The sequence below is a fragment of the Triticum aestivum genome, chromosome 6B, assembly GCF_018294505.1.
Source record: "Triticum aestivum cultivar Chinese Spring chromosome 6B, IWGSC CS RefSeq v2.1, whole genome shotgun sequence".
NCBI classification, from domain to species: Eukaryota; Viridiplantae; Streptophyta; class Magnoliopsida; order Poales; family Poaceae; genus Triticum; species Triticum aestivum.
In genome coordinates, this window is record NC_057810.1 from 369459410 (window position 1) to 369531498 (window position 72089).

The window sequence follows — 72089 nt, forward strand, 5'->3', positions numbered from 1 at the left end:
GCGGCGCGCCCGCGGCGGCGGCGGTTTTCGGCGGAGGCGGCGGCGAGCGGCACCGTCGAACCGGCGGTGGGGTCGGGAACGGGACGCGGTGAGGCGGGAGACACGGGCCCGCACGGGCGGTGGCGGGCGGCGGCTCGGGTCCCGCGGGTCGGATCTGGGCCCCGCGGGCCCTGGCGGCGGCGGAGCAGAGAGAGGGCCGGCGCGGATGAGGTGGTGAGGCGCGGTTGTAGGAGAGGGGCGGCAGGGTGACATGGCAGATCCTGATTGGGCGAAATGACGTGTCCGACAGACATGTCAGGCGCGGATGGACATGTCCGGCGGTGCGGAGGAGTTTGGCTAGGGTTTGGACTGCGGGAATTTCGGGGGAGGCCACATATTTGTAGGTAGAGGGAGCTAGGAGAGTCCAAATGAGGAGCGGTTTTCGCCCACACGATCGTGATCGAACGACCGAGAGCATGGAGGGGAGTTAGATGGGTTTTGGGACACTTTGGAAGGGGTGTTTGGCTGCAAAGAGAAAGGGGGTTTTGCGGTTACCCGGTTAACCGTTGGAGTATCAAACGGACTCCAAATGGCACGAAACTTGACAGGCGGTCTACCGGTGCTATACCAAGGCCACTTGACAAGCCTCAGTCCATTCCGAGAACGTTTAACACCCGCTCACAATGAGAGACGAAAGGGGAACGCCGGAGGGCATAGGAGTGCCGGATTGCAAAACGGACAACAGGGAAAATGCTCGGATGCATGAGACGAACACGTATGCAAAATGAAATGCACATGATGACATGATAAAATGCAACACGCAAGCAAATGACATGGCAACGACAGCGAATAACTGGCAGACATCTGGCGCATCGGATCCAGGGCGTTACAACACAGAAATAGATCACAAGATCCCTTGGCGGCTTTCCGCAGGGCGGGTCATAATATCTTTATATATAACCATTAATATGGAAAAAGAGTCACAGATAAGCCTATTGTGAAATATAATTTTGAAACACAACTATAATATCATACCTGTGAGCTTCGGATTTGTACAGCCAGTTTATGTGACCGAAATAGTAAGGGTGACAACCCAATCTTTGGAAACAAACACTTCAAAGATATGATGATTCTCATATGTTGGCGACTTATAATCCAAAATTAAGTCGGGTTAAATTTAAACCACGCTTACACTTAGATCTTTGAAGAAAAAGTCTCAAGTCAAAAAAAAGGCTATTTTCAAATAAAACTTAAACCAAATAGGAAGAAACAATCGAGGCTTCTGATTCGAATACGATTAGTAAACCGTTCCAAAGGGGTTAAGCTAGGATTCTAATACGATCATGTAGCCCCCAGTGGCTTTGGCATTGCGCCAATCAAGAGGGTACCGACAGCTATGTTCTCTTTGGTTCGAATATGACCTATGTTTGAATAGGAAGCCCCCTAATGACCTTGAGAGTTTTTTAACGACTCTGATTCGAATATGATCAAAGTCGGACCCAAAAGGGGTTAAGCTATGATTCGAATACGATCAAGAAGCCCCCTAGTGAGCTTGGCATTGTGCCGATCAAGAGGGTACCGACAGCTATGTTCTCTTTGGTTCGAATACGACCTATGTTTGAACAGGAAGCCCCTTAGTGATCATGAATTTGAACGTCTAGATTCGAATACGATCATGAGCCGGACCAAGAGGGTTAAGCTAGATTCGAATACGACCAGCCCCCAGTTTGGTCATTTGAAAAGATGATAATGAAGACATATGATCATTGAGGATGAAAAGGACAGAGGCCCTGCTTTATTATTCATCATAATATATACATCGTCAAAAATATGTACATCATGAGAGCCGGTGGCACAAGTGTAGTAAGGCCGAAGATGAGCGATATTCCATGGTCGGCGGGTTTCTTCCTCTGACTTACGTGAGTCTTTGTGTTCTCGAACATCGATAAGGTAGTATGACCCGTTGTTCAAGTTCTTGTTGACCACAAAGGGCCCTTCCCAAGGTGGGGATAACTTGTGTGCATCAGTTTGATCCTGGATGAGCCGGAGCACCAAATCACCTTCCTGAAAGGTTCTAGATTTAACCTAGCGGCTGTGATAGCGGCACAGATCCTGTTGGTAAATCACCGAGCGGGCTGCTGCCAAGTCATGCTTTTCATCTAACAGGTCAAGTACATCCTGACGAGCTTGTTCATTATCAGCTTCAACGTAAGCCGCCACACGGGGTGAGTCATGCCGGATGTCACTAGGTAAAACTGCCTGTGCTCCGTAGACCATGAAGAAAGGTGTGTAACCCGTAGACCTGTTGGGGGTAGTATTGATGCTCCATACCACAGAGGGTAACTCCTCAACCCAACAACCCGGCGTCCGTTGCAAAGGAACCAAAAGCTGGGGCTTAATGCCTTTCAAGATTTCCTGATTGGCTCTTTCAGCTTGACCATTGGATTGGGGGTGAGCTACTAATGAAACATCAAGCCGAATATTCTTACGTTGACAAAACTCTTCCATGGCGCCTTTAGACAGATTAGTACCATTGTCAGTTATAATGCTATGTGGAAAGCCAAAGCGAAATATCACCTTCTTCATGAATTGAACTGTCGTGGCCGCGTCACACTTACTAACTGGCTCTGCCTCAACCCACTTTGTGAACTTGTTAACCGCCACCAAGAGGAGGGTCTTTTTATCTTTGGACCTTTTGAAAGGCCCAAACATGTCAAGCCCCCAGACTGCAAACGGCCAAGTAATTGGAATCATCCTCAACTCTTGAGCCGGCACGGGAGCACGTCTCGAGAACTTCTGACAACCGTCACATTTACTGACCAGATCCTCCGCATCAGCATGAGCCGTCAGCCAAATAAAATCCATAATGGAAAGCCTTGGCTACAAGGGACTTTGACCTAGCATGATGGCCACAATCTCCTTCATGAATCTCACAAAGAATTTCTTGCCCTTCCTCAGGAGAAACACAACGCTGAAATGTCCTAGTGACACAGCGATGATGCAACTCGCCATTGGCAATTTTCATTGACTTAGACCGTTGGGTTGTCTGCCTGGCCAAGGTTCCATCCTCAGGCAACTCGCCCCGGGTCATGTAAGCCAAGTATGGTACTGTCCAATCTGGGATGACGTGAAGATCCACCACCAATTGTGCTTTCGGGTCAGGAACAGCCAAGTCTTCCTTTGTAGGTAACTTGACAGAAGGGTTATGCAGAATATCCAAGAAAGTATTAGGCGGCACCGGCTTATGCTGAGACCCCAGCCGGCTTAAAGCATCAGCCGCCTCGTTCTTTTTGCAATCAATGTGCTCCACTTGGTAACCCTTTAAATGTCCAGCAATGGCATCAACTTCACGGCGATAAGCCGCCATGAGAGGATCCTTGGAATCCCACTTGCCCGAGACTTGTTGAGCCATCAAATCTGAGTCGCCAATGCACCTTACCCGGCTTAAACTCATCTCCTTAGCCATCCGAAGACCATGGAGCAAGGCCTCATACTCAGCTGCATTGTTAGGACAGGGAAACATCAACCGTAGCACGTAACAAAAAAATTCACCTCGAGGGGAAGCTAAAACAACTCCAGCCCTCGAGCCCTCCAATTGCCTGGACCCATCAAAGTGAATAGTCCAATATGTCTTGTCTGGCTTCTCTTCAGGCATCTGCGGTTTTGTCCAATCGTTGATGAAATCCACCAGTGCTTGAGACTTGGTAGCAGTGCATGGCACATACTTTAAACCATGAGGCCCAAGTTCAATGGCCCACTTGGCGACTCATCCTATGGCCTCTCTATTTTGCATGATATCCCCTAAAGGAGCAGAACTGACCACCGTGATGGAATGACCTAGAAAATATTGTTTAAGCTTCCGGGTTGCCATAAACACCCCCATAAACGAGCTTCTGCCAATGCGGATACCTTTGCTTGGATTCAATAAGTACCTCACTGATGTAATAAACCGACCGATGAACTGGATGCTCCTTGCCAGCCTCCTTGCGCTCCACCACAATGGCTACACTGACGGCACGCGTGTTAGCAGCCATATATAACAATAATGGCTCCTTATCAATGGGAGCAGCAAGTACTGGCAGCTCAGCTAGCTGTCTCTTCAAATCTTCAAAGGCAGCAGTAGCAGCATCGCTCCAAATGAAGTCGTCTATATTCTTCATCATCTGATACAGCGGTATGGCTTTCTCACCTAACCGGCTTATGAAGCGGCTTAAAGCAGCAATACGACCCGCCAAACACTAAACATCATTGATACATGTCGGTTTAGCCAAAGAAGTGATTGCCTTGATCTTCTCCGGGTTAGCCTCAATGCCTCTGTTAGAAACCAGAAAACCCAAAAGCTTGCTTGCAGGTACACCAAAAACACACTTGGTTGGGTTAAGCATCATCTTGTAGACCCGGAGGTTATCGAAGGTCTCCTTCAGAACATCTATCAAGGTCTCCTTCTCTCTGGACTTCACCACAATATCGTCCACATAAGCATGGACATTACGCCCAATCTGATTATGAAGATAGTTCTCCACACACCGCTGATAAGTTGCTAGGGCACTCTTAAGCCCAAAAGGCATAGACACATAGCAGAAGGCTCCAAATGGAGTAATAAAAGCCTTCTTCTCCTGGTCCTTAACTGCCATTTTGATCTGATGATAACCACAATAAGCATCCAAAAAGCTCAAGCACTCACAACCCGCCATAGCATCAATGATCTGATCAATACAAGGGAGAGCGAAGGGATCAGCCGGACAATCTTTGTTCGAATCCGTGTAATCCACACACATACTCCAAGTGTTGTTCTTCTTAAGCACCAGCACCGGGTTAGCTAACCACTCCGGATGAAAAACTTCAATAATGAACCATGCAGCCAAGAGCCGGGCCACTTCCTCACCAACGGCCTTATGCCTCTCTTCATTGAACCGTCGAAGAAACTGCTTGACCGGCTTAAATTTTGGATCAATATTGAGAGTGTGCTCAGCGAGTTCTCTCGGTACACCTGGCATGTCAGAAGGTTCCCACGCAAAGATGTCCTGATTCTAACGGATGAACTTGATGAGCGCGCTTTCCTATTTGGGATTCAGATTGGCACTGATATTGAACTACTTAGATGAGTCGCCTGGAACAAAATCCACAAGCTTGGTATCATCGGCCGACTTAAACTTCATTACCAACTCATGCTCTATAGTCGGTTTCTTCAAAGACGTCCTGTCCACCGGGTCAACCTTGTCCTTGTAAAACTTCAATTCCTCTGTCGCATAAACAGATTCAGCGTAAGCAGCATCACCTTCCTCACATTCCAAGGCTATCTTCTGACTCACATGCACTGTGATGGTGCCTCTGTGACCCGGCATCTTTAGCTGCAAATAAACATAACAGCCTGTCCCATGAACTTGGCATAAGCCGACCGTCCAAACAGGACATGATAAGGGTTCTTGATTTTGACCACCTCAAAAGTTAACTTCTCAGCCCTAGAATCATGATCATCTCCAAAGGCCACTTCCAGCTCAATCTTACCCACTAGGTACGCCGACTTACCAGGGACCACTCCGTGAAAAACAGTGTTGGAAGTCTTGAGATTTTTATCAGTCAACCCCATGCGACGAAAGGTCTCATAATAGAGGATATTGATGCTACTGCCTCCATCCATGAGCACCTTAGTGAACTTGTATCCACCAACCTGTGGTGCCACCACCAATGCCAAGTGACCCAGATTGTCAACCTGGGGAGGATGATCTTCCCTACTCCACAGAATAGGCTGCTCAGACCATCTCAAATAACGAGGAACTGTCGGCTCAATAGCATTCACAACCCTCTTATGAAGCGTCTGATCCCGTTTGCACAAACTGGTGGTAAACACATGATATTACGCACTATTCAGCTGCTTTGGATTACTCTGATATCCACCTTGCTGCTGCTGCTGACCTCCCTTTGCCAGATTGCTGATTATAACCACCTTGATTACCTTGAGAGTTTTAAAAATTGGAGTTTGAACCGCCGTCCGGGCCATGAAAACCGCCGCCACCTGAGCCGCCGCCCTGTCCATGATTACCGTCGAACATGTTGGAATTATTGAAAGCCTTCATGATCATACAGTCCTTCCATAGGTGAGTGGCCGGCTTCTGCGGAGTGTCGTACCTTGGACAGGGCCCATTCAGTAATTGCTCAAGCGTGGGGCTTGACCCGCCGGACCGAGGAGGTGGTCTCCCCTTACGTCGTTTATTGTTGCCCTGCGCATTGGTGTTAGCCACAAACTCCAAGCTACCATCAGCCTTATGCTTATTATTACCTCCTTGATTTGCCGGGTTATGCTGAGGACCCTTGGCGTTGTCGTTCTTCTTTCCCTTCCCTATCTTTTCATCGTCAGACTCGGGATCCTTGGTACTATCAGAATTGGCATATTTGACTAGAGCCGCCATCAGTTGGCCCATGTCATTACAATCATGCTTGAGCCGCCCCAGCTTCATCTTCAGAGGTGCAAAACAACAATTTTTCTCCAACATTAAGACTGCGGAGCCGGCATCCATCTCATCAGACGAATGTATTATGGCTTTGACCCGACGCACCCAATGGGTCATGGACTCACCCTCCTCTTGCTTGCAATTAGTCAAATCCACAATTGACATGGGTTGCTTGCATGTATCTTTCAAGTTCTGAATGAACCGGTCTTTTAACTCTGCCCATGAACCGATGGAATTAGGCGGCAGCCCCTTCAACCAAGTGCGGACAGTCCCATCCAACATCACGGTGAAGTACTTGGCCATCGCAGCATCACTGACTTCTAGTAGTTCCATAGCCATCTCATAGCTTTCAATCCACGCCCCAGGCAGTAAGTCGGCCGTATAATTAGGCACCTTTCGAGGCCCCTTGAAATCCTTGGGCAAACGCTCGTTACGCAGAGCCGGCACCAGACATGGGACACCTCCGGTCCTAGTGGTCACGCCTGCCTCAATAGAAGTCGTCGGATAAATCGGAAAAGGCTGGTAAGCCACCCGCTGAGCCGCCTGCTGAGCCGCCCGCTTAGCCTCTTGATAGATTCTGTCCTGATCAACCAAGTTAAGAGCTCCATCACGCGCCGGGTCATGCCCGCATGGCTGGTCACGGCTCCGAGCATTGCTTGAAACAGTCGCTGAATCCATGTGCCTGCTATAACTCGGGCTCCAGCTTGGACGACGGGTTGAATGAATCATGTCTCGGCTGTATGAGTACGCCTCCTGCTGGGCTAAAGCCGTCTAAAGAAGCTCTCTGATCCTGCAAGTTCCAACCGCCGTCGGAGAGTCGCCCTCCACCGGGAGAGTCGCCAATCCTGCCGCGGCAGCAATCATGTTGTCCAAAGGGTTAGAATAATGACCCGGTGGTGTTGGTACATACTAAGGCGGAGCAGTATTCATCTGGGGAGGCTCCATCATACGCGGCTGAACCGGTGTCCCAGCCCCGGTTGTTGCAACCCGATTTACCTTCGGCAGGTTACTGGGCCCTGCCCCGGGCGTTCGGAAGAGGTTTCGAGGATCGTAAACCGGAGGCAGACGGGACTGACTCTTCTAATACCTTCTCCTCATGACCTTGTTTGATGCGTTCTGATCCATCGTGAGTTGGAAAGCCTACGACTGAATCTGCTGAGCCTGAGCGTCCAGAGCCGCCCGCTCCGTGGTCATCCTGACATCTTCCACCGCGAGGTCTTCCTTAGCCTGCACTAGATCTTCTTTTAACTGCGCCACTTCAGCATCATGTTGAGCTTGATCCGCCAGGTTGACCGCGGCGGTTAACAGAGCTGTCATCTTATCCATGAGATCCATCAGCACCTGAGCCGGCGGGCGCATAGGGCCTCCTTCCCCGGCTGCCGCTGACCCGGAGGTTATCGCTACTGCAATTGTAGAGTTTTGAATGGGTTGCGTGCCAGCCATGAAGATCCCAACTTTGCTCGGCGGCTCAAGGAGGTCAGGAATACTACTGCCATCGGAACAGCCCCCAAGCCCGCCGTCTTGCAATTGATACAAGGAATCCGTCTCACCCGTGGACGACTCACCATCAGAGTAGATGGCCGTCTCACCAGCCGACACAGATCCTTCAGAAAGTTCCCCTGCGTGGATGCATCCCACGAAGACACGCTTCATAGCAGGCTGAGCCCGGGCAGGTCTTGCACGCTGAGCCGTCTTGACGAGGTCGGTGCAGTTGTCTGACTCAGGGCTCGGCTCGCCGATCTTGCCGATGAAGACGTGGATTCCGCCGAAGGGGACCCGGTACCCGTACTCAATTGAGCCGGCCTCGGGGGACCAGCCTGCATCATCGATGTAGAGCTTGCCGCGACGACTCTTGGTCATCCGGCCCACAGCGTATCCCTTGAGCCCTTCAAAGCTGCCCTTCAAGAACTCAAATCCACCGTGCGCTGGCCCCATGGTGGGCGCCAACTATCGTGGAATTGTCACGTCAGATGTCCTATTGAAAGGACTTAGTCGTGGAGCCATCGCAACTAGGAAGCTTAAAGGGGTTAATCGGGACAAATGACACGGGGTTTATACTGGTTCGGCCCCTTACGGTGAAGGTAAAAGCCTACAATCTAGTTTTGAGTGGGATTGCTTATGTCTTGATTACCATGGAGCAGAATCGCTTGACCTAGCTCTTGATCTGATGTTCCTTACCCTGAACCGGCACCATGTCGTCCCTTTATATACAGAGGTCGACGCCCAGCGGCTCATAGAGTCCCGTCCGGCTCATAAATAGTGTCCGGCTCAGTCTCTATCTATTCTTGCCTTACAATACAAGTCATGTACATATGGCGGTTTATCTCTACGGGCCTCAAGTCGCCTTTGGGATTTGGGCCTTTAACTGAACCGCCATCTTCAAGCTTTATCCTGGGCTTCGAGAGTCTTCATAGGTATAACCTGGCCCCTCCTGGGCGGGTCATACCTAATAGTTATATCCCCAACACTGTGCCAGGTGTCCTTGTCCTTCTTGCTCTCATCCTTCATCTTCATGTAGTAGGGGTCGGTGATGGCCGAGGCCAGGTCAACCAGGGAGTTCAATTTGTTCTTGGCACTTCCCCGGACCTTGTAGTGGTCCTGGATGTTAACAAGATTCGGGCATTTCAAGCCCGAAACCTTGAGAGCTTTTAGATCCTTGGTGGTGTCCACCGCAGCGAACTTGTAGTCAGAGTTGTTGATAAAAACTGAAGAAATGCTCACAAGGCCTTGTGGCCAGGTGGTAGTGGTAGACGAGGACGTCATGTCGCACGCACAACTGGGCGACAGCAACCTTCTGATCGTGCCCGGCATGACCGATGGTGTACTCGAGGTCGAAGCCGACCACTTGGTACTTGTCCTCGGCAAGGAACTGCTCCATAGTTTGGATGGAGCTCTCCACTGACACCGGATCTTTCTTGTACACCACCGAGAGGGCCTTCCCCCTCACATGGGTGTCCACTATGTGATGCGTGGTGAACTGCCCGCCGTTGTCGTCGGCGGCCGCTGGGAGCGCCATTGGAGCCACGCGGATCGCCATTGGAACCGCTGGATGTCCTCTCTGTATGTGTCGTCGTGGAGGTGCTTATTGTGTTGTGTGATGCGAGAGATGAAGGTAAATGGCCATAGGAATAAATGGGGGTCGGGCGGCCTGGATTCTCGGCGCGTCCGCATGGCAGTTTTTGCTCGGGTAACTGCATTGTGGAGCCGCGCCCGGCGCAACCGCATGCACATGAATGTGTGTGATCCTGCGCCAACCCCAAACACTGGCAGCACACATGGAGGGACGAGGGCAGAGCACACGGAGGGACGCGAGAGGGCAGAGCGCGCGCGGTGGGACGCGAGCAGAGCGTGCCGCGTCCGCCTCAACCGCAGGCAACCACACACATACAGCAGTTGAACACGCAGGAAATGGTCGCCTACAAGCCGGCCGACACTTGCATTGCTTCATAGAGAGCGGCCGTGTGCTACTACCTTCGTCTTGGTCTATAGTCCCCTTTATATTATGTGCCATAGTTTTCCCTCAAATTTAACCAACAAAATGTTAATGCATGTTATAAAAATTATATAATTGGAAACTATGTTCAAATACGAATCCAACTATATAATCTTTGGCGACATGCATTCGTATTTTATTAGTTAAATCCTACTTATAAACCAGGACGGGTGTATAGTAGGTAATTCAATCGCAAACGTTTTTTATTAACCGTATGTGTATGTAGCCTTTCGTCATCCTCTCGCATGTCTAGTCGCCCCGCTGCCGCAGACGGCTTACAGCGCAAGCTTGCACAGCGCGCGGGAGCATTATTTTGGCCAAACGGTGGCGCCAATGAATCGTCAATGAGCCCTTCCCGCGCAAGCTTCCCGCCCGACTGGGTGTAATCCCCCAAGATCCCAATGCTTACCGGTCTGCTATAAAAACCTCACGGCAGGTGAGTCCTGCATCGCATTTCCCCTCCCTCCCTGTAGCTTATCTCGTATGCTTCTCCCACAATCACCAATGGCACCGGTCCGTCGTGGTCGCTCAGCCACTCCGCTGTCATCAGATGACAGCTCCAGCTGGGAGGCTACACCATGGCGGCGGCGCAGTCCCCGGCGTAGTGTAGTGCGCGTGGCTTCCCTTTTGGGTTTGCATGGAACACCCACCACACGCTCCACCGCCGGTGCCCATCGGCAGCTGTTGCCAGCCGCCGTTACCGCCGCACCACCGTCAAAAGCCAGGGCCATCGCCCGCTCCACCGCCGCGGCCCGAAGGCGGCAGGTGTCCGTCGTGGCCACCACCCCACTGCCGGCCACCATGGCCATCACTCGCTCCGCCACCGCGGCCCGAAGGGAGGAGGTGGTGGTCGTGGTCGCCACCCTATCATCAGCCGCCCTGGCCGCCAGCCCACCATCGACCGTCGGGGTCATCACCCGCTCCGCCACCACCGCCCGAAGGTGGGAGGCGGAGGTGGATGCCGACACGTGCGTCAGCGACCTTGCACGCTACACCGAGTTCCTGCGGGAGGAGGAGGAGCGCCTCGTCGATCATCCAAAGAGCCTTACCGCCGGCATGGCCGCGGCACATGCCACCTCAGAGGCGAGGAATCAAGAGACCTATGAGGAGAACCACCGCTTCGAGAGGGATCGTCTGGAGCGGCAGTGGGCGTTCGAGCCGACGAGCATCGCCGAACGTGCAGCAGCGGCAGGCACCGTATTGCATTTGTCCAGCTCGTCGGTAGGCTCCTCCTCCTCAGCCTCTTACTGAGCACGCTCATCAGAGGAGAGGCTGCTGGAAGTAGTACAAAGCCCCTCCATAGTAGTAGTAGTATTTAGGGGCTATTTTGTTCAGTTCATCTGACTATAGATGTGGTGGAACTATACAACGTACTTAAAATTACCTAGTATATAAAGTAGAACTAGCTATTTCAGTACATGGTTGGCAACAATTAAGGAAAAGTTTGGTCAGTTCAGCTGTCGAATTGAACTGTTTGTATAAATCAAGCACAACTGCTTAATCTATGAATCAAATCTATGCTTAATTACTAAATTTTAGTTGCAAAAATTAGATAGTGCTAGTGGTTTTTAGCTGCATATTTTGACAAAATCGCAGTGTTACAAGGTTGACAAATGGCAATGTTACTAGATCAACAAATGTCAATCTTTCAAGTTTGACAAATGGCAACATACCTAATATGACAGATGCAAATCTTACCAAATTGTTTGTAAGTGGTTGCACAGGGGTCATCCAAAACAATCGTTTGCGTTGAAGAGATGCAGAAATCATGCTCTCGCTTTGCATACGGGTGTTCTATCTAAAAAGTTTACGATCAACAGCTGCACAAATCCTGCTCGGCACATTTTCCCTTGGCTTCTTGGGGAAGCTGTTGGTTTGCATACGGGTGTTCTACCTAAAAATTTTGCCATCGAGATACAATATTAAACCCAAGAAAAAAACTATTTTCGGCAGTGGAGGAGGCGGTGTGTCGTGCCGTCCTTGTTGTTTTCGTCCTCCGGGACGCCGTTGTTGAAGTCTTCAAGGTAGCTCAGAATGATCTCCACTTATAAATCAAATAACATGTCGTTGCGCGATCGACGGGCGGGGCGTGGGCCGACGGCAACTGGCGGCGCTGAGAGGCAATGGTCGACGGCGGCGTCCCATGCCGCTGAGGGGGCGTGCGCACGGGAACGGGCGCGATGGATGCAACCAAACGCATGGGGACCGGCACCGCGATGGGTGGTGGGGCTCGCACGCGCACGGGCACGGGCACGGGCGATGGCGCTGGCACTGGCATGTACACGAGCTCGCAGGTCCGCGGAGACCTCGGTGACGCCCACGGCTTCCAGCTCTATGATAGTGCTCGGCGACCAGCCTGTCAATGCTATGGGGATGGTCGCTGGCGCGGGCGCGGGGATAGGAGTTGGGACGAGAGGGGGGAAGCAACAGCCGCGGCTAGCTCGTTCTGGGCCATGTCCATGAGGCCCCATTCCTCGTTATTTTCTATATCCTCCGGCTCGTAGTCGACTTCACCAAACTTGAAGACCAGTGGCAGATGATCCTTCTGCGGCATTGTGTTGGTGGAGGTCTGTGGGACGGAGGGGAATGGGAGGCAAACAGTAAGGCCGCCCGTATTAAGCAGCGGCTCGGGTGGCATTAATAGAGAGGAAGGCGGGCGGCCATGGAAGTCAAAGGGCTCAATTCCCAGTGATCTTGCGTAGCATAAAGCTCACACGCTCCCCGGTGAGCCTGCGCATTGGAGGACAGCTTGCATGCCTCTCGGTCAGCCTATGCACCGAACTGCACTCGCACGCCTCCTGTTCAGTCAAGCAGCTGTCTGCATGGCACCTCCTATAGCCATTAGAATGAAGACACGTGGCATCACATGAATGGTTAACATAACGCACACGATTTGAATTATACAAACGTTTACGAGGTTAGAGTGGCAGCTATTTGTTTGAAAATGCCTTTGTTGGCTATTATTCGAGTGCTTCTTCTCTCAAAATGGACACGAAAAATACCACAACATGTCGAGTGCCATTCCATAATAGCATGCCAAGTTTCATGAATTTCAGATGAGTTTTGGGTTTGCTATAATTTAAAAACAAAGTATCTCAATGTTTTGCCAGCAATCAACACTGCCCTAGTGTTTGAAATTCATTCCCATTCCTTGCATGGGACCTAAGCATGCACCCAAGGACAAAGATTTGATTTTTCAACCAATTTATATGCACTGGAGCATGTGCATGTAGTTCAAATTTGAATTATGCACATAAAAGTCCTAGAAAACCCAGTTAATGTATAAAAATGTCCAAATGAACCCCGAAAAATTGCAAAATTTAACACAACACTCCTGTTGTTCTATGTTGACACTAGAAAAATTTTGAAAGCAATAAAAGGCAGCGGATATCATTTCATCCCCGAAGGTGGGACATTCCTACCGAAACCATCAGGCTTGTTGTGAGAAGCTCTGGTTTCTGAGAAGCTTATACCCAAACCTGCCCCAAATGGGACAAAAATATTACCACGGCATGTCGATGCCGCTCCATGATAGCATGCCAAGTTTCTTGAATTTCAGATGAGTTTTGGATTTACTAGAATTTAAAAACCAGGAACCTCAATGTTTGCGGCAGAGTGATGGTGGCAGGGTGTTTGACATTCATTCCCATTTGTTGCATGGGACCTAAGCATGCAACCAAGGACAAAGATTTGATTTTTCAACCAATTTATATGCATTAGAGCATGTGCATGTAGTTCAAATTTGAATTATGCACATAACTGCATCTAAAACTCAATTAATGGATAAAAATGTCCAAACGAACCCCGAAAAATCCCAAAAATTGACACAACACTCCTATTGTTCTATGTTGACACTAGAAAAATTTTGAAAGCAATAAGAAGTAGCGGATATCGTTTCGTCCCCAAAGGTGGGACGTTCCCTACCGAAACCATCAGGCTTGTTGTGAGAACCTTTGGTTTGTGAGAAGCATATCCCCAAACCTGCCCCAAATGGGACAATATTTTTACCACGACATGTTTATGCTGCTCCATGATAGCATGCCAAGTTTCATGAATTTCAGACGAGTTTTCGATTTACTAGAATTTAAAAACTGGGAATCTCAATGTTTACGGCCGAGAGACGGTGACAGGGTGTTTGACATTCATTCCCATGTCTTGCATGGGACCTAAGCATGCAACCAAGGACATAGATTTGAATTTTCAACCAATTTATATGCATTAGAGCATGTGCATGTAGTTCAAATTTGAATTGTGCTCATAAATGCATTGAAAAACGCAATTGATGCATAAAGATGTCCAAACGAACGCCAAAAAATCCTAGAAATTGACACGACACTCCTATTGTTCTATGTTGACACTAGAATTTTTTTGAAAGCAATAAGAGGCAGCGGATATTGTTTCGTCACCAAAGGTGGGACGTACCCTACCGAAACCATCAGGCTTATTGTGAGAGCCTTTGGTTTGTGAGAAGCATATCCCCAAACCTACCCCAAATGGGATAATATTTTTACCATGGCATGTTGATGTTGCTCCATGATAGCATGCCAAGTTTCATGAATTTCAGACAAGTTTTGGATTTACTAGAATTTAAAAACCAGGAATCTCAATGTTTGCGGCTGAGCGACGGTGGCAGGGTGATTGACATTCATTCCCATTTCTTGCATGGGACCTAAGCATGCAACCAAGGACATAGATTTGAATTTTCAACCAATTTATATGCATTAGAGGACGTGCATGTAGTTCAAATTTGAATTGTGCTCATAAATGCATTGAAAACACAATTAATGCATGAAAATGTCAAAACAAACACCAAAAAATCCCAAAAATTGACACAACACTTGTGTTGTTCTATGTTGACATAAGAAACATTTTGAAAGTAAGAAGAGGCAACATATATCATTTCGTCCCCCAAGGTGGCATGCACACGACTGAAACCATCAGGCTTGTTGTGAGAGAAGCTCTCGTTTGCGAGAAGCTTATACCCCACACCTGCGCCAAATGGGACAATATTTTTACCACGGCATGTCGCTGCCATTCCATGATATCATGTCAAGTTTCATGAATTTCAGACGAGTTTTCAATTTACTAGAATGTTAAAATCATGTATCTCAATGTTAGCGGCTGAGCGACAGTGTCAAGGTGTTTGACATCCATTCCCATTTCTTGCATGTGACCTAAGCTTGCAACCAAGGACAAACATTTGATTTTGCAACCCGTTTTTATGGACTGGAGCATGTGGTTTAATTTTGAATTGTGCACCTGAAATGCCTAGAAAACCAAGTTACCATATAAAAATGTACAAATGAACCCTGAACAATTCCATTTTTTTATGACACACATATACTTGCATGTTCACTACAGATAAAAGGTCTAGCAATTCAAACAACGTCCATTGCCGATGTGACCCCATTCTGTAATTCAAATCAAAATTAAAAATCAAGTTGATCCAACAAAGTTTATTATCACCAACCGTGTGAGATGCAGTACAAAATATCCTGGAGCATCGTCGGTGTATAGTACACCTATGGCTTACGCGAGAAGGTGCATCGGCTAGAGTCCACAACCAACGTGTCAAGCACACTAGCTCGCTCCCCAAATATCATTTCATTATTCAATCATTGTCGGTGAAAGATGGGGACGTGGACCCGCATCGTGAGGGCAACTTTGGCGGCCCACTTCGGCTAGAGCGCGGCCGTAGCCGCCATGCGTGTGCTAACAAGGTGCTTGAGTGCGGCCGCAATCTGCGACTGGGCGGCCATGGCAGCCCAAACGGCCACTGTTGCATCTCAGGTGGCGGCAGCAACATCTGCCTCAGGGATAGCAGCTGGCGAGAGCGGCACAGCAGCTGTCCATTCCACAGCAGCGGCCTTAGGTCTGATGGAGGCCACCCACGATCATGTCGAGGCTGCCCATGCCCAGCTCATGGCGGTCACCGCACAAATCGAATGAAGCTTCTCCGACAACAGTGGCCAACCCATGGCTAAAGAGTTGGCAATCACCGAGAGCGTTTGAGCAGCCGTCCGTTCCTCCGCCGCATACCTTGCGATGACGGAGCCCGTCCAAGCCCAGATCGCGGCCGCCCATGCCCAGCTCGTGGCGGTGTTTTCCAAAGAGATGGTGTACATGGATGGCGATATGCTTGCCTAATAAGGTGCGATGGATGCCATGGAGCTCCTTCCCCAGGAGACCGTCAGGCGCGAGCTGGACATCGAGGAGGCGGCGAAGATTGACGAGCACCGGTCGTAGTAGTACTCTTTGTTTTGTTTAATTAAGAGCGCCGGTCTTTAATTTGTTAGAGTAATGTTTAGGTCAGCTAGCTCTGTTTAATTGCTGAACTTGCTCGATTAAGAAGTGTGGGTGTGCTATAGTCTCCTTTATGTACCCAAATTATGCAATGACATGGATGAGCACTTGTAACATCCCAAATTTTCAATTTGGAATGTTATACATTAGGTCATCATTGCATACCTATTGCATTTTGGTTGATTCTAGAAATTCTAAGCAACTCAAGGACCCACGAAGAGAGTTGGGGATTTCGTTGTTTTCATATTTGAGTTTTCTCAATTTTTGAAAAGGGGATCATTTAGTTTTAATTATTTTTCTCTTTGAATATTTCTAATTTGAAAATAAAAGAGAGGGGATAAAATGACTTCTCCAAAATAAATAAATATTGGAGGAAAAATATTAAAATCAAATAGGAATTTTATTCGGAGTTTCATTGCTATTCGTTCATTAGCATGTTCGTCGCGTTTTATTTTCCAGGGTTTTTCCGCGATTATTTTCGATCGTGATTTCTGCCGTGATCTTCGTTTTAGTTTATCTTTTCGCTCGTTTATCCGAATCAGGTGATTTTAGCGCCTAGATCTTTGTCTCGAAGCCCTCTTTCTGTTTAACCAACTTGAACAAGATTTTGGTACTGTAAAATTTGACTTTAGTCCAGATTAGTAAATGAATCTTGTTTCTTTCATACTTTGAGTTTCGTTGCTCCATTTGATTTGATTCTTTTTGCAAACCAGAGTCCTTTAGTTGAACTTTCTGGTTAGATCTCTTATTTGAGTTTTACCCGTGCTTCTAGTTGAGTGCTTATGTATGTTATTTTTTGTTTGCGATAGAGTACTCGGAGTGCGAAGCGTGCTACTACGAGTCCCTAGGTTTTGCGGATCATCGGCAAGGCAAGTAACACTTTGATCATACCTCTTTACTACCCAGTTTTTATGCATTAGTTCAACCCTCAAACCTTGCATGGTTAGGATCTGAATAACATGTGGGTTTTGGGAAGTAGATGATGAGGTAAAACCTATTGCCCTTTTATTATCAAACCTTTGGGAGTCACTTCTATGTTATGCTTAGGATTGCTATGCTATGCTCGTAGACGTGGATTGGGTGAGTGTATTCCATGACAGATGTGAGTATTGTTAATTAATGGTTAACTTAAGGTGGCTACTTAAATACACATATGGGTGGATTGGTTGAGACACCCTGGAGTACCCAGTGGTTGTCATACCGCCTGGAGAATCCAGTGTTGTCCTAGGATATCCCGGAGTACCCGTGTGATCATCCTATGGTTTGCCACCCAGGATCAAAGGGATCATAAGAATATTCATGCTGGAAACTTCCATGTGCATCCACAAGCCAATATGGGCTCTAGCATAGTTGAGTAAGTTGCGTGAAGCTCTTGAAGAGGTAGACTAGCAGATGTAGTGGGTTGTAGGTGGTATTGTCTACCCAGAGTAGAAAGTTAATGCTTCAGAAAGACTATGTCTCGATCCTCCGATCATGGATGTGTTCGAGTCTTGTGGGGAAAAGTGCGCAAACCTCTGCAGAGTGTATAAAGTAATCATGGTTAGCCGTGTCCCCACTTATGGACATCTTGAGTATCTGGTTCTTGGATTATCATGTTGATCTCATCACACTAAATTAATTTTGTTGGGTTTAATGATGATGCTTAATTGGGATTGAGTTGGAGGAACCTTCTCAATGTTTATCAACCACCATGATAGTTAAATAAAATTTATTCATTTGTTATAGGGAAAATTTGGCTTTATGCAAAACTTTAACCATAGAGCTTTCCACCAGCCATATATGCATATAGTGATAGCAATTATTCTGTTCATTACTCTATGTGTTACATTGCCAGCATATTCCATGTGCTGACCCGTTTCGGGCTGCAACATTTCATGTTGCAGACTTTTCAAACGACGAGTAAGGTGCCACAGGTCGTTGTCGTTCACTCAGCTATGCCGTTGGAGTTGATGGACTCACTTTAACATCCAAGCCTTCCGCTGTTATTGTTTTAGATGGCCTTAAGCCATATTATTGTAATAAGTTCTCTTTTGAGACATTCAATGTATTAAGTCTGTGATTGAAACTCTGTTATAAATCCTCAAGTACTATGCATGTCAGCACTACCGATCCAGGGATGACACTGATGCACACAGACTAGACTCTCAGAGGTCTGGTCGCTACAAGATCGTATTAGAGCACACACTGATTGTAGGACACGACCACTAAGCTAAAACCATAGGTCACTACTCTCTTCTCATTTATGACTCCTCTCCTTTTCTACTCTATAGGATGGCGGACTCAAGGAACAAGTTTACACAATCGGATGAAGACACTCCTTTTGGACGACACTTGAAGGAAGTTACTAGGTACCTGAACATTGGAATACCAAGCTTCAGCGGGACCTACATCGCCACTCTACCAGAAGAGGAGCGCTGGATGATTCGAGTTCAAGTTCCAGGAAGGACGTTCATGCCAGTCATTCAGCCCATAAAGTTTTCCTTTGATGCACCAACCTGGAGTTTAGGAAAGAGCATGGCGGCCCACATCACCATGGGACGCATTGGAGAAGTTTACAACAAGGATCTCAAGGATACTATCTACCAAATTTGTGGGCGCCGAGATGAGCAATGGGAGATGAGCTACACCAGGAGGGATAGGTCCATTGCAGCTTTCATCTAGGAGTTAAACCAGCACATTCATTGCCAGGAGAACCAGATGTGCGCAGGCATGATAGACCTTAAGAAGGCAATGATCAGGATCACGGAGCTGGAGGAAGAACTCAAGTCTACACGCGATGGATATGAGGAGTAAATGACAATACTCGTGGAGAAGAATGACGATTTGACAAGGAAGCTAGGAGTATTCATGGGAGACCCCGCGCCAGGAGGAGATGATGATGATTCCAAGGACATTCGTTCGGAGGACTACATCATCATCGACGACACCGACTCGGACCCCGACGACAGCGATGATGACTATGTTGATGAGGCTGGAGCAGATATCATGGAGTCTTCCACTGATTAAAACTTTTAGATGACCCCCACATCAGTAGTAGTATTCCCCCATGTATATAGTATAGTCCGAGCACTTTTCTAACGATAGTTAGACCGATTGTATGCCCTTGTTTGAATTGATTGAAGTGATATGATTGTGTTTGTCTCATGTGCATATGGATAGTGTTTTCCCCTAGACCTTATTCTATTCTGTTTTCTCATCTTTTCTAAACCCATCAGATGCCTCCGAGATGTGACAATGGATTTGCTTTCCCACCAGAGCTCACTCAGTTGATCCAGCAGCAGAATACCCTGATGCAGCTACTAGTTCAGAATCAGAACAGGGGAACAACAACAACAACAACAACAACAACAACAACAACAACAACAACAACAACGACGACGACGACGACGACGACGACGACGATGACGACGACGACGACAACAACAACAACAACAACAACAACAACAACAACCCACCACCACCACCACCTGTTGACCACTTAGCCCATTTTCTAAGGCCGAATCCGTCGGTGTTCTCTAGTAGCACCGAGCTGATAGTTGCAGATGATTGGCTACGCAAGATTGGAAGAGAGCTGACCACTGCAGGATGCACAGATGTGGAGAGAGTGCGTTTTGCTGCACATCAGCTTGATGGACCCGCAGCATCATGGTGTGAGAATATCACATCCACTTACCCCATTGACACTTTTACATGGGATCAGTTTCAGCAGGCTTTCCGCACTGCCCATGTTTCAGCAGGAGCTATGGCCATGAAGAAGCGTGAGTTCCGCAACCTGCACCAAGGAGGACGCACAGTGGGTCAGTATGTGGATGATTTTAGTAAGTTAGCATGTTATGCCCCGGATGACGTCGCTACAGATGCCGCTAAGCAGGAGAAGTTTCTGGAAGGACTGAATGATGAGCTGAGCATGCAGTTGATGGTGGCAACCTTCAACAACTACCAGGAGTTGGTAGATAGAGCTCTTATGATTGAAGGGAAGCAGCAGCAGGTAGACAACCGCAAGAGGAAGTATGGACAAGGGAAGTACAATTTAGGAACTCAGCAGAGGCCCCGTTTTACCCCAAACTCGAGAGGACACATTGACCATAACCATGGAGGCCATAATACCAATGGAGGAAGTTCGCATAACCATAGTGGCTCCAAGAATGGGAATGGGAATGGAGGAAGCAACGGCCAGAACCGTTCCAACCCAGCAACGCCCGCCAAGAAGGATCTAAGTCGCATTACTTGTTTCAAGTGCGGGAACAGTGGACATTACACCGTGGAGTGTTCTGAAGCAAAGAATGGAAATGGCAATGGAAGCTCTGGGAAGAATCCCAACCCTTTCAACAGGGGAAAATTGAACCACGTTAGCATGGAGGAGGTTGAAGCGCAACCCGATGCAGTTATAGGTAAGTTTTTGGTTAAGTCATTTACTGCAATCGTTCTTTTTGATACTGGTGCATCGCATTCATACATATCAAGGGGATTTGTGGAGTAGTATAACCTGCCAACCCAAGCCCTTAGGTCACCCATGTTAGTAACCTCGCCAGGAGCAGAGTATATGGCTAGCCTATGGTGTGATCGGTTACCATTAAGAATTGGTAACTACGTGTTTCCTTCAGACCTAATAGTATTGGAGTCACAAGGACTGGATGTAATATTAGGCATGGATTGGTTATCAAAGTATGGAGGGAACATTGACTGCGCTAGTAAGTCGATTATGCTCACCACCCCAGAAGTAAGGAGGATTAAGTATGTATCCCGGAATGTGCCAAAGAGGACTCAAGTGAATTCCTTATCAGGAGTTGTACAGGAGGAAGTGCCAGTGGTGAAGGATTTCCCTAACGTATTTCCAGTGGAGTTGCCAGGCATGCCACCAGATAGAGACATTGAGTTTTTGATTGAGCTTTTGCCGGGCACATGGCCAATCTCTAAGAGACCCTATCGGATGCCCGCAAAGGATTTGGAGGAAATTAAGAAGCAGATTAAGGAGTTACTGGATAAAGGCTATATTCGCCCAAGTTCGTCACCTTGGGGATCACCAGTACTTCTAGTGAAGAAGGATGGATCATTAAGGATGGTTGTTGATTATCGTGCGCTGAATGAAGTGATGATCAAGAACAAATACCCACTACCGACGATCAATGATTTGTTTGACCAGTTGCAAGGAGCTAAAGTATTTTCCAAGATCGATCTGCGATCAAGATACCACCAGCTGAAGATTAGAGAACAGGATATACCTAAGACAGCTTTTACCACAAGGTACGGGCTATATGAGTATACCGTTATGTCATTTGTTCTGACTAACGCGCCTGCATATTTCATGAACATGATGAACAAGGTGTTTATGGAGTTTTTGGATAAGTCCTTCATGTGTTCATTGATGATATATTGGTTTACTTGAAGAATGAAGAGGAGCATAAGGAGCATTTGCGTTTGGTTCTTGAGAAGCTCAGGGAACATCAGTTATGTGCCAAGTTCAACAAGTGTGAGTTTTGGTTGAAGGAAGTTGGATTCCTCGGACATGTTATATCCGGAGAAGGAATAGCAGTAGACCCCACCAAGGTTGTCACTGTGACTAAATGGGAATCACGCACGTCGGTTGGAGAGATCCAGAGTTTTCTTGGACTCGCGGGATATTATAGGAGGTTCATTGAGAATTTCTCTAAGATTGCAAAACCCATGACGGAGTTGTTGAAGAAGGACACCAAGTTTAAATGGACTGAGGAGTGTGAAGCCAGTTTTCAGGAGTTGAAGAAACACTTGGTTACAGCCCCAGTGCTGGTTCTTCCATATCAAACGCAATGATTAAGTGTATTGCGACGCTTCTTGTCGAGGACTTGGAGCAGTGCTTATGCAGGAGGGAAGAGTTGTTTCATATGCCTCCCGACAACTTAAACCTCATGATCTAAATTATGCCACACACGATTTGGAGTTAGCAGTCGTAGTGCATGCATTGAAGACCTAGAGACATTTTCTCATCAGAAAACACTGTGAGGTGTACACAGACCACAAGAGTTTGAAGTATATCTTCACGCAGAAGGAGTTAAATCTCAGGCAGAGGAGATGGTTGGAGCTCATCAAGGATTATGATATGAAGTTACACTATCATCCCGGAAAGGCTAATGTAGTAGCCGATGCGTTGAGTCGCAAGAGTCATGTCAATACGCTCATGACCGAAGGATTACCCAAGGAGTTAGCCGAGGATCTTCGCGAGCTATGTTTGGAAATAGTTCCGAGAGGTTATGTAGCAGCGTTGGAAATTTAGTTTACCTTGATGGATAAGATCAGAGAATCTTAGAAGACTGATAAAGAGATTGTCGAGATAAAGGGAAGGATGAGAAAAGGAAAATCTAAAGGATTTCGTGAGGATGAGCACGATACCTTATGGTTTGAGGATCGCGTATATGTGCCTAATGACCCCGAGATTAGGAAGTTGACTCTACAGGAGGCCCACGATTTGCCATATTCTATTCACCCGGGAAATACCAAAATGTATCTGGATTTGAAGGACAGTTTCTGGTGGACCAGAATGAAGAAAGATATTGCTGAGTATGTAGCAGTATGTGATGTATGTCAGAGAGTAAAGGCAGAGCATCAGAAGCCAGCAGGTTTGCTACAGCCATGTCGATACCCGAATGGAAGTGGGACAAGCTAGGCATGGATTTTATCATATGATTGCCCAGAACTCGTTCAGGCTATGACTCGATATGGGTTGTAGTCGATCGGTTGACGAAGGTAGCTCATTTCATCCCAGTGAAGACCACTTACACCAGTGCTAAGTTGGCAAAGATATACATGACCAGGATCGTATGTCTGCATGGAGTTCCAAGGACCATAGTATCATATAGAGGAACCCAATTTACCTCAAAGTTCTAGAATCAGTTGCACGAGACTTTGGGTATCAGGCTAGAGTTCAGTACAGCCTTTTATCCATAGACAGATGGACAGACCGAGAGAGTCAATCAGATTCTGGAGGACATGTTGAGAGCTCATGCGCTAGATTATGGATCTAGTTGGGACGACAACTTGCCGTATGCAGAGTTCTCTTACAACGACAGCTATCAAGCCAGTTTGAAGATGGCCCCTTTCGAAGCTCTGTACGGAAGGAGGTGCAGGACACCGTTGCTGTGGGATGAAGTTGGAGACCGTTAGTTGTTTGGACCAGATTTGATTAAGGAATCTGAAGAGAAGGTTAAGTTGATTCGCGACAGACTCAAGGTAGCCCTGTCCAGGCAGAAGAGTTATGCGGATTCAAAATGCAAGGAGACAGTTTACGAAGTCGGAGACAGAGTGTTTCTTCGTGTGTCCCCACTTTGAGGAGTTAGGCATTTTGGAGTTAAGGGAAAGTTAGCACCATGTTTTGTGGGACCATACAAAGTTTTGGAACATATGGGAGAAGTTACTTACAAGATGGAATTGCTAGAAGGATTGTCAGGAGTTCATGATGTGTTCCATGTTTCCCAGTTGAAGAAGTGCCACACAGAGATGGCTGATATTCCTCTGAGAGATACAGGGCCAATGGAAGCGATTCAGTTGGATAGTGATTTAACCTATGAGGAGAAACCAATTAAGATTCTCGAGTTTGCCAGCCGAGTCACACGTAACAAGGTTATCAAGTTCTGCAAAGTTCAGTGGAGCCACCATACCAAGGATGAAGCCACCTGGGAACAAGAGGAAGACCTACTGAAGTACCACCCGCACCTATTTTCTAGCCAACCCGAATCTCGATGGCGAGATTCATCTTAAGGGGGGTAGGTTTGTAACATCCCAAATTTCCAATTTGGAATGCTATACATTAGGTCATCATTGCATACCATATTTTATTGCATTTTGGTTGATCCTAGAAATTCTAATCAACTCAAGGACCCACGGAGAGAGTTGGCGATTTCGTTATTTTCATATTTGAGTTTTCTCAAATTTTGAAAAGGGGATCATTTGGTTTTAATTATTTTTCTCTTCGAATATTTCTAATTTGAAAGTTAAAGAGAGGGGATAAAATGACTTCTCCAAAATAAAGAAATATTGGAGGAAAAATATTAAAATCAAATAAGAATTTTATTCAGAGTTTTATTGCTATTTTTTTAATTAGGAAAAAAAATGTGTTTTTCAAAATTGCATTAGAGGCCCAAATAAATGTTCACTTTGTCCGCAATATTATTAGAGGATCGTGAAAATTTACTTGAGGATTTTTGGACTCTGTTTAGTATTTCTTTCGTTAGTTTTTCTACATCAGGATTTATTTTTTAAAAAAGCTAACCGACTTACTGGGGCGTGTCCGACCTGGACTCCGCGCCCGGCCGGCCTTATAAGCCGGGGGCTCGACCCCGCCAGCCCCGCCCTACCGAAACCCTAGCCGCCGCCACTCGCCGCCTTCCGCCACCGTCGCGCGCGCGCCTCTGCCCGCGACGCCGCCGCCGCCGCCCCGTCCCACCGTCGCCGCCCACCGCCGCCGGGGCCCCGCCGCCGCAGCCCACCGCTAGAGCTGACCGTCCCGCCGCACCGCCGCCGATCTCTACCTCGCCGGAGGTATAGCCGCCGCCGCCGCCGGTTTTCTCAGGAAAACCGATCGGTTTTTTTTTGAAACCCTAGATCCATTTTTTAGATTCGGTTCGGTTTTTTCGGTTTAGTTAAATAGCGGACATTCGTCCGTACGTTCATTTTAACGAACATTGTTCGTCCGTTAGCCGCAGACAGCGAACGTTCATTCATTAGCTTGTTCGTCGCGTTTTATTTTCCAAGGTTTTTCCGCGATTATTTTCGATCGCAATTTCTGCCTTGATCTTCGTTTTAGTTTATCTTTTCGCTCGTTTATCCGAATCAGGTGATTCAAGCACCTAGATATTCGTCTTGAAGCCCTCTTTCTGTTTAACCAACTTGAACAATATTTTGGTACTATAAAATTTGACTTTAGTCTAGATTAGTAAATGAATCTTGTTTCTTTCGTAGTTTGAGTTCCGTTGCTCCATTTGATTTGATTCTTTTTGAAAACCGGAGTTCTTCAGTTGAACTTTATGGTTAGATCTCTTATTTGAGTTTTACAAGTGCTTCTAGTTGAGCGCTCATGTATGTTATTGTTTGTTTGCGATAGAGTACCCGGAGTGCAAAGCGTGCTACTACGAGTCCCTAGGTTTTGCGGATCATCAACAAGGCAAGTAACACTTTGATCATACCTCTTTACTACCCGGTTTTTATGCATTATTTCAACCCTCAAACCTTGCATGGTTAGGATCTGAATAACATGTGGATTTTGGGAAGTAGATGATGAGGTAGAACCTATTGTCCTTTTATTATCAAACCTTTGGGAGTCACTTCTACGTGATGCTCAGGATTGCTATGCTATGCTCGTAGACGTGGATTGGGTGAGTGTATTCCATGACAGATGTGAGTATTGTTAATTAAAGGTTAAATTAAGGTGGCTACTTAAATACACATCTGGGTGGATTGGTTGAGGCACCCTGGAGTACCCTGTGGTTGCCAGGGCACCTGGAGAATCCAGTGTTGTCCTAGGATATCTCGGAGTACCCGTGTGATCTCACCCAGGCTCAAAGGGATCATAAGATTATTCATGCTAGAAACTTCTGTGTTCAGCCACAAGCCAATATGGGCTCTGGCATAGTTGAGTAAGTTGTGTGAAGCTCTTGAAGAGGTAGACTAGCAGATGTAGTGCGTTGTAGGTGGTACTGTCTACCCAGAGTAGAGAGTTAATGCTTCAGAAAGACTATGTCTCGATCCTCTGATCATGGATGTGTTCGAGTCTTGTGTGGGAAAGTGTGCAAACCTCTGCAGAGTGTATAAACTAATCATGGTTAGCCATGTCCCCGGTTATGGACATCTTGAGTATCTGGTTCTTGGATTATCATGTTGATCTCATCACTCTAAATTAATTTTGTTGGGTTTAATGATGATGCTTAATTGGGATTGAGTTGGAGGAACCTTCTCAATGTTTATCAACCACCATGATAGTTAAATAAAATTTATTCCTTTGTTGTAGGGGAAAATTGGCTTTATGCAAAACTGTAACCATAGAGCTTTCCACCAGCCATATATGCATGTAGTGATAGCATTTATTCTGTTCATTACTCTACGTGTTACATTGCCAGCATATTCCATATGTTGAACTGTTTCGGGCTGCAACATTTCATGTTGCGGATTTTTCAGACGACGAGTAAGGTGCCAGAGGTCGTTGTCGTTCACTCAGCTATGCCGTTGGAGTTGATGGACTCACTTTATCTTCCAAGCCTTCCGTTGTTATTGTTTTAGATGGCCTTAAGCCATATTATTGTAATAAGTTCTCTTTTGAGACATTCAATGTATTAAGTGTGTGATTGAAACTCTGTTATAAATCCTCAAGTACTGTGCGTGTCAGCATTGCCGATCTAGGGATGACACTGATGCACAGAGACTATACTGTTTGAGGTCTGGTCGCTACAGCACTATAACCAGGGAAACTGGAACCCTAATTTTTGACATTCAAACTCATCGCACACGGGTTAACCTATCTGAACCGTTTGTGATGTTCACATATCGTACACAGTTTTGAATAAGGTGCAGTGTTTGATGACACTTTGCGTGCCAGTTTTTCGCTGAAGCGATTCCAAATTTTCGGCTTCCGCAAAAATATCTACCTCCCCGCCCCCTCCCCCTTACCAAAATCCACATTCCCCTGTTTCCGCCTTCCTTTCCAAGTTGAAACCTTCACTCCTTGCTTGCAGCGCCGCCTCCTCGCCAGCCACACGTCGACTGTTATCCAGCACACATCTAGAGTGTTAAGTTCATAAAGAACGGAGTAAAGCCTTAAGCAAGATGACATGATGTAGACAAAGTAAACTAATACGTCTCCAACGTATCTATAATTTTTTATTGTTCCATGCTATTATATTACCTGTCTTGGATGTTTAATGGGCTTTACTATGCACTTTATATTATTTTTGGGACTAACCTATTAACCGGAGGCCAGTCCAAATTGCTGTTTTCTTGCCTATTTCAATGTTTTGCAGAAAGGAATATCAAACAGAGTCCAAACGGAATGAAACCTTCGGGAGTGTTATTTTTCGAACAAACGTGATCCAGAGGACTTGGAGTGGACATCAAGAAAGAAGCGAGGAGGCCAAGAGGCAGGCAGGTGCACCTGCCCCCCTGGGTGTGCCCCCACCCTCATGGGCCCCTCGCAGCTCCACCAACCTACTTCTTCCTCCTATATATACCCATATACCCCGAAAACATCCAGGAGAAGCATAGATCGGGAGTTCCACTGCCGCAAGCCTCTGTAGCCACCAAAAACCAATCGGGACCCTGTTCCGGCACCCTGCCGGAGGGGGGATTCCTCACCGGTGGCCATCATCATCATCACGACGCTCTCCATGACGAGGAGGGAGTAGTTCACCCTCGGGGCTGAGGGTATGTACCAGTAGCTATGTGTTTGATCTCTTTCTCTCATGTTCTTGATTTGGCACGATCTTGATGTATCGCGAGCTTTGCTATTATAGTTGGATCTTATGATGTTTCTCCCCCTCTACTCTCTTGTAATGGATTGAGTTTTCCCTTTGAAGTTATCTTCCCTTTGAAGTTATCTTACGGATTGAGTCTTTAAGGATTTAAGAACACTTGATGTATGTCTTACATGTGCTTATCTGTGGTGACACTGGGATATTCACGTGATCTACTTGATGTATGTTTTGGTGATCAATTGTGGGTTCAGTGACCTTGTGAACTTATGCATAGGGGTTGGCACACATTTTCGTATTGACTCTCCGGTAGAAACTTTGGGGCACTCTTTGAAGTACTTTGTGTTGGTTGAATAGATGAATCTGAGATTGTGTGATGCATATTGTATAATCATGCCCATGGATACTTGAGGTGACATTGGAGTATCTATGTGACATTAGGGTTTTGGTTGATTTGTGTCTTAAGGTGTTATTCTAGTACGAACTCTATGATAGATCGAACAGAAAGAATAGCTCTGTGTTATTTTACTACGGACTCTTGGATAGATCGATCAGAAATGATAACTTTGAGGTGGTTTCGTACCCTACAATAATCTCTTCGTTTGTTCTCCGCTATTAGTGACTTTGGAGTGACTCTTTGTTGCATGTTGAGGGATAGTTATATGATCCAGTTATGTTATTATTGTTGAGAGAACATGCACTAGTGAAAGTATGAACCTTAGGCCTTGTTTCCTAGCATTGCAATACCATTTACACTCACTTTTATCATTAGTTACCTTGTTGTTTTTATATTTTCAGATTACAAAAACCTATATCTTCCATCCATATTACACTTGTATCACCATCTCTTCGCCGAACTAGTGCACCTATACAATTTACCATTGTATTGGGTGTGTTGGAGACACAAGAGTCTCTTTGTTATTTGGTTGCAGGGTTGTTTGAGAGAGACCATCTTCATCCTATGCCTCCCATGGATTGATAAACCTTAGGTCATCCACTTGAGGGAAATTTGCTACTGTCCTACAAACCTCTGCACCTGGAGGCCCAACAACGTCTACAAGAAGAAGGTTGTGTAGTAGACATCATAAACTCACACATGAATAAACCCCATCTTTTTATCCTTAATGGCAACGATACAAACACTTATCATGTCGCTTTCTGTCACTGGGATTGAGCACTGCAAGATCGAACCCATTACAAAGCACCTCTCCCTTTGCAAGAAAAATCAATCTAGTTGGCCAAACCAAATCAATAGATCGGAGAGAAATACGAAGCTATACAAACATCTATAAAAGAGTTCAGAGAAAACTCAAATAATATTCATGGATAAATATGAACATAAACTCACAATTCAGCATATCCCAACAAACACACCGCAAAAAGTGATTACATCAGATAGAACTCCACGAATATCGGGGAGAATAATGTATTGAAGATCAAAAAGAGAGAGAGAGCCATCTAGCTACTAACTATGGACCCGTAGGTCTGTGGTAAACTACTCACGCATCATCGGAAGGACAGCAAGGTTGATGTAGAGCCCCTCCGTGATCGAATCCCCCTCCGGTGGATTGCCGGAAAAGGCCTCCAGATGAGATCCCGTGGTTCTAGAACTTCTGGCGGCGAAAAAAGTATTTTGGCTGGCTCTCTATTGGTTTCTCTACTTTAGAGAATTTATAGAAGCGGAGTTAGGTCAAACGAAGCCATGTGGGCCCCACAAGCCACCAGGGCGCGCCCTAGTGCCTCGTGGGCTACTGCTCCATCTTCTCGTCCCCTCTAGAAGCTTCCAAAGTCTCTTATGTCCAAAAAAATCTCCAAAAAGTTTGGTGGCATTTGGACTTTGTTTGGTACTAATGTTCTGAAAAACCATAAACAGGCAAAAAAACAACAATTGGCACTGGGCACTAAGTTAATAGGTTAGTCCCAAAAAATGATATATAATTGCTTGTAAATGTATATAAAACATCCAAGATTGATACTGTAATAGCATGGAACAATCAAAAATTATAGATACGTTGGGGACGTATCAACGACACTTATGCCTGATAAGCTCGAAACCAAAGAGGAGAAGTGTGTCTTCATAGACTAACTTCTATCACAGATCCGAAGCCAAGTATTTATTATCGAGAATGGATCCTTTCTAGGGAAGGAGTTTTCTGTCGAAAGAAGTGAGTGGGAGAAAGTTAGAACTTGATGAGGTTATTGAACCTTAACTTGAATTAGAAAGTAGCACATCGCAGAAAGGTGTTCTGTGATGCGTACACCATTTGAAGAGGAAGCTAATGATGATGATCATGAAACTTCAGATCAAGTCACTGCCGAACCTTATAAGTCGACAAGGACACATACTGCCATGAGTGGTACGGTAATCCTCTCACGGAAGTCATTTTGTTAGACAATGATGATCCCGCGAACTATGAGGAAGCGATGATGGGACCAGATTCCGAAAAACCGCTAGAGGCCATGAAATCCGAGATAGGATACATGTATGTCAACCAAGTGTGGAGTTTGGTAGACTTACCCGTTGACCGACAGGCCATCAAGAACAAATGGATCTTTAAGAAGAAGACAGGCGCTGATGGTAATGTCATTGTCTATAGAGCTCCACTCACCGCAAAGGGTTTTTGGCAAGTTCAAGGAGTTGACTACAATGAGACTTTCTCAACCGCAGCGATGCTTAAGTTTGTTAGATTTATGTTAGCAATTTCTGCATTTTTTTGATTGTGAAATCTCTCAGATGGATGTGAAAACCGCTTTCCTTAAGGAAGAGTTGTATATGATGAAGCCTAAAGGTTTTGTGGATCCTAAGGATGCTAAAAAGGTATGCAAGCTCCAGCGAGCCATCTATGGACTGGTGCAAGCATCTTAGAGTTGGAATATACGCTTTGATGAGGTGACCAAAGCTTTTGGGTATATACGGAGTTTATGAAGAAACTTGTATTTACAAGAAAGTGAGTGGGAGCTCTATAGCATTTCTGATAGTATATGTGGATGACATATTGTTGATTGGAAATGATGTAGAATTTTTGGAAAGCATAAAGGGTTTTTTGAAAGAAGTTTTTCAAAGGAAGGCCTGGGTAAAGCTGCTTACATATTGGGCATCAAGATGTGTAGAGATAGATCAAGACGCCTGATCAGACTTTCACATAGAGCATACCTAGACAAGATTTTGAAGGAGTTCCAAATGGATCAGTCAAAGAAGGAGTACTTGCCTAAGTTGTAAGGTGTGAAGTTGCGTAAGAATCAAGGCTCGACCATGACCAAAGAAAGAGAAAGGATGAAAGTCACTCCCCTATGCCTCAGCCATAGGCTCTATAATATATGCCATGTTCTGTACCATACGTGATGTGTGCCTTGCCATGAGTCTAGCAAGGGGGGTACAATAGCGATCCAGGAGTGGATCGCTGGACAGCGGTCAAAATTATCCTTAGGTACCCAAGGAGGACTAAGGAAATGTTTCTCGGTTATGAGGTGATAAAGAGTTCGTCGTAAACGGTTATGTCAATGCAAGCTTTGATACTGGTCCGGATGACTCTGAGTCACAAACAGGATATGTATAGTGGAGCAGTCATTTGGAATGGCTCCAAGAGGACCATGCTAGTAGCATCTATAGTATGACATAGAGATTTAAAAACTACACATGGATCTGAATGTTGTAGACCTGTTGACTAAAACCTCTCTCACGGGCAAAACATGATCAAACCCCAGAACTAGGGATGGCAATGGGTACCAATTACCCGTGCACCTGGCGGATAAAAACCCTATTACGTCAAAGGTATGGATAAAAAACTACCCATTGGTACATAAATAGGAAAATTTTGAAACCCATCGGGCATAGTGGGTACGGGTATGGTTTACTATAACCCATACCCATATACCCATGCACCCACATATAATATGATAAATAGGCCTTAAATATTATGTATTCATGTTTTTTAGGAAAATATTATGTATCCACGTACTAAATGTTTTTTACATAAATCCGGCAGCTAGCCCACAACAAAGCCATAAGACCCACAAGCCCATCCATACGTGATAGTACTTAGGTGATTAATGTCCTTGTCTCAAAAAAAGGGATTAATGTCCAGAATTGTGTCGTTCCTTATATGGCTATATCAGCGTGATTGAGGTCCAGAATTACCTCACATGCTCGTAGTAGCCAGCGCCCAACAGATCAATCTCATCTTCTTGCCGCTACCCACCTCTGCTGGTGCCTCTAGCCGCTTGCTACCTTGCACTACCACCACTTTCTTGTCCTCCAAGGTGGACGCCAACAACATGTATCCAAGGGAAAATGATCATAGCTCCTGCATGGACGGGAACCGTGAGGTGGAGCTATATAACTTGGTGACCACCACAATCAGGAGCACGGCACCCCTACCCCGAGCCCCAGCCCAATCCTATCATCGGATGGTGCCTTTCGCCTCCACGCACCAGGAAAGAGCCAAATCCCTGGCCGACATCAAGGTCTGGCATCTCGTGCTCTAGGGTCCAAGGCGCAACACCGTTGCAGCACTATGTCTGAGACGCCCATGAAGCAGTGACGCCTTAGCCTACTTAGCAATGGTCTATATATTGCTGCTGCCAAGAACAAGAACAAGAGAAATGCTATTTAGGCTAGGTGAGTTTTTTTACGATTTTATGATTATGAGCACATACCTTACACTTTGAATATATTTGTTGTACATAGATAATGTGATGTATTCATGTGTTGCTGTCACGGCATGTTGATGTTTATAAATCATTGCTACAAGTTGTTGTTTATGACTATATGTAATGCTCAAATTGATGTGTTGCAAAACTGGGTAATTTTACCCGCGGGTACCCGTTTACCCTGACAGGTGACGGGTATGGGAAAAGTTGTACCCGTCGACAGGTATGGGTACGGGTGATGGGTAAGGTTTGGGGCAACGGGTAAGGGTATAGGGTGGCTCCACCCGTGCCCAAACCCAGCAGGTGCCATCTCTACCCATAAATCATTGGGTATTAATCACATAGCAATGTGAACTAAATTATTGACTCTAGTGCGAGTGGGAGACTATTGGAAATATGCCCTAGAAGAAATAATAAATTGGTTATTATCATATTTCCGATTCATGATAAATGTTTGTTATTCATGCTAGAATTGTATTGATCAGAAACTTAGATACATGTGTGAATACATAAACAACACGGTGTCCCTAGTAAGCCTCGACTAGACTAACTCGTTGATCAAAGATGGTTAAGGTTTCCTAACCATGGACATGAGTTTTCATTTGATAATGGGATAACATCACTAGGAGAATGATGTGATAGACAAGACCCAACCGTGAGCTTAGCATAAGATCATATTACTTAGTTTATTTGGTATAGCTTTCTTCATGTCAAGTATCAATTTCTTAGACCATGAGATCATGCCACTCCCAAATACCGGAGGAATACTTTGTGTGTTATCAAATGTCACTTCATAACTGGGTGATCATAAAGGTGCTCTACAGGTATTTTCAAAGGTGTTTGTTGGGTTGCATGGATCAAGACTGGGGTTTGTCCCTCCATGTGACGAAGAGATATCTCTGGGACCTCTCTATAATACAACATCACAAGAAGCTTGCAACCATGTGACTAATGAGTTTTTTCACGGGTTCTTGTATTACAGAGCAAGCAAAGAGACTTGCCAGTAATGAGATTAGATTAGGTATGGAGATACCGATGATTGAATCTCAGACAAGTAACATATCGCCGGACAAAGGGAATTTTATACGAGATTAACTGAATCTTTGACATCATAGTTCAATCGATAAAGATCTTCGTGAAATATGTGGGAACCAATATGGGCATCCAGGTCCCGCTATTGGTTATTGACCGGAGAGGAGTCTCGGTCATGTCTACGTGATTCTCGAACTCGTAGGGTCGCACACTTAATGTTCAATAGCGCTAGGGTAATATTGAGATATTAATAGTCGAAAGTTTGAAGGTTGTTCGAAGTCCTGGATGGGTTTTGGGACGTCATGAGGAGCTCCGGAATGGCCCGGAGGTAAAGATTTATATATATGGAATGTTGTTGTCGGGGTTCCGGGAAAAAATCTGGTTTTTCGGGAAGTCACCGAAAGGTTCCGAAGGGTTCCATCACGTCCCACATAGTATCATGGGTTGTAGGGGTTGCCCTGGCCTTAATGGGCCAAGGAACCAGCCCCTACAAGGCCCATGCACCTGTGAAGGAGAAACCCTAAGTGGAAGGGAGTCCACTTGCCTTGGGAGGCAAATTTCCTCCCTTGGACGCTGCGGCCCCAGCCCTCCCACGCCCCTATATATAATGGGGAGGGGCGCAAGGGTTGGACGCCAAACCCAAGCCTCCTCTCTCTCGATAAGTCTCCACCTCGATCCACCAGTGCTTCGTGAAGCCCTGTCGGTGTTCCTCTGTCGTTACAACCACCACGCCGTCGTGTTGGTTCAGATGTCATCTACCTCCTTTCCTTTGCTTGATGGATCAAGAAGGAGAGGACGCTGCCGAGCAGTATGTGTGCTAAACTCAGAGGTGTCGTCCGTTCGACACTAGATCAGGATTGGATCGTGAAGAGTATGACTACCTCAACCGCATTACGACACTAACGCTTTCGGTCTACAAGGGTATGTAGACACACTGCCTCTCGGTGCTATGCATCTCCTAGATTATATTTTGGGTGTTCGTAGGATTTTTTATTTATTTTCATGCTTCGTTCCCCATCATTTGGGAGGAGGAGAGAGGCGGACGCAGTCTCTGTTCGTGGAGGAGAGGAGGAGGAAAGGGGTCGATGGGTGGGTGTGGCCTAGTGGCGAATCTACTGGGGGGGGGGCTTTAACAGGCTCAAGCCCCTCTCCAGCACTGCATGTTTTATTTTTACTACTAGTCACAGGCCCAGTTGAACCACTTGACAGCCTAGCCAAAGCCATTTCACACAACACAGGCAGCCCAATCCCCCCTTACTTAATTCTTTTCAAGATTCACCATTGGTGGGGCCCGCTTGCAGCCCCTCGGGCCAAATACCTGTCCAGCACCATATCCTCACTAGTTGTGGTGGTAGGGTATAACCACCTACCGCCGCAGTATATAGCGGTACACACTTATACACATCAGTATAGTCAGACGGTGTCGTCTACGTTGATCACCACCCTATCGCATAGGACCATGGCGATAGATTGTTATACCCTACCATCGGGGAGAATGGCGGTAGAAAATAAATGTGGTCGGAGTCCGGTCATGCTAAACTACTATGTACTCCCTCCTTTTCTTTTTAGTGTGCATATAAGATTTGGTCAAAGTCAAACTTTGTAAATTTTGATCAACTTTGTAGAGAAAAATATTACCATCTACAATACTAAAGCTATACGATATGACAATTGATTTCATGATGCACCTAACAATATTGATTTCATATTGTGAATCTTGATATTTTTTTTTATAAACTTAGTCAAATTTAACAAAGGTTGACTTTGACCAAATCTTATATGCAAACTAAAACTAAACGGAAGGAGTACAATAAAATGGTCCAAACAGTGATTTCGGCCGCTACACATACGTGCGTCTGTAGGTGTGGGGCAGGAGACTACAGGACAATGTACATGTCTCCTCCTACTGTCTTCTACCGACACCTGGGTGCGTGGCAGTACACCGTGGCCCAGCTAATGGGAACTTGCCACACAGGAAGATGATGACACCTTTACCAACGGTCCTCTGGCGACCGGGCGCGGAAATGCCAGCTTTATCTCTTTCAAGGCTGCTGATGATGTAGGGCCATTAAAATTGACGGGACCGGGAAGCCAGGCCAGGCAACAAGATCACACTGCTAGGGGCATCCGACGGCCGAAATCTGCTGCTTGGTGGTGCAGTGAGCGAACCGTCGGTGGGCAACTGGGAATTTGGTGCCTTCTCGCGTAGCCCCTTGTAATTTCCCAAAATAGCATGTCTTCTGCACCAAGGGCCCGCCCTACTCGCTAATCTTTGTGTGACGATACCCCTCAAAAGAGAATCTTGTGTGATGATAGTGTTCGTTTCAATCGGTCGGAAGTATGCCTTGCAACTGTGAGCGTGACGTGCATCTTATAACCGGATTACCATCACATCCTGATACCGATCCTGGATAATTGCAAAGAGCCATTGTTCACCTAACTCGAGTGGCGGGATGAACAGTGGGAGCATAGAACCTCACAAAATCACTTATTACACAATCAAGGATGCAGCTGAAGACATCTACAACGCCAAGTGCTAGGAAAAATTTCTCATTCCATCAGCAGTTGCGTCCTCAATTCATGGCGTCAGGTGCTGCAGCAGCCCAAAATAAGGCAGCGAGCGCTTGCCCTCTTTTCTTTTCCATACAAGATGAGGCACCAAGCGTCGCTTTCCACCCTATTTAGAGCCTGGTGATGGACCAGATAACGCTTGGGGCTTTTTAAAAAAATTGCTATTTTTTTTGTTAACCGCCTAGATAAGCGTACACTATTGTAGATACTCTCAGTGTCCTACACTTATTTGTTTTAAGGTCAAACTTTGTAAAAGAAACTAGATGTAAAATTCAAACAAATTTATAGAAAGAACTATTCAATATCTATAGCACTGAATAAATAAATCAATTCAAGGTGGACCTGGTAATTGAATTTGGGTTTATCCATGCTGACTTACTCCCTCTATCCATATATAGGGTCTAATGTATTTTTCGAGACTAACTTTGACCATACGTTAGAGGAACAATATATGACATGATGGATGGATGAAGTATTTAAATTTGATCAAACATTGGGAAAATACACATTTTTAATGACGAGGGAGTACCCAAATCGGTAAAGAATACTAATGTTGATATATAATACTACAGTTGATGAACAATAAATTCGGTACTCCCTTTTTCGCATGCAAAAAGAGGAAGCACCTAATTTATTTATTTTTGCGAAAATGACTTAGATCTATTATAAGATCACCAGGAAGTGCAAATCACCACAAGCATAATAAATAAAAATTATATTATGGTCCATCAACCACCGACGACCATTGTTGTCGTCAGAACGAGCCGCTGACGCGCCACTGTCGCCACTCTTATTCTAGAACTGGTCTAACCCTCTCGGTGACAGCCGAGAAGTCATTGTGTACCAACATTATTATTTCCACATAATGCGCTGAAACTCCACCACTATATTAAGCAATGCAATTTCAGCCCTTTAACTTGATATTTGATCACATATTGGTCGAGAATTAATACGTTGCAGTTCATAGATTTTTTTACTTGGGCAACTTTGGACATGCTAGCAATTCCATGTTCATAGTATTTGGTGTGTCATACTTACAAGACTATAACTTTCTTAGTTTAGGTACTCGTTGGTAGGCCCCGACAATGGAGGAGCCTCATAGAGGCCAACGGGGCTGCGAAAAGTGAAAATTTTATTTTAATACTAAGCAATGACCTAACTCATGACTAAATAATTTTCCTCCCAGCCCGAACGCAATAACACACCCTTAGCCTTTCTCACGTTCGTTTCTCCCTTCCCCACGCCACGCCTTTCTATGTGATTTGCCTCCATTACTAATGAAATTTGAGATCCTCTTCCCAAGTCCTACTTCCACAAACTTGGTATCCTCCTTTTCGGTTGCTCCATCAAGACTCCAATTTCCAACCGATGCTGTGGCCCTCGCTTCTGCATGCCATCACCGTTGATGCCCATCTCGTCATCTCATGTTGTTGCTGTGCTACACGCCATCGATCATCCTTGGCGGCTTGTTACTACATCTGTATGACTCTGCTGCTGATGTCCTTCTCGTACTGATGTTGCATCTGCACGACTCAATACGACGCCCGTGAGCTGAACAGTGAAGTGCTGCTGAAGGACTAAAGGAGCAAATCGAGATATGCTTCAACGATATTTAGATTGGTCAGATAGTGTGTAAAATTCAGTTGAATAAAGTTGATTCAGAGATACTCAGATGGTCAGATGGTGTGTAAATTTGATTACCCATTAAACTTGATGCACCATGCCATGTTCATGTAAACTTGATTCAGATGTTAACTCACTCATGTTCTGATTGTATCAATTAAAATTACAATACAAAAACTTAACTCGGGAAAGTACTAATGATATTTGAATTTTGGTTTTAGTTAACAATGCTGAAACAACACATCATGTAGTCCTTTGTCAAAAGAAAAGGAGGTGAAGAGACTCGTGATTGGGTATTCATGCATAATTTGCTTTTAGTTTAGAATTAGCCTCCATTTGGTTAGTTGTCACACTCTGCCACTGAGCCAGGGTGAGCTCAAGACCCGGTTAAGCACAATACTAGTACTATCACATCGAACTTTAAGCATCTACAACTGGACCCCTTAAATCCACCCTATACGTCTGGGCGGATGGCCCGGTCAGTGATCGGTTGGGAAAATACAATCCAAACGACCCCCTCAAACCGGTCCTATACTCCCGAGTTGCCCGGCACCCCTCAAACCCTGCCCATTTATGGGAGGGGGGATGGGGAGGCACAAGCATGCCCGGACGCATCCACCACATCGGGCTGAGGGAGGTACCCACGTGGAAAGCTACGCATCTGCCGAGCACTAACACCTCGTTCGGTGAGGGCACATTCATGGCATGGGTCCAGCGCACCCCTGAGGGGCCAAATCCGGTTATTTAAGCCGTGTGACGAGGCAACCCCAGCCCCATCTCCATTACCCTCCTCTTCATCTTGTCCGCGTCATCGCTGCTCCGTCCTATCTGTTTCTCCCTCTCTTCCACTTCCAAGTCCGAGCTCGCCGTTGTCCGCCATGGACCGGTAGAAGATCATGTATTATAAGATGCCCACACCTGAACGCTGGGCGAAGATCCAAGCCGAGATACACGTCGCGGAGGAGGCATGTTGCGCCGTCGAGCTTGCAACAATGGAGGAGGACGAGGAGCTACTAGAAAAGGAGGTGCTGGAGGAGGAGGAGTTGGGCGCCGAGGATCAGGATGCGCCCATGGAGGAGGATGCAGAGGATGCGCGGGGTTACAACTTTGCCATGGCGGAGGCGGACTTCCAAAGCGCCCAAGCCTGACATTTGAGGCAGAACAGGCCGCCATTCTGATTCAGTCCAAGCAGGAGGTAGCAGCCAACTGTTGTCGTATCCACCTCACGGACTTGGCATTGGACGAGTTGTTCGGGTCCTGCCAAACGATGATGATGAGGAGAAGCTGGAGGTGCGGCCTGCCGCCAATGACCACAAGGATAGTCTGTCTGGCACAAGGGATATTGAAATCTGCGACGACGAGTAGAGTTTAAGTAGGGTAGTTTCTTTTCAATGGAACTCGTTTGCTAATATATGATCTAGTACGTAGATGAATTTTATGTTGCATGATGTGATATGAAAATAAGGGTTTGAATTGGAGGATTGTGGTTGTAGCACCAGACAAATGAGTATAGGGTTGAGTAGTCCAGTTGTAGATGCTCTTAGTTGGAAGTGCAACTATTTGGCTCTCGTGGTGAACAATAAATTCAAAAGAAAATACTAGAAAAATCAAGAAAAAACATTTTTTTTTTGCATGGAAGATGCTTAGGTGTGTAAGGTCCGCTTCAAATTTCAGCTCATTTCGACATCCGAGTAGCTCTCGACAAAAAAAAGAGGAAGCAAAATTAGGGTTTGTGAAATAGTTTACTGTTCATCTACTGTTCTGACCCAATTTGTTTTTTTTGCTAAGAGCTACTCGTATGTCCAAATGATCTGAAATTTAAAGCTGACCTCATGCACCAAATCATCTTCCATACAAGAAAAAAAAATCGGATTTTAAAAATATTTTTTTAAATTTCTTTTAATTTCCTCTTAGCCGGTTGCAGACCAGTAGATGAGTCTGAACTCAGAAATGCATATCGGGTTAGTTAGACTCCTTTAACCTCATAGCACCGCTGGTTTCCGAAAGAAGTGAGTAATGTGTAACCTGGGATTGGGTTGCAATAATAGGAAAGTGCAAGATCGGCGGAGCGAATATAGGAACGCCTCCTCAACCTCGAAGAAGAGGCGGGCAACGCCAAGAGTGAAAGTGAGAAAAAGAGAGAGCGTGTGTGCGTGCTGCTCCTTCGTTTATAAGCGACGCCAAGACAGACAGGAGGAGAGAGAGAGAAAGGAGAGGCGAACGGAGCATCTATAAGCGGAGGGAAAGAGAGGGGGGAGGCCCCCGGCGTCGAGGACGGCGATGGGGGACTCCGGCGGCTCCGTGGTGTCGGTCGACGTCGAGCGCATCTCCTTGGGCGGCAAGGTCAGTCCGCCCTGCCCCCGTTTCTTGGAAATCCGTGCTGTCTGGGCGCATCTTTTCCTCTCCGTGATTTGGGCTGCTGTTGCATTTGGTTAGGGTGCGCTTGTGCGGCCATGGATTGGGGTTTTGTTCGATTTTGTGGTGTTGTGTCGCGTCGCTGTTTCGCCAAAACCAGCTCATGATTTCGTGCCCGATTTCTGATTCTAGTCGGACTGTGGAGTACAACCAAACCAAAGCAGGGTTCTACTCGAATTGTTGAGTCCAGTTGGAGGAGACTTTGTCCGTCTTTTTTTTTTGAGGGAGACTTTGTCCGTCTTGGTATACTGTTGCTCCGGGATTCCGCACCAATAAAGCAGGCACCTCCCTGTTGTATTTGTGGGGGGAACACCTTTGCTTGCACTTCTAGGATTTGCCCTTCTTTTCATTGACATCGATTTTTTGCCATACCTTCGCTAAAACTTTGATGACTTGCCCTTTCTACCTGGTTTGAGATTACACTACAAATTTGATGACCCAAATGCCCTTCTTCCTTATATGTTCGTCCCGCAGCCCACTTGCTGTCATGCTATGCTGTTGCTGCTCCTCTTTCCATACTCCAATGCCAAGCCACTGCTGCTCCTCCCCGCATGCCATGGTGCGGGCTACGAGCTGATGCTGCTTCTCCTCTCCCCATGTCCTCCTCCCTCCTCTACAACAAACGTGCTCGAGGCGCAGCTCAGGCGTTCGTCCATGGGCAAGATTCTCGGGCGAAGCGCAACACCCGTAGACCAGTCGAGCTCTCGGAGGAAGGCGCCGCACTTCCTGCACCGGTCACCCTGCCTTGACAGTGCGGACCGTGTTGTCCGCCACGAGCACCAATAGACGCGTGTGCATCTCCACGGGCACGTGGCCACCGCCGCCGCCGCCATGCCGGCCTCGCCGAGCATCTCTAGCGAGCTCCCCACGAAAGGACCAAGGGATCATGCCAGATGTGGCGCGCGGAGGGTGCCGTCCATGGTCCGAGACTCCGAGCCCGGGGACGTGGTGGCTGTACATGGCGAGCTCGGCGACGGGAGCGAGCTCGGACCAGGACGTCCTTCTCCATGCATGCGGCAGTAGAAGCAGCAACAGCAGGGCGCCCAGGTGCTAGACGAAAACATGTTTTAGAGCATATGCACCCGGGTACTCCTTATCCAACTACTCATTCCTGCATCACGATTCGTGCAAATAATTTTCTCTTTTTTGTTTCTCTCATATAGAACATGTATTTGTACTTCAACTTTGCAGCACAACAAAGCTTTCTATGTAGAATGTGGGATAAAACTTACAGATTTTTTGGTCCAACATAAATATACAAAATGAGATTTATTTGATTAAAAAATCTTATTTTTCATATTTATGTCGGACAAAAAAATCTGAAAGTTTTATCTCACATTCTAGTTACAAAGTTATGTTGTACTGCAAAGTTTGAAGTTCAAGACATGTTTTATATGAGAGGAACAAAAAAGAGAAAATTCCATGTAATAAGGTAGTTGTATAGCACAGATCTCAAAGCAACATTGAAGTGTTAGAATAGTGAGGCCCGGGTGCATAAGCTCACAAAATCTGCATTCAGGTGCTAGAGCGAGCACGCACGCACACAACACACACAGAGCACTCATGCATACACGCACGCCCAGGCACACGCACGCCTATCAGGCTAGCAACCATCAGGCACGCCCAGGTACTAGATCACGCACGTACACAACGCACATAAGCACGCCAAGGCAGACATCCGTTGGCTGTCCGCCTCGAGTGGCGCCGCCGCTCCCCAAGCAGGTGCTCCATGAGCAGACCGGTGGCTGTAGGTCGAGCCCGGCCGCCGCGCGCTACCTCATCGTTTCCTCATCCATTTTCCGCGTCGGGCGAGTAACAAGGCCGACGGGGGCAGAGCCATGGCCACCTCCGCCGGAGCAACAACGGCGGCGGGAGCTCCATCTCTGCCTCATGTCTTCCCGCCCAGAGATGTGCTCGGTCGGGGTGAACTGAGTAGGGCAGGGGTAGTTTCGACATTTTACAGTGGGCCCATCTTGTTAGGGGCAAATCATCAAATTTTTGTCAAAGGTGTGGCAAAAGATTAATGTCAATGAAAACAAGGGCAAATCCTAGAAGTGCAAGCAAAGGTGGGGCAAATCCTCAAATTCCCCTATTTGTGGCATACTGTTCCTGCTTGTTTCGCCACCTGCGATTCGATTCTGCATGCTAACATTTCGTCGTCTGCTGAAGCGATTGCCATATTTAGCTACGAGATGGTGAATCTATCGCAGCATCCTCTGCTGGCCTTGTCGTCGTCGTCGTCGTCTGCCTACGTATGTCCCCTGCAACCTACGGCTATGGCCTGGTCACATGCTCCTTGCTCGCTGGTTACCTTAATAATTAATATATTCAAGCAATTCAGCTCACCGGAATCGCCTACCTTTGCCTGTTGGCACGATTTCAGCACAAAAAGATTCTCTTGCCTGTTGCTTGGGTTTCCTAACGTCCACTCTTCTTCTTGGCGCTTCTTTGAGCAGTCGCCCAGTTCTTTATTCACCTGATTGTGCTTTCTCGGTCCTTATGAATATAGATTTCTGCCACTGAGTATGTTGCGCTGTGCAAATTCTTTGTTCTACGTATGTGGGGGGTGCAATTAATTGGTAGCTGCAACCTCTTACCATTTCCTGTAAAGAAGCTGTACTTTTGTTTGGTTGTTGGTTTGTTTTTCTCAAGCCAAACTATCTGGCCTGTGGAATCTTCATACAGTTTGGACGAAGTTTTTGTTTGGCCGTGGACTAGTGTTTGGTTGAAATATTGAGGAGAGTGCGGTTTACAAGTCGCTTTCACGTCAGTTTCTGCGCATTTTTAATACGATGCTTATGCCGTGGCTGTCAACTCCAATCAATGCTCTGTGCAATACCTAGGCCATAATCATTCTTCCCGTGATAAAAAGAACTTTAATTTGTGGTTGTCTTGAACTGTTATTTTCTTGATGACAAGCGTATATTTTTTGGCTATTTGCGTGTGATTATGGCTTTTGCTCTGTAGAATAGTATAGTACTTTGCTTTGTCCTACAACAAATGCTTAGGGGTCATCGCTTTAGCACACTCATCATAATGAAACTATTCATGTCCTTTCCCCCTTTTTAGCATCTTTTTAGCTTTTTATAAATATAGAGAAAACAAAGATCCTTCAATCATGAAGTCGTCACCTTTGCGTCATTTTAGAGAAATTATTTCCTTCAAGCGTCAGGGGAGAACTTCTACCTTTTCCTCGCCTCTAAGAAATCTTGCGATAATAATAGTACTTTAATGCCTGTCTTGACCAAATTTAAAGGACCATTTCTCTTTGTATGGGTGTCTTTCAGTCCACATCAACCTGGTTTAGTATGGACACAGATAGTGCATGACACCTAATTCGTCAAGCTGTATTTGAATAGATTTACTGATGAATTAAACAAAAATGACTTACTGATATATATTTTCTGTATAAGCATAAGACACATACATGGTGCTCTGCACACTACTTATCTTGATGCTATCAGGATATACATTCAGCTCTGGATTTAGACATATTGTTGGTTTCTGTAGTGATTGGCCCTGAAGTACCATCTGGATTCCATGCTTATCTATATTGGACAGATGAAGACTACTTGGCACATCTATTTTGTATTTTAGTTGGATAGGGTCTTCATGATGGTGCTTCACATTAACATCATTACTTGCTTCTTCTGATTTGTCATTAAGTTTTGGGCAGCTGATGGTTCATCAGTCATCACTTGTCATACTGAAGTTGTGCTTGGTCAAATATGACCCTTCCGTTATTTAGTCCCATGTGTCTTTCAGTGGATGCACACCTGTTGCTGTGGAATAGTTAATTTTTTATTTTATGGTGCGCGCTGCATTCTGCAGAATTACTTTTCGTGCTGGGTGCTATTTTGTTAGACCCCCCCCCCCCCCCCCAAATTTTCTTTGTTTGTGTTTTAACACTGTCTCATTCCTCTTGTTTCTTCAGGAACATCATATACAAACAAATCATGGATCTGTATCTGTTGCAGTGTATGGTGATCATGACAAGCCTGCTCTTGTTACTTGTCCAGATGTTGCTTTAAATTGTAAGTACAACACGCTAGTTTAAAGTGCTCGAGCTTTCTTGAAATTATTCCAGCAATCTGAAAATTGAGTGCTAAACTCCATGTTATTGCTGGTCAGATATGTCTTGTTTCGAAGGATTACTCTTCTGCCCTGAAGCTGCTTCACTGCTGCTTCACAATTTTTGCATTTACCATATCAGCCCCCCAGGACACGAGGTCAGTAATTTGCAACTACTAAGCCTTGCATTTGCCATTAACATGACTCATCACATAAATTGTAGTTTTTATATTTTCTCATTACTACTTTTCTTGTATCCTATTGTGCAAATCATGTAGTTGGGAGCAGCTCCAATTTCACCGAAAACACCTGTACCATCTGTTGATGACTTGGCGGATCAGGTTGCGGATGTTCTTGATTTCTTTGGGTAATCTTCTATTGGATTCTTTTAAAATTTATATCAAGCTCAAACGATCTTGCCAATATTTTGTGGATTAACTTTTGTTTTCTTGTCAAATTTGCACATTCCAGATTAGGTTCTGTTATGTGCTTAGGTGCCACTGCGGGTGCTTACATTCTTACTCTCTTTGCAGTAGGTGTTTCTTTCAAGCATGTGTTCGGTGTATTGCTTATTTATGAAGACTTTTTATTGAGCCACACACTCTTCTGCAGGCAAAGTGTAGGGAGCGTGTATTAGGTCTTGTACTTGTTTCACCCCTATGTAAAGCTCCCACATGGACTGAGTGGTTTTATAGTAAGGTAATTTTGCAGCATATGACATACTGGGTCTCAAATTTGATATTTCCTTAAAAAATAGGACTGTACAGAACTAGTGATAATTTTGCATTCTTAGGTGGAGTCAAATTTGTTGTATTACTATGGGATGTGTGGGTTGGTCAAGGAAAGCTTACTGCAGCGGTTCTTCAGCAAGGTAACTATGGCTTGCTTTAATTTCCTCCACATGACATTTCCTTTGCTTTTCTTGAAAACATCCTTGAATCCTTAGGAAGTAAGGGGATGCTCTGAGTCACCTGAATCAGATATAGTGCAGGGTTGTAGAAGTGTAAGCACCGCATACTTTTCTCCTCCTCTATTAATTATTGTCTTTTCCCTTTGAGCTATTAAGTCTAGACTTATGTTCTTTGGCATGTTGCAGTTGCTAGATCAGCGGCAGAGCATGAGCGTGTGGCGGTTTGTAGAGGCAATGAACGGGTAAGTGTACATTGCACATTGCATGTTTCTTCATTCCAGTATCTCTAGTGCCATGTTAGTTCATAGTTCATACTGAACTGAAACAAATTTTGGAATGATCTCCAGGAGATATGATTTGACGGAAGGGCTGAAGCAGCTTCAGTGTAGAACCCTTATTTTTGTTGGCAAGAATTCTCAGTTCCACGTGGAGGCTGTTCACATGACAGCAAAGCTCGATAGGAGATATTGTGCTCTAGATGAGGTAAAAAAATATATTTACATACTCCTTCCGTCCCATAATGTAAGACGCAGTACCATTTAAATGTTTTAGTTGTGGTGACCTCTGTAAATCTGTTGCAGGTGCAAGCATGCGGGTCACTCGTGACGGAGGAGCAACCTCATGCAATGCTTATACCGATGGAGTACTTCTTCATGGGGTACGGCCTCTACAAGCCAAGCGAGCTCGACTGCAGCCCGCGCAGCCCCCTGAGCCCATTTTGTATATCGCCGGAGCTCCTTTCGCCTGAGAGCATGGGAGTAAAGCTAAAGCCAATCAAGACACGAGCGCGGCTTCAAGTGTAGAGCAAGTGAATAAGGGCGGCATAGGTCTTTGCCATTTAGGGTGAAATTTCTTGGCTAACATGTGGATCGGTGAGATATTTGTGTTACTACTGTTATATGTAGATAAGAAATGATAGGTTGGGTAGGTTGGCGGTATTCTATTCCATTCCATTGATTTTTAGCCTGTAAATTGTTATACTCCACTTGCTACATTGTTGATTAAAGCAAAAGGGAAATAATAGGGAAGGGTGAATTGTTCCCTTTTTTTTCCGACAAGGACGATTTTATTATCTCAGAATGTAACATCGAGCGGATACAAAACATTATGAGTACCACCCGGCCTCTGCATAAATATTTATGCATACAGTCAAATCCAAAAGTCTCACAAAAATTATGAAATAAAAACTGACATATCGGCAATAGTAGTCTTATAGACCGACACTATGCCTATGTTGAAGGTGGCGGTGGATTGATCCGGAGGTTATGCTGGCATCCATGTTGGAAAAAACCCTTCGTAGCCACCTGCTCCAACCGCGTACACACCGCCTTGAACAACGGTTGGTGCTCCGGTCATTGTAGTATAGACCACGTATGAAGTGAGTGCGTACAACAGAAAATAACCTGCAGAGGAGAAATATTTTTTCCATTAAAAACCAAATCGTTTCAACATAGTCAGAGCGACCAAATTAAGGCATATGCTCTCGCCCTTATAAGCGCTTTAAACCTATTTAGAATACCGTCCAACCAATGACCAAATATATTGGCAACACTTGTGGGCGGATATAAATTTGACGCTATTTGGATGATTGACCACGTAGAACATGCAAACTTGCATTGAAAAAAGAGGTGCTTGATTGTCTCGTCATGAGTGCAAAAAACAACACTTCTTACTCCCTGGTCAGTTGCGTCGTGCGAGGTTGTCTTTGATTAACACAACTCCCTTATGAAGATACCACATGAAGATTTTCACTTTTAGTAGAATCTTGGACTTCCAAATTTTCTTGTTGTTACTCACTGATACCTCAGAATGGGTGAGCGCACGGTACATAGAGTGTACTGTGAAAGACGCTGATGTAGTAAGGTTCAGCAAAACGCATCCCGTCCTTGCGTCAGGTTAATTGAATCCAGCCGGGATAAAAGATTATGCCATGACAGAAGTCGGGGTGGGGGGGGGGTGGGGGGGGGGGGAGGGGCAATCAAATCCTGCCTGAACGAAATATTCGGCGAAAATGAACTGAGCACGTGCGCAATAGTATTGTTCTTATCGTGAGCAATATTATATAAGGTAGGATATTGTTTTATGAGACTGGCATTGGCTAGCCAGATGTCTTCACAAAAATGAATCTCCGACCCATCTTTTATCGCAAAAGACCCAAAGCGAAGGAGATGTTTCTTTGCCGTCATTAGGCCAGCCCAAAAGTGCGAGCCACCATATTTCCAATATGCCTGGGACACCGCCTTTTGGCGTAGATACTTGTTGCGCAACATGGTTTGCCAAACACCATCCTCAGTAAGATGTTTGAACAACCAATTACTAAGCAATGCCTCATTCTTGACCTGCAGGTCATGATTCCAAGGCCGCCTTGATCTTTTGGCCTACAAACCACACTCCATTTAGCCAACCAATATTTTTTTTCTCCGACTCCTTGCCAAAAAAGTCTAGATCTAAAATAGTCCAGTCTTTTCAGGACCTCTTTTGGGAGTTGGAAGAAAGAAATATTATAGAGAATCATATTTGTGAGGATGGAGTTAATCAAAACTAGCCGTCCTCCAACTGACAACATCTTGCCTGTCCAACTGCTCAATCATTTCTCTAGACGCTCCTCTATATGCTTCCACTCCACAATGGTGAGACCCCAATAGTGGATCGGTATACCCACATATTTAATCGGGAATTGGCCATGTGCACAACCAAAGAGGTCAACGTAATCGGCATCCGCCTCAACGGCTTCTCCAAAGGAAAAAAGTTCACTTTTATGGAAGTTAATTTTTAGACCCGACATTTGCTCATACGCCGAAAGCAAGAGTTTCGGGTTTCGAGCCTTGTCTAGGTCATGTTCCATGAAGAGAATTAGGTCATTGGCATATTGCAGAATAAAGAGGGTACCATCTACAAGTTGTGGCACTACTGCTGCTACCTGGCCGTCCTGCTTGGCGCGCTCAAACAGAATAGCCAACATGTCAGTAACAATGTTAAATAACATTGGGGACATGGGGTCACCCTGTCACAGTACTTTTTTTGTCTGAAAGTAATGACCTACATCATCGTTAACTTTGATGGCCACACTACCTCCACTTACAAAATTTTGGATCCACTCGCGCCAGTTACAAAATTCTTCTTCTTCATTTGTATTGATGCACAATGTGAAACTATATATGTATATATGGATGAACTCCGTGCAACTATGTATGCATTGGATCTTTTAATATCCTATGTATTCTGTTGCGTTGATGGACTGCTAGATGTTTGATACATGGGCTATATTTGAGGTTGGAACTATATATATCATATATATCTTTTGGAAATGCAGGGATATAATAGAAAATAGAAAAAACAGAAACAATACAGGAACTTCGCATCAGCCATCGACGGCACAGGGGCCTTTGTCGTCAGCCACAAATGGCAAAGAGGCCACGTGGCAGCAACCTATGTAATCTGGGAGCTGACCCATTTGGTACTTTGCCGTCTGTGGCAGATGGCAGAGGCTGTGGGAGTTTGCCGTCTGTGACAGATGACAAAGACTTGGGGGGCATGACGTGTGGCTGATGTAAGATGGCAGATGGCAAATGGGAGGGCATGTTTGCCGTCTCCTGGCGGATGACAAAGGCCGCCGCTAGCCACCTAACATGGCTAACGCCTGTTATTTGCCGTCCATGCTCTTTGCCGTCAGCCACGGATGGAAAAGGGCCTTTGTCGTCCGCTTTGACAAAGCAGACGACAAAGAACCTGTTTACCATCACTTTATTTGCCGGACAGCTTTGCCGTCGGTGGCAGACGGCAAAGAGGTTTGCCGTCCGCCTTTGGTGCCTTTGCCGTCTGCCATGTCAGACGGCAAATAACCTGATTCCTGTAATGATAGATTAAATTGTATAGGTTTTGGTAAATATATCTAGCAAGAACACAAAATAAAATAATAAAGAAAAATTCCAGCAAGGTATTTTTGGTTTAATATGATATGAAAATAGACCCGGGGCCGTAGTTCGCACTTCAGGCTTCTAACAAGAAAATAACATACTATGGGTAAACAAATTACTGTTGGGAAATTGATAAAAAAGCGAATAATCATGATGATATCCAAGGCAATGATCATGTATGTAGGCATCACATCCAAGATTAATAGACCGAAACGATTCTGCATCTACTACTATTACTCCACACATCGACCGCTATCCAACATGCATCTAGTGTATTAAGTTCATGGAAAATGGAGTAATGCAATAAGAAAGATGACATGATGTAGACAAGATCTATTCATGTAGGAATAGACCCCATCTTGTTATCCTTAATAGCAATGATACATGCGTGCCATGTCTCTTTCTGTCACTGAGATTGAGCACCGCAAGATCGAACCATCACAAAGCACCTCTTCCCATGGCAAGAAAAATTAATCTAGTTGGCCAAACCAAATCAAAATTTTGGAGAAGAAATACGAGGCTATAACAATCATGCATATAAGAGTTCAACAAAGACTCTAATAATATTGATGGATAGAACTGATCATAAACCCACAATTCATGGGATCCCAACAAACACACCACAAAAAGTCATTACATCAAATAGATCTTCTAGAACATTGAGGAGAACATTGTATTGAAGATCAAAAAGAGAGAAGAAGCCATCTAGCAACTAGCTACATACACGTAGGTCTGTGGTAAACTACTTACACATCATCGGAGGGGAACAAGGATGATTATGAACCCCTCCGTGATCGTTGCCCCCTCCAGCAGAGTGCCGGAAAAGGCCTCTAGATTGGATTTCGTGGTTCTGGAACTTGCGGCGACAGAAACTATATTTCCTCGACTTCGCTAGGGTTTTTGAGATTTTAGAGTATTTATAGAGGTGGAAGTCGGTCAAGAGGGTGCCCGTGGGCTCCACTACCCACCAGGGCGTTCGTGGGCCCTCTGGCATGCCTTGGTGCCTAGTGGGCCCCATGGGCCTCCTCCCGTTTGCTTACTTGGCTCCCTGGGTGTCTTCTGGGCAAAAAAAATTCTCTTAAAAGTTTCGTGGCATTTGGACTTCTTTTGGTATTGATATTCTGCAAAGTAAAAAGCAAGCAAAAACAGCAACTGGTACTGGGCACTATGTCAATAGGTTAGTCCCAAAAAATGATATAAAGTTGCTAGTAAATGAATGTAAAACATCCAAGATTGATAATATAATAGCATGTCACAGTAAAAAATTATAGATACGTTGGAGACATATCACCATTCCCAGCTTAATTCCTGCTCGTCCTCAAGTAGGCAAATGATAAAAACAAATTTTTTGATGTGGACACTACTACAGGATGCTGATGACGCGACACTACGATCAGAGACCCTTTGAGAAACTGTGTGCGATGCAATAATCGCAAAATATGGTGTCAGAGAACTGTCAAAAATGTCCAAAACATTTGCGATGATGGATGCATCAAACACGGTTTAGATTTTAGTTGCGTATGCGATGCAGGGCATACGGTTCAGTCCAATTAACTGTTTGCGATGAGGAGTAACAAACGAAACGGCAGCGAGATGAAGGCGTGTGCGATACACATTATACTGTTCACTAGGATGAACTTTTTGTGATTAGGCAACACAAAAGAAACGGTCAACCAGAACCAGGTGTGTGTGATATACAGCATGCAGTTCACTCGGATGAACTGTTTGTGTTGAGACAACCGAACATAAACGGTTCAATATAACAAGATGTGTGTGATACGCGGAAAACATGTCTGTAATCAGAAATGTGTGCGAAGACCAATAATAACACAGACGATTGCTTCTAATAAGACGTATGTGATATGCTCTGTATACACAACATGTATTGGCCATTGGGGGACGGGCGGTCATCCGGATACGCCATAAGGATGCGAAGAGGCATCCCACATCAGCAAGGACTAGCTGTTCCACCAGTAGCTCATCTAAGAGAACTCTCAAGTTAAGTGTGCTCAGGCAGGAGCAGACATGGGATGGGTGACTGGATGGGAAGTTGTGTTGATGTTAAATTAGCTGATAGGATGGGTCATTTTCGGTCATCAAAATGACCGAAATGCCCCATTCCCTCAGCTAATTTAACCTTGAGGTCCTTGTTTTTTATTTTTATTTTTCTTAACATATGTTAAAGAAGGTCTACCGCATTACTTTTTGACAATGTGTATACGTGGCATATAGTTGATCCACCCGACCTGTTTGTGATGGAATAAGCCGTGTGTGTTGTGAGCAAACGCTTGCTAGTGTACAACTGTTTTGCGATTGATGAATTCATCACCGACGGGTTCCCCAGTGTGGTCCGTGTTCATCTCACCATGTGTACGTGTCCTTTCTACCTTCTCTCGCACGTCTTGTCACACCGCTGCCGCAAACGTTCGAGCGCAAGCTTGAGCAGCGCGCGGGGGCGTTCTTTTGGCCAAACGGTGCTGAGCCCGTTCCCGCGCAACCGGGCAGGTTCCCGCACAAGCTTCCCGCCCGACTCGGTGAAATCCCCCAAAATTCCAATGCTTATCAGCCTACTATATAAACCCTCACGGTCGACGAGTCCTGCATCGCATTTTCCCCTCCCTCCCTGTAGCTTATCTCGTCTGCTTCTCCCAAAATCGGCAATGGCACCGGACCATCGTAGTCGCTCAGCCACTCCACCGTCATCAGAGCACAGCTCCAGCTGGGAGGCTACACTGTGGCGGCGGTGCAGTCCCCGACGCAGTATAGTGAGCGTGGCATTTAAGTTGGGTGTGCGCGGAACACACACCACACGCTCAGTCGTCGGTGCCCGTCGGCAGCTGTTGCCGGCCGCCGTTGCCACTATACCTCCATCGAAAGCCAGGGCCATCACCCGCCCCGCCGCCGTGGCCATCACCCCACTGCCGGCCACCGTGGCCATCACTCGCTCCACCACCACGGCCAAAAGGCGGGAGGTGGTGGTCGTGGCCGGCACCCCATCGTCGTCAGCCGTGGCCGCTAGCCCACTGTCGATCGCAGGGATCACCACCCGCTCCTCCACCACCGCCCGCAGGAGGGAGGCTGAGGTGGAGGCCTGCACGTGCGGCAGCGACCTTGCGTGCTACATCGAGTTCCTGCGGGAGGAGGAGCAGCGCCTTGTCGAGCACGCAAAGAGCCTTACCGCCGCCGTGGCCGCGGCACACACCGACGCAGAGGCAAGGAATCAGGAGATCTACGAGGAGAACCACCTCTTCGAGAGGGGTCGTCTGGAGCGGCAGAGGGTGTTTGAGGTTAGCGTCGCTGAAGGTGCAGCAACGACAGTCACTGTATTGCAATTGTCCAGTTCGTTGGTAGCCTCCCCCTCCTCTTCCTCTTACTGAGCGTGCTCGGCAGAGAAGAGGTTGTCAGGAGTAGTACAGAGCCCCTCTGTAGTAGTATTTAGGGGCTACTTTGTTCAGTTCATCTGACTATAGATGTGGTGAAATTGTACAACGTACTTAAAATTAGCTAGTATATATAGTTGAACAACTATTTCAGTACGTGGTTGGCAACATTTGGGGAAAAGTTTGGTCGGTTCAGCTGTAAAGTTGAACTATTTGTATAAATTAAGCACGACTGCTTAATCTATGAATGAAACTATGCTTAATTACTAAATTTTAGTTGCAAAAATTAGATAGTGCTAGTGATTTTTAGCTGCATATTTTGACAAATTGCAGTGTTACAAGGATTGACAAATGGCAATGTTATTAGATCAACAAATGTCAATCTTTCCAGTTTGACAAATGGCAATATACCCAATATGACAGATGCAAATCTTACAAAATTGTCTGTACGTGGTTGCACACAGGTCATCCGAAAAAACCGTTTGCGTTGAAGGGAGGTAGAAATCCTGCTTGCCAAATTTTCTCTTGGCTTAGCGCCGAAGTCTCGCTTTGCATACCTTATTCAATCTGAACCGTTTGCGTTGAAGAGATGCACAAATCCTGCATAGCGAATTTTCCCTTGGGTTACTGCAGAAGACCATAGCTCTCACATTGAATACAGGTGTTCTATCTAAAACTTTTGTGATGAAGAGCTAAACAAATCATGCTCGGCACATTTTCCCTTGGCTTACTGGGGAGGCTCTCAGTGTAAATACGGGTGTCCTATCTAAAACGTTTGCGATGTTAGAGTGGCAGCTAGTTGTTTCAAAATGCCTCTGTTGACTTTTATTCGAGTGCGCCTTCTCTCAAAATGGACACGAAAATTACCACAGCATGTCGGGTGCCATTTGATGGTAGCATGCCAAGTTTCATGAATTTTAGACGAGTTTTGGATTTACTAGAATCTAAAAACAAAGTATCTCAACGTTTTGCCTACAGTCAATGGTGCTGGTGTTTGAAATTTATTCCCATTTATTGCATGGGACCTAAGCATTCACCCAAGGACACATATTTGATTTTTCAACCAATTTATATGCACTGGAGCTTGTGCATGTAGTTCAAATTTGAAGTATGCACATAAAATGCTTAGAAAACCCAGTTAATATATAAAAATGTCCAAACGAACCCCGAAAAATTCCAAAATTGAACACAACACTCTTGTTGTTCTATGTTGACACTAGAAATTTTTTGAAAGCAATAACAGGCAACGGGTATCGTTTCGTCCCCAAAGGTGGCACGTTCCCTACCGAAACCATCAAGCTTGCTGTGAGAAGATCTGGTTTGTGAGAAGCTTATACCCAAACCTGCCCCAAATGGGACAAAAAATTTACCATGGCATGCGGGTGCCATTCCATGATAGCATGCTAGGTTTCATGAATTTCAGACGACTTTTGGAATCACTAGAATTTAAAAACCAGGCATCTCAATGTTTGCGGCCGAGTAACGGTGGCAGGGTGTTTGACATTCATTACCATTTTTTGCATGGGACCTAAGCATGCAACCAAGGACACATATTTGAATTTTCGACCAATTTAAATGCATTAGAGCATGTGCATTTAGTTCAAATTTGAATTATGCACATAAATGCATTGGAAACTCAATTAATGCATAAGAAATGTGCTAACGAACCCCCAAAATTCCAAAAATTAACACAACACTCATGTTGTTCTATGTTGACACTAGAGAAAAAAACTTAAATCAAGAAGAGACAACGGCTATCGTTTCATCCAGAAAGGTGAAACGTTCCCTACCGAAACCATCAGGCTTGTTGTGAGAAGCTCTGGTTTCTAAGAAGCTTATACCCAAACCTGCCCCAAATGGGACAAATAGTTACGACGGCATGTTGATGCCGCTCCATGATAGAATGCCATGTTTCATGAATTACAGACGAGTTTTGGATTTACTAGAATTTAAAAATCAGGTATATCAATGTTTGTGGCCGAGTGACGGTGGCAGGGTGTTTGACATTCATTCTCATTTCTTGCATGGAACGTAAGCATGCAACCAAGGAGACAGTTTTGAATTTTCAACCAATTTATATCCATTAGAGCATGTGCATGTAGTTCAAATTTGAATTATGCACATAAATGCATTGAAAGGTCAATTAATGCATAAAAATGTCCTAACGAACCCCAAAAAAATTCACAATTTAACACAACACTCCAGTTGTTCTATATGTTGACACTAGAACAAAAATTGAAATCAAGAAGAGGCAATGAATATCATTTCGTCCAGAAAGGTGAAACGTTCCCTACCGTAACCATGAGGCTTGTTGCGAGAAACTCTGGTTTGTGAGAAGCTTATACCCCAACCTGCCCCAAATGGAACAATATTTTTACCACTGCATGTTGCTGCCGTTCCATGATAGCATGTCAAGTTTCATGAATTTCAGACGAGTATTCGATTTACTAGAATTTTAAAACCATGTATCTCAATGTTAGCAGCCGAGCGACAATGGCAAAGGTGTTTGTCATTCATTCTCATTTCTTGCATGGGACCTAAGGTTGCAACCAAGGACACACATTTGATTTTTCAACTCGTTTATATGTATTGGAGCATGTGCATGTAGTTCAAATTTGAATTATGCACATGAATGCATTGAAAACTCAGTTAATGTATAAAAATGTCCACGCGAACCCCGAAATATCCCAAAAATTGCAAACACTCATGTTGTTTTATGTTGACACGAGAATTTTTTTTGAAAGTAAGAAGATGCAACATATATCGTTTCATCCCACAAGGTGGCACGTTCCCTACCAAAACCATCATGTTTGTTATGAGAGAAGCTCTGGTTTGCGAGAAGAATATACCATAACCTGGCCCAAATGGGACAATACTTTTTATCCCAGCATCTTGATGCCGTTCCATGATAGCTTGCCAAGGTTCATGAATTTTAGACGTGTTTTGTATTTAATAGAGTTACAAAAGCAAGCACCTCAACATTTGCCGGAGAGCCACGGTGCCGTGGTGTTTGAAATTCATCCCCATTTCTTGAATGGGACATAAGCTTCAACCCATGGACACATATACCATTTTACAACCCATTTTGGGTGCACCGGAGCATGTGCATGTGGTTTAATTTTGAATTGTGCACCTGAAATGCCTAGAAAACCAAGTTACCGTATAAAAATGTCCAAATGAACCCTGAATAATTCCAAATTTTTTGACGACACACCTATAGTTGCATGTTCACTACAAACAGAAGTTCTAGCAATTCAAACACCATCCTTTGTAGCTGTGACCCCATTATGTAATTCAAATCAATATGAAAAATTAAGTAGATCCCACACAGTTTATTATCAGCAACCGTGAGATGGAGTACAAAATATGCTGGAGCACCATCGGTGTATAGTATGCCTATGGCTTACACGAGGAGGTTCGTCGGCTATAGTCCATAGCCGGCATGTCAAGCACACTAGCTCGCTCCCCAAATATCATTTCATTGTTCAATCGTCGCCGGTGAAAGATGGGGACGTGAACCCGTGCCCTGAGGGCAATGTCTAATGACACTTTGCGCGCCTGTTTTTCGCTGAAGCGGTTCCAAATTTTCAGCTTCCGCGGAAATATCTACCCCCCTTACCAAAAGCCACATTTCCCCTAATTCCATCTTCCTTTCCAAGTTGAAACCTTAACTCCTTGCTTTCAGAGCTGCCCCCTCGCCGGCGACCCTCCTTCAGGCTGCTCAGCCTCGCCTATCCAGGCAGGTAATCCACACCCGATTCCCATCATCCTCCTCCTTCCACATCCCACATGCCCTGACCACCGCCGCGAGCGTGACACCTTCCACCCAAATCAACGACCCCTCCACCAAATAAGCGCCGCCCTAAGACATGGTGCACCCAGTATAGCCAGGATCTCAAGGAGCATTTGGCAGCGGAGAAGCAAATCGCGGCTCCATGCACGGATGAGGTCGCGATGGCTGCCATTCGTGCCGACCCCCAGATCTTGGAGGCGCACCTTGCCATTTGCTAGCTACGCCGGCTAAGCATGCTCGGTTTACCCATTGCGTGTGCCGCTCCTGCCTTTCATTAACAAATTGCTCTAGTGTATATGTTCTATATGTCATGCAGTGTGGTGCTCCTTATTAACTGTTTGGTTAATTCGTTGTCGTGTTCAGTTAACTATTTGGTTCAAGTCTGCAAATGTGATGTTCAATTCTTCAGGGTGCAATTTTGTATTGTCTTCCATGTGAGAAATAAATCAATTTTTTCTTTACAAAATACATGAGAAACAAATCCAATTGCTATATTTCCAAGTTGTCAAGCATGCTTGGTTTTGGTTAACTGTTTGATCTTCTAGTATGTTATACATTGTGCAATGTGGTGCTCAGTTAACATTTGGTTCATTTGTTGTGGTGTTTAGTTAATTGTTTGGTTCCATTCTGCAATGCTATGTTCAATTGTTGTGGGTGCATTCTGTTATTGTGTACCATGTGAGAAATAAATTGAATTCAGCTATACTATGAGAAACAAATACAATTACCATATTTCCAAGTTGTTAAACATGCTTGGTTTGGTTAACTGTCTGATCTTCTAGTAGGAGTATGTTATGTTGTGCAATGTGGTGCTCAGTTAATGTTTGGTTCATTTCTTGTGGTGTTTAGTTAACTGCTTGGTTCAATTTTGCAATGGAATGTCCAATCGTTGTGGGTATAATTTTGTATTGTTGTGCATGTGGGGAATAATCGAATTTGGCTGCACGTAATACATGGGAAACATATACAATTGCTATATTTCCTAGTTCTTAATGATGCTTGGTTTGGATAAATGGGTTTTCCATGTGGCTTGAATTAATCTGATGAATCTGCAATGTGCTTATTTTTCATCAACATATTTTACTGATAGCATGCGAACCCTTACTTAACCTGATGACTAACTACCTTATATGTGTTGCAGGGAAAGAATATAATGGGAAGCACTGAGGTTTACAATCGAGGTTAGCACGTGCATTGTCTGTTGTCTAATAGCACATTATTGTGCAATTGCAGGAACCATTCTAATACTTAGGTTTTTAACAATTTGATCTTGCACATGTAGGTCCTGCTATCAGAGGTTTTGACCCACTATTCGACCCTTTTTGCACATGGGGAAATGAGTTGTCCATGAATATCAATCAAGTCAAGAAACTCAGAAAGATTGTTAGGCTAAAGAAATTGGCGACAAAAAACAACAAGATCTTTGTCTGCACAATGAAGAAGACATCAGTTCACTATAGGATGGTACTAACTATCATACCTTGTCTTTTTATTCCTTTACCCCATTTCCAATATAGAGAAGGTATTTATGCACATCCTTGTTTTTAGGCCTTTCCAAAACTGTTCACTGATGATTACCTCTGAAACCACCTGTATGGACACAAGGCGAGGAAGGTATTCATAAAACATCCACGGTTCAATATTGAAGTGTTCCTGAAGAGGACGAAGGATGGACGGTCAATCATCCACAGGCACTGGCCTAAAGTTGCAAAGACCTTTAACATCAATGAAGGCTCAACATTCACCTTCCGCTTCTGCAGTTTTCCCGATGAGATGCATTTGTCTATGTACCATCTATGATGCTAATTTTGAAAGGTCATGTGAAACTTGGTGTTGGTGCAGTTGTGTAATGGGATAGCTGAGTGCTGAAGCTATCATGTTGTACTCTGATGTAGTGCAATTATGAATCCCGCTTCCTTAATATGGGAATAAAATATATTATGTGTTTAATATGAATGTTAATTAGATTAATAAATGAATTATTAATAATAGGGAAATTAGCCTGCTAATGGCGACTTAGCCTGCTAATTGGTTTTTGCTATTGCAAACGGTTATTGAGAAAATACCGTGGACGATGACCTAAGGCAACGCACACAGTTTCTAGGAATAAACCGTGTTGGATCTATAAACAATGACACATGACATCCTCTTGAAAACTGTTTGCGTTAGGCCACCTTGCGCAAACGTTTACCGCATCAAAACTGTGTGTGATGGATAGCGTTTGCCACACAATTTCTTTTACACACCGTGTGTGATGCATTCAATAACGCAAATGATATTTTTTAATATTTTTTGGATGGGAACGCCATCACAAACGATTTAACGGGGAAAATTGTGTGTGATGTACCTACGAAAGGAAACGTTTTCCTTGCAGCGACTGTGTGGGACGTATATACAAACGGAAAAGTTTTGCGGGGACTGACTGTGTGGGATGTACTTATGACCGGAAATGATTTTGCCTGTATAATTGTATTTTTTTAGCACTAATGTACGTATAACCATATTTGGTCGCTCGCCGGTCGCACACGACCTCATTTTGCAGAGCGTGTGTGTCAGGAGGGCATATCCCCGACGGTTTCTGTGTCATGTGGGAAGGACCCCCTAATCGCCCACACTCACTAGGCGATGGTTCCAAATGCCGTCGCGGAAAGGGGTTTGTAACCCTTTGTATAGCACCGACGCGTACCAGTGGGAATGCTGCCTAAAATGTTCATCATATATGCTTTTCTTTTGTGGCATGGACATTTGGACTTTTAGATGATTCAAAGCAATAGTCTATAATTGACATGAAGACATCAATACTCAAGTATATCAACAAGCAACCATATCTTTCAAAATATCAACACTAAATAAATCTATCCCTAGCCCATTATGCTCAATCATTGATCAATTCATGAACCACACTCAAATATTAGCTATATCCAATGCACAAGTATGATAATAGTGTTCCCTAGTTGGTGCTTTATAAGAGAAGATGGAGACTCAATAAAAATTGCATAAAGTAAATAGATAGGCCCTCCGCAGAGGGAAGCAGATATTTGTAGAGGTGCCAGAGCTCAAAGCTTAAATTGAGAGATAAAATTGTTTTGGGAGGCATGCTTTTTCCTGTCAACAAAAACGACCGAGAATTCCCAATACTTTCCTTGCTAGATAAATCATAGGTGGTTCCCAAACATAAAATAAAGTTTATTCCTTTTCTCACCATTCTTTCACAATCAATGGCTAGCCGTATCCACGGGTGCCTTCCATACCAACACTTTTCAAGGAATTTATTATTGACAACATATAAATATTATTTTTCATTTCAGGACTGGGCATCCCTCATACCTGCCACACTCTCGTGCAATGACAAGTGAATAAACACTCATCTTGAGAATAACATATCTAGCATGGAAAATATTGGCCACCCCCTACCGCTTCATGAGCGGTACGGGCACACAAAATGGAAATTTATTTTCAAAATTAGAGTTGGTACATACAAATTTAGTTGGAACGACATGGAAATACCACATATAGGTAGGTATGGTGGACTCATTTGTCACAACTTTGGGTTTAAGGAGTTTGATGCACAAGCAGTATTCCTGCTTAGTACAAATTAAGGCTAGCATATAGATTGAGAAGCGACCAACCATGAAACAAAAATGATCATAAACGAGCATTAAAGATAACTAACACCGAATAATGCACCACAAGTAGGATATAACTTCATTGCATAGCCACTTCCATGACGATAAATGGCGCGTCATGGAAGCTCTTTCGTCAAGGGTAACCAACACGTGGCATCCACCGTAACGGGTCACCTTTAAGTTATTGGGTTCCGGTTTGGATACGATAACCCGTAAATAGCCCGGACCAATGGGGATTTTCCACGTGTAAAATTCTCATTCACCGGGGGATCCACGTGTCGGCTCAGCGTTGGGATAGTTGTCATCCAACGAATGGACGGGAGGGGCCTATGATACGTCGACACGTGGCTCGGCCCAATAGTGGCCCATTCAGGTCAAAAGGCCGACCCATTTGACTTGGTCAAAAGGTAATAGCCGGCCCACTTAAATCTTGTTAGCGGCCTGTTTGCATATAGCCCATTTACAACCCGCTAACTCACGACCCATTATGGCCTATCTGAATTAGGCCCAGTAACATCATCTTGGTCGTCCAATATGATTCCAGCCCATTATAACTTCCGGCCCATGTATGGCCCATGACGTCTTTTGGCCCATATGAGGCCCTTTGTAACTCTTGGCCCATTAATAGCCCGTGGTGAAACTAGCCCATAATGAACAATGTATCGCTTTATACCGATTAACGAAACATTATTCGATTGGGCCGTTTCCAGCCCGTGTTATCTTTCGACACGGCCCATTTATTCTTGGGCTGATTTGCAGCATTCGATTACTTACAGTCCGTTACTGGCCTGTTTCGGTTGTGGGCCAAATTTAACCCGTGGTTAAAGTTGGCCTGTTTGTGGCCCGTTAATCCGTTGGGCCGTTTTCATATCGTCATCAAATACGACCCATTAACGACCCGTTATGCCTGTCAATATAATCAAGCCCGTTATACTCATCGGCCTATTAACCGCCCGCTATGGTCGTCCCATGAACGGACGGTTCCCACTCTAGCCCGTTTACGGCCCATAATGTGGTCCATTATTGGCCCATGTTTGGCCAATCGATCATACGACCCGTAGAAGGCCCATTAATTCTACGACCCGTAGAAGGCCCATTGTTTCTGTGCCCCGTAGAAGGCCCATAGGAGGCCCATGGTCACTACACAAGATAACAGGGCCATGGTGGCAATGGTCCATATGTAGCCCATGGTTATTGTGGCCTAGTTTCAAAAAATAGGTTATTGCAGCCACTAGCAAACCGCGGAAAAAGAACTGCACTGACTACAAGCAGACAAATAAACAAGACAACAAGGAAATAAATAAGAAAGCAACTTACGCTGGGCTATTATGGCTATTACACATATTACATCCATTGGGCATCAAAGTTCGCCACCAGTGCAAATATGGGGAACAAAGCAACATATTACATACACTCGTTGTCAAAGTTGGCGACCAGTGCAGATAAATGTCGTAGGAAAACAAGTCCAACACTGAAACCACTTCACAAGAGCACAAGAAACAATATCCTGGGTATCCACCATGCTGGCAAGACGCTTAGCAAGCTTATTAGCTTTCTCTTATTTCGTGCTTAAATCCTCCAGCACTTGCTGTTGCACCAGAAAGTATGCATCTGAATTCTGCAGGGACTTCCTCAGTCCTTTGGCTTCCTGTGCAGCACATCGGATAGATGTCTTTCAACTTGAAGTCAAGACTTGTTGTGGTGGGTGCACGGTAGATGCCAAGGGATGGCTAAAGCGAGGAGGAGGCTCGAGGGCATCGGTGGGCTCCAGAGGCGAGGTCGGCATGAGCGAGCGAGGGACGCAAGACATACCTCGGTTCGGGGCTCTCCGGAGAGATAATACCCCTAGTCCTGCCGAGTGTGGTTTATATGGTATAGTACAAAGTCGCTCCTAGAGCTGTTTGGAGGAAGAAGGAAGGCAGGCCAAGGCTTAGGCTGCTCCCTCTCCTGGTGTGTGAGTGTGTGTGTTCTACTGATGATCTGCTCGCTTCACCCCCGTGCATGGATGTCACGCCCAATATGTGACCCTATCCTAAAGGAACTCAAAGGTCCCACCAAGGATTGAAGCGCATATTGGAGACGCTTTTGCAAGGTGGATATCATTACATCGTACCATTACATAATAGATGGGGATACATACAAAAGGCATACAATGCCACATGAATAGAACAACATCATACATAAGAGCAACATCCGACTACGGATGAAACACAAACAGAAACTCAAACGACATCCACCCTACTAGCCCAGGCCGCCGGCCAGGAACCTATCCCCTGAATGACAAAGCAGAAGAAGAACTCAAAACAAGCAAGCATCGCTGTCGCATCATGATCATCGCATAACCTGTACCTGCAACTGTTGTTGTACTAATCTGTCAGCCACGAGGACTGAACAATCCCATTACCATGGGTATCAAGACTATGAAAGCTTAAAGGGCATGGAAAGGATAAGTGGTGAGGTGGCAGCAAGCGACTAAGCAATGATATGGTGGCTAACTTACGAGTACAAGAATAAGATGAGAAGCTACGCAAACGGTCACAAGCTAGTAATGATCAAGAAGTGATCCTGAACTAATTATTTCAAACATAACACCACCTTGTTCTCTTCTCGACCCACTCGAAAAGGGACCATCACGGTTACACACGCGGTTGGGTATTTTAATTTGAATATGGTGTCAAGTTCTCTACAACCGGTTATTAACAAATTCCCATTTGCCACATAACCACGGGCACGACTCTCGAAAGTTTGAACCCTACAGGGGTGTCCTAACTTAGCCCATTTTAAGCTCACGATACACGAAGACAATCCTCCATCGCGGGACATCCGATCAGAGTCGGGATCCCGGTGCACAAGTCATTTTGACAATGGTAAAACAAAACCAGCAAGACCGCCCGAATGTGTCGACAAATCCCGATAGGAGCTGCGTGTATCTCGTTCTCAGGGCACACCAGATAGGTCAGCCTACGAGTAAAACCAGCCCTCGAGTTGCCCTGAGATGGCCCCGCAGTTTGCCCATTTCGGACCAACACTCAGAGGAGCACTGGTCCCGGGGGTTGATTAAGAATACTAGGGGGCCGGCGAAAATTGCCTATTTAAGTTTTTGTTGTTATTAGGCAAATGGAAAACCAATGTTGGGCCTTGCTGGAAGAGTTTTATCGAAAGCAAACTGTCAAGAGGGTCCCATACCCCTCACCATGTTAGGGACTCAAAATCAAGGAACATAACACTGGTATAACAAAAACTACGGTGGCAAGAGTGGAACAAAACACCAGGCATAAGGCCGAGCCTTCCACCCTTTACCAAGTATATAGATGCATTCATTAAATAAGAGATATTGTGATATCCCAAAATATCCATGATATCCATGAACAACCTGCAACTAGAAATGCTATAAGAAGGGATGAGCAAAGTGGTAACATAGCCAAACAATGGTTTTCTAGGGAGGGTGAAAACAGTTAGAGGCTGTCATGGCAATTTGGAAGGCTTGATAAACAAGTGGCAGGAAGCGCGACATAGCGATAGCATCGAGACAGCTAGCATATCAATGATAGTAGTGAGATCCAGGGTAACGGTCATCTTGCCTGAAATCCCGCTAGGAAGAAGAACAAGTCCATGAAGAAGACGAACGGGCGTAGATGAACCAAGCGTAGTCGAACGAATCCTCACAGTCGCAACGAAACATGAACTATCAGGAAGAAGCACATCCGGAAAGAAGCAAACAGCACGATAAACACACAACACATAAACATGGCATGATGCTCAACCAAGTATGATGCATGACAAGGCTATACGATGCTACTCATGGCAAGATATGATACATACAAGAAAAACACATCAAAGCAAGTGTAAATGAGTCCGGAACAACATATAACAAATCCGGTAAGTCCTCATATGCTAACTTCGAAATTGGTCCCGATCTGAATAAACCTTATCTTCAAGTTGTTAAACATCTAGTTAAGATGCACCAAGATGATCTACGCGAAAATCTAGTCAAGTTACATATAAAGTTCATTTAATTCAGAGCTATGGCCTAGAAGATATGAGCAACACAAGTTAAACATGGCAATGATGCAAAATGCATTCAAACATCAAGCGAACACACTCAAAACAAGGATTCAACAAGATAAAATGAAACTACATGCAATTCTAAGCATGTTTCATATAGAGCAGGTTCAAAATGGAGCAATGGTGCAACACATACACTCCAAACAAGATATAACAACAATCTGGCCAAAACAACAACTAGGCACTTTGCAATCATCAAAATAACAGGCTACATGAACCATATGAGCACAAACTTGACATGCGCTGAAATTAGAGATAACATACATCAAATATCATTAAGGTTAAGGTTCATAGGACTCAAGATTAAACCAATATGATCAATGCAAAATGCAACTTTATAACACATGAGCATATACATGAGCAAAGTTAATATGATGACATGTTGGAGGCATGAAACAAAGATGCTACATCAACTATACATGGCAACCAAGGGCATGGAATCAAAGTAGACATAACAAAAGGCAAATAACATCTAGACATAACATGAATATGGCTCATGGATTAGTGGGAACCAACAAGACAATATTGAATGTTGAAACCGTTTCAGCAAGTGTAAAACAGCAACATTATGGTAGCATGTTAGCAAGCATGAAACTGATGCATATGATACCCAAAATTATCAAAAATAGTATAGATTACTAATATCATTCTTAAAAACATGTCATTGGAGAATCTCCAAAAGAGGCATACATTAATCAATAACAATGTCACAACATGGCATCACGAAGTTAACAGAAAATTGGAACATTATATAGGCATGTTCATGGCAATGAAAACATATGCTGCAGAACATATATAAGGCATCAAAAGGCATGGAATGATATAACATAACATGGGAAACAAAACATATCAACTAAGCATATCCAGATTATGCATGGATTAGTTGGTAGCATCAAGCAAACATGGCATCATGATATGACAGATTCAGACTAGGCAGAACTTTAACATCAAGTAGCCCACTTCACGAGCTTGATGCACTCACTACAGGGCATAAAATAAATAAATGGATTGCAGTAAATTTTACGTAATTATGCTCCTAAAACATGTAGACATGATGCTCAAAAGAAAATCACACAAAAAGATATAAAAAGAGAAATAGGCTAGTTATAACAGTTTTCAGCAGTTAACAACAACATGCACTTTTCCAACAGAGATTAAGATATCTATATGCACCCTAACATGAAGTAAAAGCACACCAACATGTAGATAATGCATATAAGAACATGTGCATATCAATAGCATCACCATAGGATCAACGGGGACAAAGTTATAGCACTCACAAGACACCTAAATGATGATAACATGCAGCAGTTTTCAGCAGATTATATCACTTAGCAGTTCTGCAACGAATATTAAGGCATCAAGATGAATCCTAACATGAATGCAAATGCAACCATCATGTAGAGCATCAAGAGGTGAACATTTTTACATATCATGCACGCAAAACAGAGCAACACGCACAAAGTTACAGCTAGTCAAACATGCACACATACGATGAAATTCCCGGGGACTGCAGCTTTCCACCTCGCAGAAAATCAGGATGAAGTGGATCCGGGACGGAGGGATCCAGATCGGGCGAGGGAATTTGGTACGAGGGATGGGTGGATCTGGTCCATCCGACCAGATCCGGCATCGGTGAGGGCTCCGGCGAGGGGCGACGATCGGCGCGGCGGCCGGGAACTCCGGGGTGGCGGGGCCGAGGCGGCGCACGAGCGGCGGAGGGCTGTGGCTGACGGCGACAGGCGGTGGTGGTGCTGGTGCGGGGCGGCAGCGGCACGCGAGGCGGGGCGGCACGGGATGGTGGAGGCGGACGGCAGGAGGCGGCGCGAGGGCGCGCTGGCGAGGGGCGGCGGGGTCCGACGAAGGGCAGGGAGGCGAGCGCGGCGATAGACGACGGCTCAGCGGAGTCCGGCGGTGGGGATCATCGGAGGCGGCTCGGGGCGACGGAGCGAGGATCCCGATGGCGCGGCTCGGGCGCAAGGCGCTCGGGCCTGCGGGCGCACGGCAGCAGAGATCCGGGCCCGGGTGGGCCTGCCTCGAGCCCCGGCGGGCCTGCGATGGTGGGATGGCGGCGGGGTGACATGGCCGACTGGGATTGGCTGGGGGCGACGGCGCGGACGTGTCCGGCGGCGGGGTGGACGCGTCCGGCAGCGGGAGGAGGAGGAGGCTAGGGTTTTACCCGAAAATGGAGGGGGAGGAGCCTTTATATAGGTAGAGGGAGCTAGGAGAGTCCAAATGAGGTGCAGTTTTTGCTCACACGATCGTGATGCAATGACAGAGAGCATGGAGAGGGTTTAGATGGGCTAGCGGGCTGTTAAGGAGGGGTGCTAGGCTGCAAGGAGAAAGGGGGTTTCGCGGTTACACGGTTAACCGTTGGGGCATCAAACGACCTCCAAATGGAACGCAACTTGACAGGCGGTCTACCGGTGATGTACCAAGACCACATGTCAACTCTCGGCCCATTACGAGAACGTTTTTCTGTGGCTCACAAAATGAGATCTGGGAGGTACAGCGGGCGCGTGCAAGTGAGTCTGGGCTTAGAACGGACAACAGAGAGAACCGGGAGAAACCGAACAGATGCAAGTGTTGAAAACATGCAGATGAAATGCATATGATGACATGGCAAGTGCAAAACACAAGCAAAGGACATGGAAATGATGACGAATAACTGGAAGACACCTGGCGCATCGGTCTGTGGGCATTAAAATGGAGGCCTCTTGGGCGGTTTTACAGGTCAACCCCCAGGGTTACAATGGTAAAGATACAAGGCCGTGGGGCCATGTTGTCAGCGTTCGGGAAGACGGTGTTGGGGCCCGCCGGGTGCCAGGGCTGGCCGGGTTCACCGAGCGCGGGCCCCGTGTGCCATGGGCACTGTTCTCCATCTTCTCGAACGTCACGGAGTGGCCGGGTCGGCTCGGCTGGTGCACCGCCTGGTCGCCATTGGCTTGCATCAGCAATGACGATGGGCGCACCATAGCCATGCCGACCTCTGTCAGCGGAGTGGACGGGCCACTATTGCCACGCCTCTGCCAGTCAGAGGAGTTGGTGGGGTATTGTTGCCATGCCGGCCTCGGTCAGTGCAGTGGACGGGCCATTGTTCCATGCCTCTGTCGGCCAGAGGAGTAGGTGGGGCATTGTAGCCACACTCGTCCCTTCCGCGGGGACTTGTCCCATCGTACACCTTGGATGGGACGGGAGATGACCCGTGGCTGGGCTGAGGGTGGCGCCACGCGGGAGCCGGCTTGCTAGGGAAGTCTTGGCTCTGCCGGGTTGAAGAACATGGCAAAGTTGAGGGTCTTGGCCGGGTTGATGAACCCGACCAAGTGCGCGCCAGATTGAGGGGCGCAGCCGGCCCCGATATTTTTGAAAAGGATATGTGTTCCACTGCCCGCCCGGGGTTTATCCCCCCGACATTAGTCCCCGAAGCTATGAATGCTCGCTGGCTTCAAGCAGGGGGGCCTTCACAGTTTTCCCCCTAAGAAGATGGTTGTTGATGAAGCTTGCGACCGTCGGGTCCGAAAACCCCCACTGTGTGCCGGCTTCCGGAAGCCGGATCACGACATCCCGACATGGGCGGGAAACCGAGGAGTCCACCGAATCTTGGGCATGATCTTCTTGGGTTGGGCGTGGGCGCCACGTGGTGCTCGGCAAGTGAAGGGGCCTGATAGGCCACATGTGCGACGGGACAGGGAGAGGATCTTGGGCCCGCCATTTCACGTCCTTGGTTTATGTGCGCTGATTTATTACGGCGTCCACGGGCCGATAGATATTCTTGAGGTAGTTACTACGCATGGTACGTGCACACTTATTGTGGGGAAGTGGAGGGGCGGGTGCAACCGATACCACCTCCCCATGCTCGGGCCGCAACCTATAAATTGGGGGGAGGGGGCGGCGGGGATTATTCTCACTCGCATCCCCATCTTCTTCCTTCTCTGCAATTGCCATCTGCCGTGTCATTCTTCCTTCTCGGGAGAGATTTCGCTGCCAATCTTTCTTCTCGTCTTCTTTCTTACAACCCGCATCACAAATAGCGCTGCTGTCCGGCTCATGGATGGGATCCACCATCAGCGAGGGGGACGTCTAGTACCTGCGCAACACGCGGCGGCTGCCGCCGGAGACGGCGGTGGCCGTGCGCTTGCCGGGGGGCGAGTAGGAGCCACGGCCGGAGGAGACTGAGCGCGTGGCCTTCTTCATGCACATCAAACGCGGGTTCGGTCTCCAAGCGAGTGACTTCTTCCACTCGTTCCTGGAGTTCTTCGGGCTCCAGCCGCACCATTTGGGCGCGAATGCCATTTTGCAGCTCTCTGGGTTCATCACCCTGTGAAGGGGCACCTGGACGTCGAGCCCACCATCGACCTCTAGGTGTGCCTCTTCTTCTTGAAACGGCAGGGGACGGGGCCCGGAACCGTGTCCGCCTGCGGGGCCGCCGTTGTCACAGTGCGGTCACGCGTGGGGTGCCCCAAGATGCCACTAGAGGACTCTGCCAAGAAGTGGCGGAACTCTTTTTTCTACGTCAGCAACCTGGCCGTAGATTACATCAACTTGCTTCCCTTTGTTGATGCGACGCCGCAGGGGAGGACCAACTGGTCCTACTTCCCCAAGTATCCATCGCAAGAGGTGCTCAACCTGTGTGCCCAGGTCGCGGTGATGAAGGCGCGGGAGGGGCTCACTGGCACAGACCTTATTGCCGCCTTGATCATGCGTCGGGTTCTGCCGCTACAGCGCCGAACCAACATCATCAGCGAGCTGACCGGTCTTCAGGACCCCAACAGGATGTTGTCCCGGCTCCTGACTGTGGAGAAGATCTTTGGCCGGGTCAACGACATCTCGAAGGCCGGGTTGAAGGAGGAGTGGCGGTTCGGGAACCCTCCCTACAACCACGGGAACCCGGGACCAGCGGTGAGTCCTTGGTCCTTGTTCTTTGCTGCTGCTCATCTTCTTATCCGCCCCGACACGACGAGGGAGGTATTGCTGAACGCCATCCGACATCCATATGACGGGGCGACGACGTAGGTGGTGCGAGCCAACTCGGAGGAGGCGGCGGTGCTGCTCGAGGATCCGGAGGCAGACGACGCCAATGCTGGCGCGACGCGCCATGCGGGTAAGTTTCAGTGTCCTGATTTCTTGTGATGCCGGCTCAATGGTGGCGTGGTGATGCTGACGAAGTTGGCGACACAGCGGCATCAAGGGAAGAGGGCGGCGATGTGGTCTGGTCGTCTAGCCGGCCGCACGGATAGGGGGACGTGGCGCTTATGAGGCCAGCCGTGAAGCGTGTGGTGGTCCATGCAGCTGGCGCAAAACTGCCCACCATGAAGCAGCGCTCGTCCCACAGGCGGTGCCTGTGAGACCGCCTGCTCCGCTAGTGGTTGGGTAAGCCTCTTTCACTGACTCTGGTGGACCATTCCATCAGCTTCCTTTTTCCTTATTTGCTTATTTCATCATGCTTTAGGTCACCGGTGTCACTGCCGCTGGCAGCGACGGAGGCCGCGTCCTTGGGCGGCGCCGTGTTCCGGAGGACCCGGTCTAGCGCCATCGACCGGGATGAGGAGATGGCCGATCCAGACCTTGGCCTGGACCCGGCCGACACCAAGGGTCTTGCCTGGCGGGACCGGAACAGGGCCGCGGTGGCGATAGAGGAGGCGTCAGCCCAGGCTTGGGCCAGGGCCGCAGCGGTGAGGGAGCGGGCTGACGGGAGGCCGGCGGCGCCGGAGGCGCCGGAGGGCACGGAGCTGGAGACGACGGCCCTTGTGCCACGGTCGGAGGAGGAGCGCGACCGGGATGGCCGGGCGGAGACGGCGGTGGACGACCGGGAGATCATGCTGATCAAGGACGACAGTTCGTCGCGGACTGACGTGGTCGAGTGGGCGGAGGTGGAGGGGGGAGGCGGCAGGGCCTCCTTGGAGGAGGAGCCACGGGCAACCGCTGACGGGGTGCCATAGGCGACGCCGGTCGTCGTGTCGGAGCAGACGCTGATCGGGGAGGGGGCAGCGAGGGGCGACCACGTCCTAGTGGTCCAGCCTGGGAGTCGCCAGGCTGCCGGGGCACATCCGGTTCAGGCTGGGCCTAGCGAGGTCGCCTTTAGGCCCTTGACGCGGGAGGACGCGGCGATGGCCGTCGTGAGCCAGCGCCTCCGCGAGCGCGTGGAGCGGTTCAGGCCTTCGCTCAGGCCGAAGCGGAGCAGGGACGCAAGCTGGAGTGCGCCATGACAGTAAGCTTTTTCCCTTCATCTTCTGCTTTGTTCATGGGGCTAGTTAGTGGGGGCGCGCTAGCGCACCCACCCGGTGTAGCCCTCGAGATTCAGGCCAGATACGTGGGCCAGTAGAAACCATGGCGGAAAGCCTTGGCCACTAGGGACCTTGAGGTGGCGTGGTGCCCGCACTCGCCCTGGTGTAGCTCGAGGAGGATCTCCATGCCCTTGTCCTGCTCGACGCAGCGTTGGAAGACGCCCGTCGAGCTGCGCTTGATGAGCTCGTTGTTGATGATGCTGTAGGCGGAAGCCCGACGTTGAATGTGCCGGGCCTCGGTCTCGTCCATGGGGATGACTCTGCTCTCCAAGAACTCTGAGATTGGCAGGGCCCATGATGGAGCTATCACCACGACGAAACGGCCACCATGATGGGCTTTGGGGCGGTAGCCCCCGGGCCGGGGATGGCAGCGGCCGGGATGAGCAAGGCATCCTCGGGCCGGGTTCAGCAGTACCCGGGCTGGGTTCCGCAGCCCCAAGGATCAGGTTGGAGTCGACATTTGCTGGGTCGGACACAACAGTCCCTGGGTCGGGATCAGCAGTCCCTGGGCCGGGTTCTGCGGCTTCTGGGTCAAGAATGGAGACGGCGGCCCCCGAGCTTGTGCCGGGGAGGGGCGCGGCCGGGTCTTTCGGGACGAAGATGGACTCGGAGTCTGGAGATGGCATGACGGACGGCTTGTGCAGGTGCTCGAGGGAGACGCCAGACGAAATGGCTTGCCAGGATGAGCTGATCTTGGCTAGTGCGTCGACGACTTCATTTTCCGCACGCGGGACATGGAGGAAATCGCATCCGTCGAAGAAGCCGGAGAGCTGCTGGATAAGGAAGCGGTAGCTGGCCATGTTGGTGTCTCGGGCGTCCCACTCGGTGGAGCACTACTGTACCACCAGGTCCGAGTCGCCATAGCGTAGGATGCGCCGGATGCCGAGTTCCTTGGGAAGCCATAGGCCATGCGCGAGGTCTTCGTACTCAGCAACGTTGTTGGAGGCGGCGAACTGGATCTGGAGCGTGTAGTGAAGCCAGTCGCCCTTCGGGATTGATAGCATGATGTCATCTCCCAAGCCGGATTGCAACTTCGAGCCGTCGAAGTGCATGCACCAGTGCGTTGAATCTGGCGGCGGCGGTAGGTACTGGGTTTCTATCCAGTTGACGAGGAAGTTGGCCAGGGCTTGAGACTTGATCGTGGTGCGGGGCTCATAGATGATGGTGTTGTCGGCTAGTTTGATCGCCCCCTTGGCGACCTGGCCAGAGGCATCCCGGCAGCCCATGATTTCACCGATGGGGCCCGTGCTGACCACAATGACAATGTGCTCTTGAAAATACTACTTCAGTTTCTTGGCGGTGAAGTACACGTGATGTAGGGTAGAACCCTAGAGGCCGATCTTTCACGTTTGGAGAGGATCCTTATGAGGAACACGAAGAACATGAGGAGGGGAACGAGAGAAGAACATTCAACCAACAAGAATAAAAGTCACACATGCGCTAGATCATCGAAACACAAGGTGTACAAGATCCAAATCCAACAAAGGACAATACATAGGGTAACCGGTTCTTCTCCGTGAGGAGGTCTTGAAGAGGGTCTTCTCCGAATGGAGGTCTTGAATCCAACAAGGATCTTCTCCGAAGAGGTGACGGTCCCTCAATGGAGTATATCTGGGTGGATGAGCAAGGCTCTATCTCAAAATATGAGCTATCACAATGCTAAGTCTCGAAGAGAGGAGTCCTATATATAGGCTAGGGGGGCTAAGGGGTACATGGGCTTAGCCCAACACGCAGGCGGGGTCCGGATGATCCGGGTGAGGAGCCGGATGATACGGGCTCTGGCCGGATGATCCGGGTGGTGGCCCGGATGAGCTGGTGACGCAGGCGGTGGCGGTGCAGGTCCGGATGTCCGTCTGGTGGTCCGGATGTCTAGGCGATGTCCGGATGATCCGGGTCGGTGTCCAGATGGTCCGGCTTCGGGGTTGAGCTTCGTGTGTCTTCGGGCTAGTTAGCCGGATCGTCCGGGCTCTGTCTGGATTGTTCGGGCCCTCATCCGAATTGTCCAGCCAGCCTAGGACTTGGCGTTTTCCCTCTCCGTCTTCACGTATGCCTTCCGCTTCTTGTTCTGCTTGCTTCCTAGCTTCTTCATGGCTAAC

General features: G+C 46.5%; 1 protein-coding gene across 5 annotated transcripts; it reads left to right on the forward strand.

Annotated features, from left to right (window-relative positions):
* Positions 1 to 39633: 39633 nt before the first annotated feature.
* Positions 39634 to 45986, forward strand: LOC123137178 (protein NDL1). Of its 5 annotated transcripts, none has more exons than XM_044556805.1 (12): positions 39952 to 42013; positions 42117 to 42199; positions 43882 to 43981; positions 44079 to 44176; positions 44297 to 44385; positions 44490 to 44550; positions 44631 to 44717; positions 44812 to 44889; positions 45010 to 45021; positions 45115 to 45170; positions 45276 to 45411; positions 45510 to 45986. In XM_044556805.1, exons 1-12 carry the CDS (start codon positions 41971 to 41973, stop codon positions 45729 to 45731), a joined length of 1065 nt encoding a protein of 354 aa, XP_044412740.1. In that variant the 5' UTR covers positions 39952 to 41970; the 3' UTR covers positions 45732 to 45986. The 5 variants fall into 5 exon arrangements, with proteins under 5 accessions (XP_044412741.1, XP_044412740.1, XP_044412739.1 ...); XM_044556804.1 differs by having other exon boundaries at positions 39978 to 42013; positions 44965 to 45021; XM_044556807.1 differs by having other exon boundaries at positions 39989 to 42013; positions 42133 to 42199; positions 44965 to 45021.
* Positions 45987 to 72089: the final 26103 nt, after the last annotated feature.

Coding starts and splice junctions, on each gene's coding strand:
- LOC123137178 (XM_044556804.1), top strand. CDS start 41,971: ATGTCAATGAAAACAAGGGCAAATCCTAGAAGTGCAAGCAAAG. Junction 42,200..43,881: donor CGTCGTCGTCGTCTGCCTAC/GTATGTCCCCTG, acceptor TTGTTTCTTCAG/GAACATCATATACAAACAAA. Junction 44,718..44,811: donor CTGAGTGGTTTTATAGTAAG/GTAATTTTGCAG, acceptor TTGCATTCTTAG/GTGGAGTCAAATTTGTTGTA.